The 68,004-nt window shown below is 38.9% G+C and overlaps 13 protein-coding genes across 15 annotated transcripts in view; 7 read left to right on the forward strand and 6 right to left on the reverse strand.

Moving 5' to 3' along the window:
- Nucleotides 1-402: 402 nt before the first annotated feature.
- Nucleotides 403-2,113, forward strand: LOC141833087 (fructose-1,6-bisphosphatase, chloroplastic). The gene is made up of 4 exons (XM_074720484.1): nt 403-911; nt 986-1,210; nt 1,297-1,803; nt 1,910-2,113. The coding sequence occupies exons 1-4, from the start codon at nt 471-473 to the stop codon at nt 1,979-1,981; spliced, it is 1,245 nt and encodes a 414-aa protein (XP_074576585.1). The 5' UTR covers nt 403-470; the 3' UTR covers nt 1,982-2,113.
- A 958-nt stretch (nt 2,114-3,071) lies between these two features.
- Nucleotides 3,072-6,836, forward strand: LOC141833330 (mitochondrial uncoupling protein 1-like). The gene is made up of 9 exons (XM_074720745.1): nt 3,072-3,252; nt 3,570-3,785; nt 3,876-3,954; nt 4,089-4,222; nt 4,295-4,393; nt 4,503-4,607; nt 5,658-5,732; nt 6,237-6,323; nt 6,527-6,836. The coding sequence occupies exons 1-9, from the start codon at nt 3,172-3,174 to the stop codon at nt 6,566-6,568; spliced, it is 918 nt and encodes a 305-aa protein (XP_074576846.1). The 5' UTR covers nt 3,072-3,171; the 3' UTR covers nt 6,569-6,836.
- A 174-nt stretch (nt 6,837-7,010) lies between these two features.
- Nucleotides 7,011-15,457, reverse strand: LOC141832956 (alpha-glucan phosphorylase, H isozyme). The gene is made up of 16 exons (XM_074720323.1): nt 15,236-15,457; nt 14,742-14,965; nt 14,469-14,648; nt 13,746-13,922; nt 13,577-13,662; nt 12,765-12,954; nt 12,223-12,315; nt 11,030-11,214; nt 10,777-10,894; nt 10,573-10,704; nt 10,126-10,344; nt 9,840-10,043; nt 9,328-9,486; nt 8,663-8,926; nt 8,174-8,364; nt 7,011-7,420 (listed from the first exon to the last, which is right to left on the reverse strand). Exons 2-16 carry the CDS (start codon nt 14,958-14,960, stop codon nt 7,294-7,296), a joined length of 2,544 nt encoding a protein of 847 aa, XP_074576424.1. The 5' UTR covers nt 14,961-14,965; nt 15,236-15,457; the 3' UTR covers nt 7,011-7,293.
- An 842-nt stretch (nt 15,458-16,299) lies between these two features.
- LOC141833510 (uncharacterized) lies at nt 16,300-23,238 on the reverse strand. Its single transcript, XM_074720975.1, has 3 exons — nt 22,583-23,238; nt 17,686-18,471; nt 16,300-16,801 (listed from the first exon to the last, which is right to left on the reverse strand). The coding sequence occupies exons 1-3, from the start codon at nt 23,192-23,194 to the stop codon at nt 16,766-16,768; spliced, it is 1,434 nt and encodes a 477-aa protein (XP_074577076.1). The 5' UTR covers nt 23,195-23,238; the 3' UTR covers nt 16,300-16,765.
- A 2,622-nt stretch (nt 23,239-25,860) lies between these two features.
- Nucleotides 25,861-28,156, forward strand: LOC141833782 (uncharacterized). Its single transcript, XM_074721278.1, has 2 exons — nt 25,861-26,229; nt 27,136-28,156. Exon 2 carries the CDS (start codon nt 27,352-27,354, stop codon nt 28,054-28,056), a length of 705 nt encoding a protein of 234 aa, XP_074577379.1. The 5' UTR covers nt 25,861-26,229; nt 27,136-27,351; the 3' UTR covers nt 28,057-28,156.
- A 969-nt stretch (nt 28,157-29,125) lies between these two features.
- LOC141833983 (agamous-like MADS-box protein AGL80) lies at nt 29,126-29,881 on the forward strand. The gene has a single exon (XM_074721457.1). It carries the CDS (start codon nt 29,126-29,128, stop codon nt 29,879-29,881), a length of 756 nt encoding a protein of 251 aa, XP_074577558.1.
- A 1,545-nt stretch (nt 29,882-31,426) lies between these two features.
- LOC141834098 (mediator of RNA polymerase II transcription subunit 28) lies at nt 31,427-33,279 on the forward strand. Its single transcript, XM_074721547.1, has 3 exons — nt 31,427-31,743; nt 32,725-32,837; nt 33,003-33,279. The coding sequence occupies exons 1-3, from the start codon at nt 31,467-31,469 to the stop codon at nt 33,135-33,137; spliced, it is 525 nt and encodes a 174-aa protein (XP_074577648.1). The 5' UTR covers nt 31,427-31,466; the 3' UTR covers nt 33,138-33,279.
- Nucleotides 33,280-34,705: 1,426 nt separating this feature from the next.
- Nucleotides 34,706-37,630, forward strand: LOC141833165 (auxin transporter-like protein 1). Its single transcript, XM_074720550.1, has 7 exons — nt 34,706-35,000; nt 35,085-35,270; nt 35,417-35,529; nt 35,643-35,826; nt 35,911-36,008; nt 36,564-37,029; nt 37,112-37,630. Exons 1-7 carry the CDS (start codon nt 34,809-34,811, stop codon nt 37,337-37,339), a joined length of 1,467 nt encoding a protein of 488 aa, XP_074576651.1. The 5' UTR covers nt 34,706-34,808; the 3' UTR covers nt 37,340-37,630.
- Nucleotides 37,631-39,639: 2,009 nt separating this feature from the next.
- On the forward strand, nt 39,640-40,405 carry LOC141833731 (pleckstrin homology domain-containing protein 1-like). Its single transcript, XM_074721226.1, has one exon. It carries the CDS (start codon nt 39,716-39,718, stop codon nt 40,211-40,213), a length of 498 nt encoding a protein of 165 aa, XP_074577327.1. The 5' UTR covers nt 39,640-39,715; the 3' UTR covers nt 40,214-40,405.
- A 5,202-nt stretch (nt 40,406-45,607) lies between these two features.
- LOC141833820 (uncharacterized) lies at nt 45,608-49,303 on the reverse strand. Its single transcript, XM_074721316.1, has 2 exons — nt 46,186-49,303; nt 45,608-46,090 (listed from the first exon to the last, which is right to left on the reverse strand). The coding sequence occupies exons 1-2, from the start codon at nt 49,301-49,303 to the stop codon at nt 45,708-45,710; spliced, it is 3,501 nt and encodes a 1,166-aa protein (XP_074577417.1). The 3' UTR covers nt 45,608-45,707.
- A 3,895-nt stretch (nt 49,304-53,198) lies between these two features.
- LOC141833442 (uncharacterized) lies at nt 53,199-56,872 on the reverse strand. The gene is given in 3 exon segments (XM_074720890.1): nt 53,199-53,667; nt 53,754-55,974; nt 55,976-56,872. Coding segments are annotated over 3 exon segments (3,498 nt in total). The 3' UTR covers nt 53,199-53,287.
- Nucleotides 56,873-59,332: 2,460 nt separating this feature from the next.
- Nucleotides 59,333-62,048, reverse strand: LOC141832924 (auxin transporter-like protein 2). Of its 3 annotated transcripts, none has more exons than XM_074720289.1 (8): nt 61,785-62,048; nt 61,424-61,659; nt 61,151-61,336; nt 60,788-60,900; nt 60,517-60,700; nt 60,334-60,431; nt 59,797-60,262; nt 59,333-59,727 (listed from the first exon to the last, which is right to left on the reverse strand). In XM_074720289.1, the coding sequence occupies exons 2-8, from the start codon at nt 61,631-61,633 to the stop codon at nt 59,494-59,496; spliced, it is 1,491 nt and encodes a 496-aa protein (XP_074576390.1). In that variant the 5' UTR covers nt 61,634-61,659; nt 61,785-62,048; the 3' UTR covers nt 59,333-59,493. The 3 variants fall into 3 exon arrangements, with proteins under 3 accessions (XP_074576390.1, XP_074576388.1, XP_074576389.1); XM_074720287.1 differs by having other exon boundaries at nt 61,777-62,048; XM_074720288.1 differs by having other exon boundaries at nt 61,424-61,667; nt 61,777-62,048.
- A 4,109-nt stretch (nt 62,049-66,157) lies between these two features.
- LOC141833595 (ATP-dependent zinc metalloprotease FTSH 7, chloroplastic-like) overlaps nt 66,158-68,004 on the reverse strand; it is a 6,253-nt gene continuing 4,406 nt past the window's right edge. The window contains exons 11-13 of the mRNA XM_074721072.1: nt 67,887-68,004; nt 67,682-67,805; nt 66,158-66,673 (exon numbers count right to left, since the gene is read on the reverse strand). The exon at nt 67,887-68,004 is cut by the window's right edge and continues 203 nt beyond it. Of these exons, the coding sequence (XP_074577173.1) occupies nt 66,549-66,673; nt 67,682-67,805; nt 67,887-68,004 (367 nt within the window). The 3' untranslated portion in view covers nt 66,158-66,548. The remainder of the gene's footprint in view (nt 66,674-67,681; nt 67,806-67,886) is intronic.

A 68,004-nucleotide genomic window follows, 5' to 3' on the forward strand; every position in this document is an offset into this window, starting at 1 on the left:
TTATATCTGGCAGCTTTCGTTATGAGCTCTTGTCATCGACAGGAATTTACTCCCACGCTTTCTATTTGATCTGGTCATTGGTCAAGATCAGTAGAGATGGGAAAAGCAACACTACTAACTTCGCCATGATAACATAAGGATATCCACCTTAGAACAAGTAAAACATTCTGTATGTTAAACGGAGTGCATCTCCCTGCTACACTGTGCTGATCTGTGTTAATTCTGGGGTTTGATCGAAGAACGACAATGAATTATATTGGGGTTTGTAATGGTCATTGTTAATCCAATAGAATACGAGTCAATAAAAGTCAACTAGTCAATCTAGCGCAGATGAGAGGCACGAGATGAGGAAGCAATAGCGGCCTCACAAGCAGCGAAACCCAATCCCCAGCCAAAGACTATCCATTGGCCAAGCAATCGAGCGAACACCAGAGAGGCAGAGAAGCAGCAGCGCTGAGAGTAGAGTGGCCATGGCATCGGCCACCTTGATCCCCGCCTCCCACCGTCTTCTCTTTTGCCCGTCGATCACTCGCTCCTGCGCTCGGCTCTCGCCGTCCAACACTGTCCCGTCATTCTCTCTTTTCCCAGCTCCAGCTCGAAGAACCGCCGGAGATGGCATCAGTGGTGGCCGCTCCGTCGTGTGCGCCGCAGTGGATGCGGCCGAGACGGTGGTCGTATCCAAGAAGAAGAGCAGCTTCGAGCTTCAGACCCTTACTACATGGCTGCTGAAGCAGGAGCAGGCCGGCATCATCGACGCCGAGATGACCATCGTGCTCGCCAGCATCTCAATGGCCTGCAAGCAGATCGCGTCTCTGGTGCAGCGCTCCTCTATCTCCAACCTCACCGGGGTCCAGGGCGGCGTCAACATCCAAGGCGAGGACCAGAAGAAGCTCGATGTCGTCTCCAACGAGGTAAATCATATCTCTCCCAATTCCATAAACTAAATTAAAGCTAAAGATTAAATTTCGATTCAATTATACAACAGGTGTTCTCAAATTGCCTGAGGTCGAGCGGGAGAACGGGCATCATAGCGTCGGAAGAAGAGGACGTGCCGGTGGCCGTGGAGGAGAGCTACTCCGGAAACTACATCGTCGTATTTGACCCACTCGACGGTTCGTCCAACATCGACGCCGCCGTTTCCACCGGCTCCATCTTCGGTATCTACAGCCCTAACGACGAGTGCCTCGCAGAACACGGCGACGACACCGCCGTAAGCTCAGACGAACTAATGAATACTTCCATCTCCATGGTTACTCTGCTTCGAGACTAATGGAATAGACCATTAACGCATTGCAGCTGGATCAAGTGGAGCAGAGGTGCGTGGTGAACGTGTGCCAGCCGGGGAGCAACCTTCTCGCCGCCGGCTACTGCATGTACTCGAGCTCAGTCATCTTCGTTCTCACCGTCGGGAATGGCGTCTACGTCTTCACGCTCGACCCCATGTACGGCGAGTTCGTGCTCACCCAGGAACAGATACAGATCCCCAAAGCAGGGAAGATCTACGCCTTCAACGAGGGGAATTACCTCCTGTGGGACGACAAGCTACGCGCCTACATGGACTCGCTCAAGGACCCAGGCCCCAGCGGCAAGCCCTACTCCGCCCGCTACATCGGCAGCCTCGTCGGCGACTTCCACCGGACGCTGCTCTACGGCGGCATCTACGGATACCCCAGGGACAAGAAGAGCAAGAACGGAAAGCTCAGGCTGCTCTACGAGTGCGCGCCCATGAGCTTCATCGTCGAGCAAGCCGGCGGCAAAGGCTCCGACGGCCACCAGAGGATCCTTGACATCCAACCGACGGAAGTACGAACTTAATTATCAGTTAACTTTCAAAATTTCCTCATTTCAACTTGCAAATTCTTGATTTCTTCTAATTTCTTTCTTTTTTTTCCCCTTCCCAATGTGACAGATTCATCAGCGCGTGCCTCTGTTCATCGGTAGCGTCGAAGAAGTGGAGAAGCTAGAAAAGTTCTTGGCATGAAAATGTTTGAACCGATTAAATCACCATGAAAGTATAGATTTGTTTAAAGGACGAATTACTTTGTGATCGCAAGGAGTTCATGTTTTCAGAAACAAGGAGAATCTTTGGATCATAAATATTTCCATTTAGTTATTTGTTTTTTTTTAAACATGAATTTTTCCAAGTGATAGATCATATAATCATCTTCTTGAATTATCCTTTAAAAAGAATTTTATATTATTTAAAATTAGTATCGCTTGGTTATTATTCTCGAAAATACCAAAAAGGTGCCGTCCAATTGTACTATAAAGATCCAGGCGTGTGAATTAAGCTTTCATCAATTGGACAAATAGTGTGGGCCAAGCCCCCTCACGATTCCTTCAGTTGGGCTAATTTTATGTATTACGACAGTGTTATTAATTACACATTGTTTTACTATAAATTGTTTAAATTTTATGTGAAAAAATTATTAAGACGATTAATATGTCAAATAAAAGTAAAAACATAATTAAAATAAAATCATTAAATATCAAAGTGATTTAATTCAAATCACCCAATGTGAAACTTAAAACAATTTATTTCGACAAACAAATATTTTCCAAATACTTCTGATTTTCATGAGTAATAATATTTAAGCTGTTGAAAAAATTATAAAATTAATTAGTTAGGGTGTGTATTTAGGAATTCCTAAAATGGTGGGCCATAGGAGCCGGCATTGAATGAACGCATTCATGACTTTATGTGGGTGCGCTACCTGGTTTTAACGTTAGGCAATTTGCCAAGTTTCATTAGCTGGACTCTGACTCGGATGGGACTATAACGGATAGGCAATAAAGGAGTGGGACCCACATTAAAACAAGTTACTCAGTTCTTTACTCTATTCTTTGCCCAGACAAGTCTCCTACGTTCCCTCTTAAAACAAGGTTTGCTTTCTCATTTTTGCAACGACAATCCGGGTAATTTCGTGAGTATTTCTAAGTGAGTGCTGTAGATAAAAGATCTAACTATGACAGGGATTCGCGTCAGGCAAAGTGGCGTAGTGGCTTACTCCTTTTGACATCGAACCCACTCCGCCGCCGAATCCCTCGTTTCATTTTTTTCTCTATTAAATCCCTCGCTGCCTCCGTTTCCCGATCCATTCTTCTTCCTCTTCTGCCGGCTTGGGGTCCTGTCTCTCCGCATTTCCTCGTGGTGAGCAGCGGCGACCAGCCATGGGCGATCACGGGTCCAAGATGGAGATCTCCTTCGCCGGGAGGTTCGCCAGCAGCGCCATCGCCGCCTGCTTCGCCGAGGTAACCTCGAAATGATCGCCTGCTCCTTCCGTTGCCCTTTTAGTTCCTGCTTGAAGTGTTTTTGCTCTTGGATGAATCGCCAAGTTGTTCTCGAAGATATTTCATGAATCATGATGGTAGAGTAGGTAGGGAGTACGGATTTTATTATCTTTGATTTAGGCCTGAGTTTCTGTCTTTTTTAAATCCTTTGTGAAGAGAGATTACAATATATTTTGGGCCGTATCTACAAGTAATTTGCATTGACATTGTTATTAATTTTATATGAGGTAAATAGGTTTCCTATATCATATTTTGCATTTCTTGTATATGTATTGTAGATTTGCACTATCCCTCTGGACACAGCAAAAGTGAGGCTTCAGCTGCAGAAGCAAGCGTCTGCAGATGTCACAGCCAAGCTGAAGTACAGAGGTATGTTGGGCACTGTTGCAACCATTGCAAGGGAAGAAGGAGCTGCAGCGCTCTGGAAAGGCATAGTCCCTGGTTTGCATCGTCAATGTGTTTTTGGAGGGCTGCGTATTGGGTTATATGAGCCTGTAATCTCAAAGTCGTTCATTAGTTGGTTGCTGGTTGGCAGCTCATTCTCATAATTCTGTAACATTGTGCTTGCCTGTATTTATTTGCAGGTCAAAAATTTCTATGTAGGGGAGAATCATGTCGGCGATATTCCTTTGTCCAAGAAAATTCTTGCTGGACTCACAACTGGTGGGTTTGTGTTAACATGATAGCTTTTCCTGAACCAGTCTAGTCCTCTTTATCCAGTAGCAATATGTCATGTTACTCGACTAGTCAATTGATTCGCATCTAGACAACTAACTTGTATAGAACGATCCAATTAGGTGCCATTGGGATAACTATTGCAAATCCCACTGACCTTGTAAAAGTGCGGCTCCAAGCTGAAGGCAAACTTCCACCGGGTGTACCAAGACGTTATTCAGGTGCACTGAATGCTTACTCCACAATCTTCAGACAGGTAATCATGCAAAAGATTATTGCTCAATCACCTCAAATATTTGGTGGTGATTGTTTCAATATTATAATATAGGAAGGACTTGGGGCTCTCTGGACTGGTCTTGGTCCTAATATTGCACGAAATGCCATTATAAATGCTGCTGAATTGGCTAGTTATGATCAAGTCAAACAGGTAAAATTTCTCATTTATACGTCTTGCCATTTTTTTTTTTGTTTTAAGTCTTTCTCTAATCTTTAATTTGATTTCACCAAAATATAAATCTTTTTTTTTTGTTTGACAGACAATTCTGAAAATCCCTGGATTCACAGATAATGTATTTACTCATCTTTTATCTGGTCTGGGTGCTGGATTCGTTGCTGTTTGCATTGGTTCTCCTGTTGACGTGGTGAGTTTGTAGATCAATTACATTCCATCTTATGTTAGCTAGTTCCATTAAGAACGCAAGTGTTTTGGATAAACAGGTGGATTGGGCGTTTTAGTTTTTGGATAAATTTGGCTTCAATTTCCTTGCTTACTAATCATTTTTATTAACTAGACTCAGTGTGCCTTAATTCATTGTTAGAATAAGGCCTGAAAATGATTGGGCACATCAATACCAATGCATGTTAAATTGAATTTTTTTTATCCCTTTGGAAAAATCTGAATTTGTGAAGATCAAATTCTATAACCTTAGATCAAGATATTGAGAAGATGTAGATCAGGTTATGAACTTGAAAAACCCTTAACTCTTGGTGAATAGTGTGTTTAAAGGGACAGTAATGAAATGTTGAAGGCGTGGAACATCATTTTGGCATTTATGATATTTGTGTCACTCTTCTAATTGAAGTGCTTTTGTCAAATTTGAAATAATCTTGGAATTTATTCAGCGGAAGTGTTCTTTTGGATACTTTCTCCTTGGTTAACTGTATTAGATGTACAGATTAACATTTATGGAAGAGTTCTTGATATTGCTCTACATTTAATATATGTCTTTCTCATGATCAGTTGAAAATTGAAATTATTGCAAGTGCAGTACACAGAGTGGTTTTAAAATAAGTGCATTATTGCTAGCAGCATTCATATAATCCATTTTCTATGTATCCTAGTTTTCCTTGTCTTTCCCTACGCTATGGAACCTTAGAGCTATTCTTTTGATACTTTATGTGTCCTTTTGCAATTATGTCAAATAGCAGTGATATATCTCTTTCGGAATTCATCATACATTCTCTTGACTTTTTAATATCTCTTTTCCCATTTGGTTTTAATTTTCCTATCTATGAACATCTTAAAATTATTTTTTGGGCCCTTTAATAGATACAAAGCATTCATCAAATTGAAAGCTTAAAGTTGCTGACATTTTCTTTTGTTTGCCGTTGTTACTTTTTGATTACCCAATTTCTTCTGCCTTTTATGTATAACTGAGCCAATTGATATCACGGAAACTGTATTTTTGCAGGTTAAATCTAGAATGATGGGAGATTCTGCATACAAGAGCACTCTTGATTGCTTTGTTAAGACAATGAAAAATGAAGTATGTTGAATTCCCCTCGATTCTTTTTCTTCTTCTAATTTTATTGATCTTTATTGTAGCGATTGTTAATTACTCAGTTGCATGTATTGATTAGGAAGATTAGTTAAAGGAGTAATTAATATGGAGTTAATGATTAATTTATCTCTACAAAATCAAGCTGGTCTGGTTCTAGCTTTGTCAAGCTAAATACTTCCTTTCAAAAACATGGCAAGTTAGAATTAATAATTGTAATAATAGGTTTGGTTGTGAAGGATGGTATATCCCTTTCTTTTCCTCAAGTGAGCTCTATACCATATCTCATCATCCCCATTTACGTCCTCTTATGCTAATTTGTTTTGTCAGTAAGAATGATCTGAAAGAACAAGCTCTGTATATATATATATATATATATATATTTCCAAAATTTGAATCCCACTTTTTCAGTTTGTCATGTTGATAACATGGTTATTATCTATACACCAAGGAAAACTGACATGAAAATTAAAATTTTGTACTGTTCTTCAGGGACCTTTGGCTTTTTATAAAGGTTTCCTTCCAAACTTTGGTCGTCTTGGATCATGGAATGTGATAATGTTCCTAACACTCGAGCAGGTAATAACGACTGCCAATCTTCCACTTGCAATTTGGCCAATTTATATATAGATGTTCTTATAAGTAGGAATATAGCAAGCTAAGCTACATTTGTCGAGTAGCTTACACATAAAACCTTGGTTACTTGACAAACATATTTGCTTTGCACAGGCTAAGTTCTCTTCTGACAATATGTTTCTACATTTCATATCTTTTGTGGACAGGTCAAAAAGCTATTTGCAAAGGAAGTTCCCCATCAACACTGACATTCTGCTCATTTTATGAGTGAATAAAATGATGATTATTTTGCATGAAGTTTCAAATAACCTATGGATGGGGTGAGAAAAAAATTTGAGGAGTTCCAGGGCGCTCCATCAATTTACAGATGACATTTGAACTAGTTTCTTGTTCCGACGTAGGAAGATTTTTTCAGCTTTTTAATTAAAAAAAAAAAAACAAGAAGCAGCAAACTGCCAGGATATCACTCTTTTTTTTTAATAACATTTTACAAAAAAATTGCACTATTTCTAAATATGTGCTTCTCTATGTACCCCACAATATCCTTGTCTGTGCCTCTAAAAGATTGTGCTTGATCGCAAGTCAATTTGAGACAAGAATTTTTTAGCTGCCAGGATCTATGATTTTATAATGCAAGCTAATAGAAGTATGAAATATTCAACTTGAGATATTTTAAAATTAAAGATAAGATAATTTTAATTTCCACAACGTGCCAACTTGAGCAGGTGGTCTGCTTTATTTCAGAAAATTTTCAGGTATTTTGTTTTTCTGCTCATGTCCATAATGGACAGATGCATATCAAACAGTTTGCCATTATTTTTCTAAAGCTGGAAGTGGCACAGCTATGTGTTCTTCTACACGAACATAACATTAATAGGAAAATTGGTGCCAATAACAACTAATGACACCGAAGTGCCAAACTTATTCATCATCTCATTTGGAGCACTGCGTTCACGTTGAATCCAGTGGCTCCTCATGGCACAGGGCAGGCTTTAATGTCCCATATTTCATTTGCATACTGGGAGATGGTTCGATCACTGCTAAATTTGCCGCTGCCAGCCGTGCTCAATATCGACATCTTTAGCCATCTTTTTCGGTCCCTGAAGAAGGAGAAACGATGTACAGAAATTAAAGGTGGTGGAATAGAAGATAAACATTTTTAGTGTGGTCTTCAAATTTAGACATTGAACAGAGACAAACCACATGGTAAACAATTTCTAGGTGGCACTTGAGTGTTTTCAACCCCCACAAAAGAACGAGATGTTGTCTAAACACCTATTTCAAAAGCTAATTAGCAAAATCTATGTTACTGTGTTGGTAATAAGTCAAAAACATGAAGTTAACACAATGGTTAACACAATGGCATAAATAAAGATGAGAACATATTATATATGTGAAATCATTTGCATGGTTATATTTATGCAACAAAATTGTTAGAAGGTCCATTGGTCTAAAAAAAGATCAAAACAAGATCATCATCATGATCATTAACCCCAACTATCTAGGCTCTACGTGGATCTTCTCCACTAAACTCCTGATCATTAACCATATCCAATAAAAATTTTCAGATCTTTTTACAGACAAATACAATAACAGAAGTTAATTTAAGAGCACCACAGGTGTTGCAAATGAGGGAAGGGAACATCAATGACCTACATATATATACAAGCATATCAGCTGAATAATAAATTACTACCATAGGCGCATTTCACATATCTAACAATGGTATATGTTGATATCATATAGCCATCAAGCAAAAGCCTTAACTTTGAATTATTTAGTTTAGCTATATAAATAGTCACCAAAAGCATCTAAAAAAGGAAATAATTAAATTTTGAAGATAGTTTCCTTACTTGTATGCTTCATCCACAGAAGACTGGGCCTCGATATAACTTGGGAAGTCATAACCAACAAGAAAATAGTCAGCACGTCCATAGCCGGAATTTCCTTCCAAAGAATCTAGAAGAGCGCTGTAGTCGTAGCTACCAAACGCACCGCCCCTAATAAATTGTTTGGCCTCTTCAAACCGAGGATCTGGCTTGAACTGTAAGCATTTACAGGATATGTTTAACAGTCAAAAGCTTTTGGTAACATTAAGATGATCCATATGATTAACTGTGGCAGAAAATGTGAATGAAATATAAGGTGAAATGAAACCCAGAATCTCAGTTAAAGCAAATCCAATCATGATGGCTTCTCATTAAATTATGTGGCTTAATTTCATTTTGCAAGTATTGTTTGATTAAAAACATGATCATGGAGATAAAGTAATTATTGCAATTATAAACATGTCATAAAAATTCAAAAATATTTAACTGATGATGAATAACAAAGACAATTACCAATCCGTTTTCTCTATCTTTCCGAAGCTTTGCAACTTCATCAGCTTTGGCACCAAAAAGGAAGAAATTATCTTCTCCTATTTCTTGTCTGATTTCCACATTTGCACCATCTAAAGTACCGATTATGAGGCAACCATTCAGGGAAAATTTCATGTTGCTTGTCCCACTAGCTTCCATTCCTGCTGTGCTGATGTGTTGAGATAATTCACTCCCAGGAATAAGCAACTCAGCCACAGAGACATTGTAATTTGGTATGAAAATAACCTGGAGAATCACAAACTAATTGTAAATATTCAATAAATGCAAATCTCTGCAAATACTTATCACTGCTCATAACATTAGATGGAAGTTATCTACATGCTCGCTGAGAAAGGAACCCCAAGATGAAGATTTTACAAATCATATTTAGAGTAAAATTAGAATTACTATCCTCCAGTGAAAGAAAGAGACAAGGAAGTTTATGTATTCTTGGTTTTAAGAGAAATATGAGAAACACGACCTTAGAACACTACATGAAATAATGATAGATACCTGGAATTAAATAGCAATCTCTTTTGTCAACTGATTGTTCGTTAAGTGTTCAATAGAAATATTTTGTCTGCCCTTTCTTGTTGCAGCATCTAGTAAGTCAAGTATGAAGAAAACATAAGTTAAGCAAATCCTACCTTCAAATAGTTGTTGATTTCTGGATCATTGTTGACAACAGAACCAACATCATTGACCAGCTTGACAATTCTTTTAGCATTTGTATAGGTTGCAAATGCTTTTCCACCAAGCATGACAGTTCGTGGTGTTGTTTTCTTTCTCTCTTCAACGGTCATTTCCTACATTGTTGGAGACAATAGTCATAACTCATAAGACAGAATCTGCAATAAAATCCATATATAATATTAATGGGTCCCATAATCAACTAGTGAAAGCTAGAGCGATTGACTGATTTCATATTCATGTTGAAGCAACAAATTTTGTACAATATTTTTTGTCATTTCAAAATTTACCAATCCTAGCCAAATAGGTTCGTAATGTAATAGCATGACTTGAAACGGTAAACAATAATGAAATAAGGTAGGGCTGTACTAAAAATTCAGTTAGCTAAAACAAACTTTGCGTGCTTGGTGCATTTTAATTATATAATGTAAATGTTCCAAAAATGGAATGAACTTTATAGTAATTGTACCTTTAGTTTCTTGTATCTATAGACTGTTCCCAGAATATTCAGAAGCTGTCTTTTGTATTCATGAATCCGCTTAATCTGTATGTCAAAGAGGCTGTTGGGGTCAATAGACACACCTGTAACATGCAATACATACTGTGCCAAGCGATGCTTGTTAGCCATCTTGGCCGAAGCCCACTCAGCATGCAACTTATCATTGTCAGCAAACTGTTGAAGATATGGTCACAAGGTCACAACAATTCAAATTGTGCAGCACAATTAGTAAAAATATATGTTCCACCATACATACTTGACGAAGACCAGAAAGAAGGTCAAGATTTGTGATCCATCCATCTGTTTTGAGCCATTTGGTGATGATATCACTCAGTTCAGGGCTACAAAATTTGATCCAACGACGAGGTGTAACACCATTCGTTTTATTCTGAAACTTGGCAGGCCATATTGAGAAGTAATTAGCAAATAAATCTGCCTTCAGAATATCACTGTGTAGCTCTGCTACTCCATTCACCTGCAAATGTAATAACCGTACGTCCTTGAGAATATCTTACTAATAAAAGAGAACTATACCTGAAATGCACTAGAGATGGGAAGAGAAAAATATGTTGTAGCTTAAGAAGAAGTTCTTATGCTTTCCATCCCGAGAAAAGTAACATTTGAGGTTATCGCCGTAAGATGATAGATTCTAGTTGTAAAATGGTAGCACTGGAATATGCACTAATTAAAAATGAATTCATACCTTGTGAGAAGACACTACACACAAATTAGCCATTCGCACCACAGGTTTTTGAGGATTAGAGCTATCTAAGATCTGCATATCGGAAAGCTTGCTCTCCATGCTACTGAAGGTGGAACGAATCATGGCCAGAAACTGAAAAACCAGAATGCTGCAAAAAGTAAATCTATAACTTACTAAGACAAATTAGAAAGACAAATGGCTTACCCGCTTATCAATCTCTTCAATGATTTCCATATGCCTTGGAAGGAGCTTATACATAACAGCTTGTGGCCATTTTTCTAGTGCCTCAGGAAGAACAGTGTGATTAGTATAAGCAACAGTCCTGCAGTAAGATTTTCAAGAAAATCAATCTCCAAAGAGGAGAAGTACTAAAAAAATTTAAAACTATCATTATTAGAGCAGAGATAGAAATTCAATTATTAGTATTTACAAGACCATGAAATACTACTGAATGCACCTAGTTGTCACATCCCAAGCTTCATCCCAACCAAGTTCCTCGTCATCCATCAACAATCGCATTAGTTCTGGTATTGCAAGTGTTGGGTGAGTATCATTGAGTTGAACAGCAACCTTGCTAGGAAAGTCAGACCACTTCCAAGCCGTGTTCCCTTCCCTCCTCTCCTTGAATCTCATTATAATGTCCTGCAAATTATGTCAGTATAGCACCATATTAGTGTCAGAATAATAGACGTTTTGGATATGATAAACAACAAGAAGCTACAAGTCCCAATTATGTGAGGATAGCTACATGAATTCTGTCATTGAACTCTGTTGTAATACAATATTGCTAATAATGTTTAGATATTTTAAATCACTTTTAATTATGTTAAACAAAATTTTCTACCTCTACCTTTCATGCTTTCTTTTAAATGATTAACTTGCCTAACAAATAATTTATTGGTCATGTTTGAATTATATCCATCAGCTTATTGTCTCTTATTTTAGTATTAACAAGAAGTCTAGAGCTACACCAACTTCTCCCTAGTATTAGTATTTCTTATTTTGACTTTTATAGTAACTCTACACATCTTTCTTAGCATTTTAAGCTATGCTACTAACTCATATACGCATTCGTTCCTAACTACTCAGTAATAAAATATGGTTCATCACTGCACAGACATTAATTTTTCATTTTAACCTAAAGACATACAAATATCATACAACTCCAAAAGCTATTATCCATTTAACCATTCACTTATCATCCTATTGATGATGTCTCCCCAATTCCTCTTGCAATTTCTTTTGTCCGTCCATCTCAACTAAGGAATTGCATATCATGAATAAGAGAAGGTAGAGGGAAGAGAACAACACCTAAAGTTAGCCAGTCAAAAAAGACACATTTGAAATCTATTTCTTAAAGCCCTTATGAAACTGACTTTTCATGGCAATGAAAATGGAAATTTTCTTCCAGAGGTTACACAACTGCAATTATTTTCCATTGATCTACACTGAGAAGTGAGAGTACATCTATACACTAGATACCGCCAAGTTATATTGACGTGAGGAGTTCTTAAGCTACCAAACCAAGGGCAAGTGCTCTCATAATGTAGAGGCATGTGAAACACCAGATATACTTCAACCTAATTGATTTATATTAGATGGCTTTGAACCATAGAGTATTGTGCCTCAACCTGCAAGGATCCAACATACCTGCAGTGAAGCACTGCAGAGGAAAAACTGTTGTTTCAATCGCAAAATTTTGCCATCTTCTGTAGCATCGCCAGGGTATAAGACTGCACATATCTGAAATTAATATTTAATACAATCAGCATAAGCAAACAACACAATTATATAACTGCAGAAAAAAGAGAAAAAAAAAGTAAAAAAAAAACGATGGACAGCTCTGGCCGCTTCAATTGAAATAGAAAAGTCTCATAAAAAGTGCCAAAAGTAAGTTGATATACTAAGAAAAGGGTATATTTTGAAATTATTGAATACCCAGGAGATGCAGGCATCCTCTAAATATCTTGAATATCTGAAACACTAAGTTCTGACAAAATGTCTTGAAATGGCACAAAGCCACAGACATCTTATTATCATACGGGCTGAAATTAGAGAAGAATAAAGGAGTATATGAAATATGTATTTATACTAGACAAGCCAAGAGGATGTTGAACTCGGATTAGTTAAATATACAATGAGCTTGCTTTATCTGTTCTGTATTCATGACTTGTGAACAGATATATTTATACCTGCTGAGCTTTTGAATGGAGCTGAGAAGCAGATTCATACTTCCCCTCATTAAATTCGAACAAATTGAAATCTTCAGCACTGGATTTTGCTTCCCATAGGCGGAGGCTGATAGTATTTTTGGTGTTGTATCCCGGGATCGGTACATCATATGCCAATGCCTGTATTACCTCTCCTCCAACCCATTTCCGACTTTGAAGTAGAAACAACAATAGAGAAGCATCAGTCCAAGATATGAACCATCACAAAACAAATAAACATGTGTAAGTGTGCACGTGTGATTCTAACATTTTATGCAAGTCCAGTCATACAGTTGTATCAATATGACCCTTAATGAACTTGGAACACATTTTACTTTTTCTGCACCAAAAAGTTGAAGAAGATATGGATTCCAAGTCAAGCAAACTGACTTTGTAGGTCATGAAGATCAATTAAGGAATATATAAAACTAGCAAGTGGCACTTGTCACTCTACTTGTTAATTGTTATGCTAGCAGAAGAGGTAGATATCCAAACCAATTCCTGTACATAGCAGTAGCACATACCAGGTAAAACATCTTATCCATCTCTCTGTCATAAAACGTATCATATAACCATTATTAATCAAAAAATCATACTTCCATGTATTTCTGAATGTATGTACTTTTGGTCACTGAACACCATCATTGTTCTTTCTGATTAACAAAACAATTGATCCAATAATAGATTCCTCAATATCTATTACGTACCAGACATGTAAAGGTCAAACAGGCATTCAAACAATTAAATATTAGCTCCTTAATTTAGAGTAAATTTGATAAGTCAGAAACACTTACGATCCTGTAGGAGAGACCTCAACATGGCCAAAAAATCTAACAGGGTACAAGATATCATGCCTCACGATCTCCCATGGACTGAACTTCTGTCATATTTAATATCAAGATACATGAGCTCTTCTTAAGAGAGTTCAGTAAAAAAAATCAGGAAGAATGGAGTAGAAAGTACCTCGAGCCAATCTTCAGCTACCTCTTTTTGTCCCTCCTTAGAGATCAGTTGCTTAAATAAGCCATATCTATACCGCAAGCCATAACCCCAAGCAGGTAAGTTTAGTGTTGCCATTGAATCTAGAAAGCAGGATGCTAGCCTCCCCAAACCTCCATTTCCCAAGGCTGCATCTTTTTCCTGTTAAGGAATTTCCTTTGTTAACGTTGCAGGAAAGCTACTAGTGATTACAGCCAATTATCCCATTTAAAACATTATTCTAAATTTTTTATCTAAAAAATATGGCTTCCTGTGGATGATATACCCTGAACAAAAGTCGTCATAAATGTACAGAAACATTCACAGTAGTTAGCGTATTACTCAATTAATTCAAGAAATGCTTCAATAGTAATGTCATGTTTTAAGCCTAAAGGGATGCCTAAAGGCGATCAACATTAAATGTACAATATGTGACAGAGAACATAATGGTTCGATTACATCCTTACATGTTTGTCTTTCTCAGTCACCTCTATAAGCTCCCCTATTAGGGGGGAAACAATATTTTGCCACTTCATGAAGGCCCTCAAAGAGTCTAAACCGTAGTCCAATAGCACTCTTTGTCTGTCTACTGTATTTTGTGATCCCGACTCACTCTCTCCTTTTTTATATTTATGTTGTCTCTGTAACTATTGAAATGAGCAAGGGATTGGAGAATCTACAGATAGTTGAACTTGTGAAATCTATTACCTGCTCTGCAATGTCTTCAAGTTCATAGCCCAATTTTTTCAAAGCATCTACATATGCCCCAGAGAGTCCAAGGTTACCGATAGCATTGGTCAGAGCACGACCCTGTAGATACTCCATTGACAGGTAGTATGTTTGTTTGGGATCAACTTTGTGAAAATGCAGGAAAGTTTCATTCCACCTCTGAAATTTAACCGCATCAACATAAGATCAACAACCATGTAAAATAGAACAGTCAAGAAATAAAGATGCGTATGCTGGTTGCACAAGTCTCACGTGAATCAGGAGATCACGAACACTGTCTGCAGTGGCATAATAGGCTTGCTCCGGATCAAACTTAAGAGGGGAAAAGTGAGGACTGTAGCGGGCATGGAAGGCGATGTTGGATGCAATATCCGATGGCTTTTCAGCCAAAGGTTGAGCAATAGCTGGAACTTTGGCAGCAGGGATTGCAGCACTGCCATCGGTAGTTTCTTTGTTATGCGCCATGGGCATGCTCCCTGAAGAATACACAACCAAACCATGCGATAAGCCGATAACAGCAAATTATGATGTAAAATCACCAAGTTCAAAACTTCAGAAGCTACTGGCATCCCAAAATCACCCACAGAGGAAAAGTTATCATTTTTCTAGTATTAAAACATAAAAAATGCGATAAGATCAATTTGGCAACAATCTGATGCCATGAGTTCCATATATATATATATACGGAACAGATGAAGAAAACCAAAGTCAAAAATTTGTATAAAGAAAACTAGGTTAGAAGCTACCAAACTGTCTGCTAAGGGTGGCAGGCGCAGGCTGAAGTCCCGAAACCACAAACAAGGGCTTCCTGATGCACCTTTCGCCTCATTTGGAAGCGAAACCTTCAATGGGTTGATAAAGCTTCGAAAGCGGTGGAGTCACCACGTGACCGGACGCGGGAGATCCGAAAAAAAGTAAGAATCAACGGGTAAAATGGAACATCAGGGGAGATATTTTCGCGCGGCAGCATCCGTGAACGAGCGAGAGTGAAGCCGCCAGTTGAAGCGGCGAGGGAACGAACGGTAGGGGAGAGAAGAGGACAAAAATTGATGGGCTTGGGAAAACATAAAATAAACAAAAAGATATCGTAAAATAATACAAATATTAAGGGGTGTGAATGAAGTAATGGCGAAAATATGGGCGGCCCTTTCTCATAAAATTTATAGAACTGCAAGCAAAGTATAAAAAAAAAAGATTGATAATCTTTTATCTTTTAGGGATCTACTCCATTATAATCAATTCATCTACGTCTCAAAATTATTAAAAAATCAAACCCTCATTAGCAAAATATCAATTTGCACTTCAGGGTTGCTACAAGCATTTATAAAATTACAATGATATAGATCAATAAAATTGGCCACTCTTCAAAAACTCAAAAGAAATACAATATATTATTATTATTGTTAATATAATACATATAATATGCCCTCTGGAAACTCAAATCCGCGTTACATGATCAATCATCATATTATTATTTGATGAATTTTCATTTGATTAAAATTAAAGTTGGGCATGACCGTGAATACTTAAATAAATCATTAAACACCTTGCCTGAAATTTATCCATTAACAGGAGGCTAATACAAATCAAGACCACTAAAATTAACAGGAGGCTAATACAATAAATGTATTAGAGAGACTGAAAGGCTGTTGATAATGATCAAAATTAAGACCCCTGCCATCTTAAAAATCGGAGACAACTTTACTAAGTGTCAAAGAAACAAAAAAGTATATTGCTGATATAGCAAATCAAGTCGGCACATTTTTTGTATGCAATTTGATATGATTCAAGATGATGCAAAGTCATGTGCTTATGTTAAAACAAGTCACAGGTGTCAGCCAATTATTGATTATAAATTATAAGTACACAACTGGGAAAAATGGAAGATCATATAAACTTAGGCTACATACAATAACCACCCCCCTAAATTTTTAATCATGATCCATTAAGCAAGAGGCAGCAAAATAGTCATGCTTCTAAAGTATAAAACACAAATGTTACAAATGATTGCAAACCTAACGACAGTTATAAAATTGCTTGATCTTAGATATAGAAAAAATATATATATAAAACAAAAAAACGAGGAACGCGGAGTTGAATACGCCTATTCCTGTTCTTTTGATCAGTGGAACTCTACTTTAAGATGTGCGAACTCAATTTGTAAATCATCTTTGACTTGTCATCTGAGCCTTAGGCACTTGAGGGTTCTCTTTTACAATGAAAATAAACTTTTTGTAGGTCGGCCCCATTGGTATTCTTGGGGAAATTCTCGTGTGCTAAGGCAATCTTGATGCTTCTTCAACTTCTGTGACCTGAAAACCAAAATATAAGAAACAAGCAGTCTTAGAACAAAGAAAAATTGTGAGATCTCTCGTCATATAATAATTTGATTGGCAATGTGAATATTGACATCTAGAATTCCCTTGAAATTTTATGTTTATTTACGGCATAATTGAGAATATGGTTTCAAGTGTTGATCCGTATCAATCAACATAATGGTCAAAACATTACTGTTCAAGATGCCAATCAATATCAGTACAATGTCGGCACATTTAAATGTTATTATGACACTAGTGCATTCAGTCCGTATAGTCCAAAATAGGAAGATTCAGTTTCCATAAATCATCATGTATTCTGTCAAAATAAAACTCTATTTAAAAAACATAGGTGAAGTATTGATTGAAGCACCAACAATAATAAAGAGGAGTGATGTTGAAGCTGACGAAACCAAATGCCCCTGTAGAAGTAATATCTACAATAAACAAGTAGAAGTCAAGAAGTTATATTTTTGTTACTTGTTGCTCCAAAATGTCAAAAAGTTATATTTTTATTACTTGTTGCTCTAAATTTTTAATTTAATTGTCTAACTAATTACAATAGATTTACATTTGGAATAAAGTAGAAGGAATTATAGGACATCGACATGCTTCAAAGCTTTCCAAAAGTTTTAACACAGTATGGTTAGTATGGTACTGAAACTTTATTGTTCTGACTCCTATACATTAAACCTTAAGTTAGACTTCAACTAAGTTAATGGAAAAAACAAATGGAAATTAAGCATATAATGAGGTTTAGAGATTTAAGTTGAGTCCCAATAAAGGTGATTAAACTTCCAACTCCTATGCTACTCTATATTTACACTTGTGCTCTCCAAAATGCTGAAACAGTCTATGGAGGAGAAAGGAAAGGACTTTACCCTATCAACATCCACACAATCTGAAGCATGAGTCTTCAAGAACTTTGCCTTTTTCTTTACTGCAACTCTCTTCTTTTTGGGATCCTCTTCTTGCTCATCATCGTGATTCTCTTCATCTGAGTTGATGTACTCGGGCGTTAATCTACTGTCAATGCTCATTCGTCGCAAGAGATAAACATTGAAGTAATAGTTTATCAAGTCTTGTCTACTTTTGGAGCTAAAGTGAGTTGGAATAGCTTGCCAAATACTATTTCCTGACTCATTTTCTCGTCTCTTGAGGGCATCAAACCAAGCTTGTTCCTCACCTGTCCATGACTCAGAGACTTCTTCACCCATGTTATCAAAGCCCCATTCAAAGAAAGCTTGGCCTAGCTCGGCCTTCAGTTTAAGTCTGGCTTCACTCACATGAGATCTGATGCAGACTATTGATCCTGGGGAAGGGCAAGCACAACAATTTGTTTCTCCTCGAATTTTTTTGTCAAATTCTTTCGTGTCATTCTCTTGTGCTGGCCAAGTTAGAAAGCCCACCCACTTATTTATTTCAGGATCCTCGTTGTAACTAGAAATGCTTGTTTCACTGGGTGGACCCATCCAAGCAGGCACATCAGCTTGGAAATTCAATCCAAGTCCAATGCGCTTTCTGCGGGTGCGAAGATGCCGAATATTTTCATTCTCATTTTGAGCAATCCTTTCAGACCTCCGTTTTGGCTGAATCAGTTTTTCAACAGAACCAACCTTCCCTTTCTTCTGTAATCCTACTGAGTGTCTCCTAACCTTCTGCTTTTTCTGGAAAAATATCATTCAGTTAGCAACTGCACAAACAAAGCAAGACAAATTCCCATATAAGCATGTAGGATTCCTAATGAGAGTAGATATTCCAGAATATGGGCTAGGTTTTATTACAATGACAAGAAGAAAACTGAAAATATCATGGAGATGAGAGTGGTAAAGATTCATGTTTGAGCAGGAATGTTCAGGGGTAAATAGTGGCACTTGAAATGTTATCAGACAATAGTTTTTCTCCTCAAATACAGAAATATCTTTAACATGAACCATTGTCACTTCTAATGCATTTCCTTTATGATTTAGGAATGCCAATGAGCAAGATAACCTAGGACTATATGCAGTAACGACCATAAACATATGATGCAAATAAGATTGTGACAACCTCTTTTCTTGTTAAAGGAGGTCCATAAAAATACCTTTCTTTTTTCTTTGTCCATACCTGAGTCTTAAACTTGAAAGTACCAATTTTATATCATTACATGTTTGGTCAGACCAAAGTCAAAATAATACGAGTATCATGAACATTAAAGCTAAAAAGCAAAACTGCAAGGTTTTGAATTTAATTTATGATATACAATTCTATACGTTTTGAATCAATAGAATACAAATCTTCATAAATAAAAACTTTTAATCAAGAAAAAAAGAAATAAATAAAAATTCAAAAAAAAATTAATAAACTGAAAAAGAATGCCATGAAAAGATAAATCATCTCATAAATTTGGGGTAACTTCAATGAGCACAAATTAAAGCAGTAATATAATCATTATGTCACAGCAACTTTTGAAAATAGTATACAAATGTAAATTCTTTCGTTATATCAACACCAACATAAACAGTGTTAATCTCAACTAGTAGGGGTCAGCTATATGGATTTTTTCCTCAATCAAACTATATGCTGCTTATACCACTAGTCATTCTTTTATTGGATATAAGACAATAAAAATTGATTAAAAAATAGCTGAGTCAGATCCAAGCTCAGTCACTTAGATTTTCAATTGGACCAATATGTTCAAAACACCTAACCTTAGATTAACACCCTTACATTGATACCTTGGATCTACATGTAGATCTTATTGCCACTTCTATAGCAAATGTTTGTAAAGTCTGTTCCTATCTCATTCATGGAGTTCCTTACTATCATTCAGCATTATCAAAGTAGGAAAAACATATAGAAGATCAACCTCCATACCTCCAACAGATCTTCTACATAACCCCTCTCCCAATTTCTCAAATTCCAAAGACATAGGAATTACAATTTATAAGGGTGCTACATATAGTGTTGGCATCATATTTCTAATAGCAATATTCTCACTAGTGGTTTTGACACATCTTCATAACAAGTGTTGACCAAGTACGATCAGGCAGCATGAGTTAGTGGGTCTTTTCAATATACTGCTCACATCATTGCTGAACAAGCAGGACGACATTAGTGCATTACATATAAATATTAGCTTTTTAATTTTTCAATAATTATTTCAATTGTATATTAACATTGATTTTGGTTATATTATTTGTAATTATAACACATGATACCAATTCAAATATTTCAATCATATATTATTTGAAATTATAATCGATTTTGAAGCCTTTTCTGGATCATAAATCAAATAAAATTTTATTTTGCAAGCTACTCAGAGTCCACTAGCTTGTTGGCTAAATCATTGTTGACTTCATTGATCCATCGAACACCTACGTAATTCCAATTTCACCTTTTCAATTGCACAGCAATTACTGAGTGTACGGTTGCCAAGTGGGCTCCATGATGCCCCTAGCTTCTCATAACATTGCATGCATTCCACATTTTGGAAGTTATCAAAGATCATGACTGGAAACTGCACGATGTCTTCCCAACAAATAAAAATTCCTTCTTCAAGCATGATTATATGTGAGTGATGTATCTTCTGCTTCTGCATTTGGTTAATTCTTTGCTGGGGATTCTCAATTGGTGAATTCTTGGTTATAAATTCAAATGTTAGATGGGAATTGTTAATTGGTGTATCTTTGGTTTATAACATCAAATCAGTGTTCTTTCTTCTTCCGGTTATTTTTTAACTAGTCGGTGAGCATTGAATCCAAGTTTATTTCATTGTCTATTCAGTTTTATGTGCATGATGTAGTATGTCTTTGATAATCAAGTCTTTCTGATTAAGAAAAGATTTCAGAAATTCTTCTTGACATATGTATCTTTGATTTAGGTATATTTGATCTTAGATAAATCAGTTTTATAATTTTTAGTTTAACATTCATAGATCAAACATGCAGTTAAAACAATAAATCAAATAGTGTGATAGATGATAGATCATGGTATTTTTCTGTTTTTTTTCTTTCGTTTTGCTGTAATAGATAAAGAATTTAATTTAAGTATCTAAATAGTTTCAATAGTCAAAGAGTAATAATCTACAAAAATGTTCCAGTCTAAACTCTCTCAGGAATTGGACTTTGGCAACCAATTTTAATCTATGAAAAATCAGTATGTCTTCATTTTATTTCCTTCAGAATTGATTTCAATTGGATGTTAAAATAATTATAATTGGCGATATAAATTTAAAAATATAATATTATTAACATATAATGCATATATATATATAATATTTCAAGTATTATGTATGAATTCCAAAAAAATCTAAGGTTCGTCTATATATAAAAGACCTCTCTGAAATAGTGATTATGTTAAGATTACAACTAAGAAAATGTTAATTATTGTCAATTTCCCAATAAATTAAGCTTTCTTTTCCAACTTTATGATCCTAAATATATTTTCTTTATATGATGATTAGCATTCAAATAAAAAATTAATTAAAATTTGTGTATGAACTAGATTGGGCAAAAATCAAAGGAGGGGCCCTTAATTTCATTATCATCAAAGTTGCTTCATTTTGAAAAAAATACCAAAAGGGCACCACGTATTTTGGAAGCACCCTTGTCTAACGTTGTTGTAGCAGCTTTGACCAAAGTTGCTCCAACATGAAGCCACTTTGCAATTTCATGATGTTAAAAATATACATTTCGTAATTTCATGATATTAAACATACTTTATTTTGATCTTTATGTTTACTTATTTAAATAGATAATAAACTAGAGCAAACTTTCAGTAAAATTTTTAAAAACTATGTTTATTTTAACTGTAATATTATTTTAATTTAAATACATACGATATATCAGGATATTATTTAATAAAATCAAACTTTTTAATTAAAAATTAATGATACAATAATATAAAGTTATTAATACATAATCCAAGAACTAAAAATAATACTTAATCAATAATTTTTTGTGTTACAATAATTTGATATTACTTTTAAGATTATCATTTCTAACAATTGAGTTGGAATTCAGTTTCTAATATCTTCAGATCCATCCTATATTCGGTGAGCAGAACAATGAGAATTAAGATATAGTATTCCGAGCAGGAAAAAGGATTTGGAAATCTTTTCAAAACTGATCAATTTGTGTATAATTCCTGGAAATTTATGATACCAAAAAAAACATATAATACCAAAAAATCCATAACTAAGACTTCAAACACAGAAATGGAATTCTCATTCTCACTTTCGTGTTTAAATGGAAAAATAAAAATTTGAATTAGAATCAGAGTTCTTTGAAACTTTATTTTCTGATGTAGAATTGAAATTGCTTTCCAACAGGAATAGTTCTAAACAAGATGTCAATAATTCTTATCTATTATTGAGTTGGAGTTAGAAATTAGTACCAACATGTTAGATAACGTACTTGTCATTGGCTACCCAGTTTCTGGACGATATAATCATTACCAGTAACACATGGCTGTTAATTAAATTAAAATTTTCTAATCACCCTATAATAATGTTGATGAATCACTATTTCAGGTTTCGCTAATTGTTCCTGGAGAATAGCCGTATAGAAAATCTTCAAATCAGGGTCTTCTGTCCATTGCAGGTACTCTGTACTATATCTAAGTGGCCAGTAAAAAGAATGGAAGAGGAGAAAGCATCATAAAAGTGTGGATCAAGTAACCTAAAACCTAAACTATGCCTCTATGCTGCACAAAACACCTTTCTTTCGATCTTGTTCATTATAGATCAAATCCAATTAACAAACAAGAAGAAAAACCAGGGAGGCGACTCTAGATTACCTCAGGAGGAAGAGGGAACTCCCTCATCTTGGTAGCATCATCCAGAGTCCGGAACAGCGTCTCCCGAGCTCTCAGCACCTGCGCCCCCACCAACTCTTCCTTCTCCACCGCCCGCGTGCGGTCACGGGGATCGATCGCCGTGCCTCTCAACCACGTCACCAAGCTCGCCAGTTCCGCCCTCGTCATCGTTCTGGACCCGGATGGGCCCACGTCCGAGTCCCGATTCTCCGCCGCGCAGCCGACCACCCTCTCTTCCGGCACTCGAACGACGTCGCAGTGCATCCCGTCGTTGCCCGGAGTTAACAAGCTCGGATCCGGCGCGCCTGGGACGAGCGGCTCGGGGGAAGGGGCGGGGAAGAACTGGTGGAACTGCGGCGTGGAGGGGCGGCCGGAGAGGGGGGAGGCGGAGGGGATGCGATGGAAGAAGAGGCCACCGACCACTTCCTTCTCCTTTTCCTTGTATTCCTCCCCCTCGTGGGCGGCGCAGCCGGAGATCAGTAGCGGGTCCAGCGCGACGCCGTCTTCACAGATGTAGACGCCGGCCATCGAGCCCCCGCTGCGACAAGAGGACGGAGTGAGGGAGGAGGTCAAGCGCGAGGGAAAGGGAAGCATGGTGAGGGTGGAGAAGAGAGGCACAGCACAGGCACAGGCCGCAGGCACAGGCAGAGGAGGAAGAAACGAGGAAAATTAATTAATTAATTAATCATAAATAGGGTAAAATGATATCTACCCTCTTTTGGTGGTGTTTGCGCATTTTCCTTCACTTTCGAATTCGTCATTTAAATGCTCAATCCTTAATTAATTTAAATTGGGACACAATACTTGAACTGAGAAAATCTATTAATCATATTTTTTTCAAAAAAAAAAATCGATCTTTAAATCTTGAAAAAATGATTTTTTATACCATTTAAGGTACCAAGAAATAGTCAAAAACATTTATTTTCCAATTCTAATTCTTAGTTTCTTATTTTTTAAAATATATATAAACATTTACACTGTTAGGAATCTGCTTAGCTTGAATTCACGCGGAGCAAACGAAAATAAATAAATAAATTGGACGTTTTTTAAATTTAAATTTACCTTTATAAATTATATTTTAAATTGAGTCAGATCGTATTGTACTATTAAATACCCCGCCATTTCTGAATATTTCTTGCCTTTTCCGTATATTTTTTATTTCTAGGAAAATTGTGGCTTTAACAAAAAAAATTAAATAAATAGTAGCGTGGAAGTACATTACGTTGAATCCGGACTCGAGACTCTATTTTCTGAGAGGGATAAAAAAATTAAGGATAGAATTGATGAATGAAAAAGTAGAATGAGAACATAATAATTATTTGTTGAGTTGTCTCAATTAATTATTTTGTTGAGTTGTTTCCTTAGGTGGAATGAGAGTAGCAAACATTATTTTATCATCGTTAAGTGACAATTATATCCTTCTTAATCATTACGCTTTTATTAATCCTCAACTTTTATTGTATTTTCAATAGATCATTTTTTTTTCTTTTGCCATCGTAAATAGAGTTTGATCGAATCAAAAAAAAATATACAATTAACGAGATTATTAATATTAAATAAAATCCAAAGTGAGCTATAGCTTTACTAACAAGAAATATTAATTAAAGATTATGGAAACACGTTGTCAATACCAGATAACTGAGTTTACACAACAACTTGAAGACTATGACAGTGACAATAACCTAATTCAAATATCTAAAAAGAATCATAATTGATGCAAATTATTTTTAAAATACTTTTTTTAGAAACTTATTAATTTCAGAAACTTATTTTTTAAGTGATCTATCCAACAACAGGCCCTATTTTAATTATTTTATAAAATTACATTGACCCAAAAATAGTGTTATTGTTTTGTGGCCATAAGAGCTGGTCTACAAGGAGGAAAGTGAAAAGAATAATACTAATTTAGGGCATTCCACATTTAACGAACTTATGTCCCTTTTGTAGCAGTAAGTCGATAAAGTGACTTTAATCAATTTTAAATAAATAATTTTTATAAAACTGATAAAAGAGTATTTTTGATATACTAATATTTTAAAATAATTTTGATAAATTTAGAATGATTTATAATTATTGATTGAGGCACGATGCAGTGGTTGTGGTTACTAGTTCGATAAATTGGGCTTTCTAAAAAGGCGATAAAGTATTAATCCAATGTGATATTTGACATGACACTATTTAATAACGCAACAAAACGATGGGCAAAGCTTCAATAACATTGCCACATTCATAATTGGTACAACTTGATCCATCTGACAAAGACAAAAACCAGACCAGAAAAAGCTTTACAATGAATGATGATATATATCATCATCCCAGGGGAAAATATTATATCCAACCTCAAGTAACAGAGATGAGAATGAATTCGACGAAGTTGAGATAATGTCCTCTTCTATTATAATCAATTGTAGTTTTTTAATTTACCTTCTCATAAATGACCGTGAGATTGACTGTATAGAACCATTAGGATGGTAGATTTTATCTTTTGCAAAGGAAGAGAATGGATTCTTGATATGTTTAGTTCAGATAATTTTAATTATTTATAATTTATCTAATAGAGCAAAATGAAAAAAATACTACAAATTCAGTTAATTCAAACAAATAATTTATATCAACTTTTTTTTAAGCAATGCATTATTTTTCTCCACTGTGCCCCAAATATGGTGGATAGTCACTGTACCGTGGACATATTTAATAAACAAATTATTTATCTTAATTTAAAAATTTTTCGTTATTCAATTTTCCCCTATTAACAAACGGTGAGGACTCTCTCTCTCCTTCTTTGTTTTCTTATAAATATAAATTAGTAAAGCATATACCGATAATTGAATGTAAAAAAAAATACATATATTGATATTCAATTGAATTTTGATATTAGTTAATAGATACCAAAATAATAATAATAATAAATATTATTTTAATAAGGGACTGCAGATTAGTATTTATAACATTATATATTAACATAAATCTAACATTATTTTAAATAAATTATCCTCTGCCACAAAATTGAATTGCGTATTTAATAACATTGATTAACTTAATATTATAGTTTATCTTGATATTTAATAGTTTTTCATCAAAAATATTAATTGATATGATTTTTAAATTCACATAATGGGTCTTAAACAACCTCCTATAAGATACATCTAACGGAGGAAGCCCATTAGGAGCCATAAAGTCATCAGACCAGTAGCGGCCCATTAAACCCTACCTCTCTCTCTCTCTCTCTCTTCATCTCGTTTCTGTCGCAATGCCTCGGCTCTCGACGACGCCAACCAGACTCGCTGCGTCTGCCGCCGCCGCCGCTTGCTTCCTTTGCGGCAAGAAACGGTGGGAACCCGGGGGGATTGTCGGTCTATAGAAAACTGAAGCCATACGCCAGAGGCCGGTTCCCTTTCTCGATCGTCTACTCTTCCTACTATCAGATACGACGGGGACTCAACCCTAGAAGGCAAGGGCTTCAGAAGGAGATCGTCCCTCCTCCGCCTCATCGTTTTTTTTCGGAAAAGTGTCTCCACCGTCATGACACCCTCCGCTTCCTTGGACTTGATTTGCACCTAGGAAGGCTTCCTTCTGCCTTCGAGATATCACTTCAACTTGGAGCTTCGGAATCGAATTCACCAAGGAAGGTATGCTTTTAATCTGCTTAAATAAGAGTAATTTTGCTTGTTCTTTCGCTCCAGATGAAACTATCGTAGAATATGAGTGTCAGGAACATTTTGAGACCATGATCAAACACATTCGTGCTATAATATACTGCATTTTGGCAACTAATTAAGTATATTGTTTTATTTTAGCTGATTTTGCTTTTTTTTTTGCACCAAGAAAATCTGTGTAAAGTGTTTAACCTGAGTAAACAGTTCATTAGTTTTCAGAATTTCCATTCTTGCTATCTTGTATATCTGTAAACATTATTCTCCTATGCTGCTATATTTTTAAGATGCAAATAATGGGATTTTCCCCCCAATAATGACAGGTTGTATCAGTTTTTAAGAATTTGCCAACGAGGGTTCGAATCATCCTAATGTATTCATAAATATGAAGTTTGAACTTTGAAGAATGCATTAGGAGTATGCCATGAGATGAATGACTTATAAGATATTGATGTAGAGATCATTTCAACTTCATAATTTCATTCAGGAGCTTTATTCCTCTTTATATATCATTTAATATTTCACCGTGTGATTATACATGCTATACAATTTTTGTGTTATTTTGCATTTTCTCTTGAGAATCTGCATATGATTGTTGTATCATGCGTGCTTCTCAATTTAAATATGATATTCTAAGCAAGGAATCAATTGATGGGCATTCAATCATTGCCACTACTAAATTGCATACATCATGTTTTGCTGCTCAAGTGTCATACTAAGGTTAGCAGCTTTTGTGCTGCTTCTCTTTCTCATCTTTGTTTGTCGACTTAACTGTTTGGCATGTCTTTTATCTTTGTGGTTCTATTTTGTTTTATTTGTTTCTCTACTCTGATGTTATATTGTTACAAAACATAACTGTGATATCTTTGTGACAATCCGCAGAAAATTTACAAGTACAGATTAATCTTTAGATCAATCAAGCTGGCATATGCATTGGCAGGTCTGACCAACTTGGGAAATGAAAAACTTTCGATTTCATTATAAGCATCCTGATGGTATCCGACATAAATTAGCAAGCATTACCAACATCAAGGGAGACATTTTATTCCTTTGTTAGCTGTCAGGATGAAGTTAAAAAGAAGATTATAGTTGTCTTGCATGAAAAACACAAACAGATTGTTTGATGTCCTATGTCTGAATAACCACCTGCTCCATCAACTACATTTGGCATTCATGGATCCATTTGGGAAGAAATTGAGAAGACGATGTCTTTCAAGAATCCCATTCTGTTTAATCTGTCTGTTTACTCCTATTATGTGCTTGGTTTACTTAATTCAGGCAAACCTTCCTGAGGTTTCACATGGCAACCATATCATGGAATCACGCAAGGCCTTAGTATTCCCTACTACTGTAGAAGGACTTGGAGAACTTGGTGACATGATGGTCACAATGTTGCCTGATGATCTCGCATTTACAGTATTTGCACCATCAGAAGAGGCCTTCAGACGTTCATTGAAGTTGAAACCCCATGACAGCTTGAGCAAGGATAAATATAACAATACATATGCGATAATCTCTCGTGTGATGGGATTTTCGACAGTGCCACAGCATATACCTTCTGAAACAATCCCCCCACACACAGAGAGAGCATTTGATTCTATATCTGGATTGAAATTATATGCTTGGAAAGATTTTGATGGGACTCTGGTTGTAAATGGCATTAGGTCAGTAAGTGTCGATATGAGAAAATCTGAGATCATCGTGCACATAATGAATGGCGTTCTTATGGATGCTGCTTTTGAGCAGTCGTTTGCGCCTGGTGAGGAAGACCAAGAAGATTTATTTCAAGATGTTATTGTTTAGCAATCACTTACCTTTCTATTACACTCCATACACTTGGAAAAAACAATTGTATTTGGAATACCCCTTGCTTTAAAAAGCTTAATGCCTATGGTTTCTGATATAGAAAGGCATATTTTCTTTTCCTTGTATCGATTATGATTTTGTGAACGAACTTACTTGAAATTTTAATTATGATATTTCACAAATCTGATGTTTAATTTATATTGACTGTCCATTCGAACTTTCGCAAAGATGTTTATAAGTTGAGGAAGTTGGATTCTGAGAGAACCTCAAGGCCTTCTGGTTTGTTTCGTGACAGAACATCAAGCCAATGGTAAATTTATTATATCTTAGAATGAATTGTCAAAAGAAAACTCAATTCTTAATGATTTAGAGATTGTAGGAACAAATACAAGCAATCTATTTTCTGAGATTTAACTTGCTGATGAGAGTTAAAGAACAACCTTTCAGATAATTACCATCCTCAAACAAGGTGCTTAGCTAATTATGATTTTTCCATCTTACTGTTCTTTATCCTCCAAACAAAGTGAAACTTATTAAATTCATCACGTTTACTTGCTTATCTATGTTCAGAATTCGCTGAGCAATTATTACACTTGAATATCTTCTTCAATCGGCAATTTTAGAAAACAAGAATGATAATAATACAGCAAAACTTTTTATTTTGTTGATCTAATTACGCAAATTCATGCAAGATACACATATCTTAATAGTCGTTTATATCGTTATATTATTTCCTATTATCATTGCACTGGCTTATTTAATTTCGTTGTCCTAATCCAAAAGCAATTTTGTGTTGATTTAAAAAAAAAGATTTGAAATTTAAAATTATGATCTCTTATTCAGGAAGGAAATAGTTGACATATATATACGATTAGAAGAAATATTACAATTTGAAATAATGAAAGGAAACATGTTGGTGTTCCATTAATTGACAAATTGACGGGATTCGTTATGATTCTTTTCCAAATTCAACAATAATTGCAACTCGAAATGGAAATCGCTAGTAATTTTTTATAAATTGACGGAGGGCGATTAATATAGATAAGTAGTTGATTAAAAGATCACCATGGCGAGGAAGAAGGTGAAGCTCGCGTGGATCACCAACGACGCCACGAGACGCGCCACCTTCAAGAAGCGGAAGAAGGGCCTGGTGAAGAAGGTGAGCGAGCTCGCCACGCTCTGCGGCGTCGAGGCGTGCCTGGTCGTCTACGGGCCTCAGGATGCGGTGGAGGCGGAGGCGGAGGTGTGGCCGTCGCCGGCCGAGGCGGCCCGCGTGGCCACGCGCTTCAGGAGCATGCCGGAGATGGACCAGTGGCGCAAGATGACCAACCAGGAGGGCTTCCTCCGGCAGCGCGCAGCCAAGCTGCAGGACCAGCTCCGCCGCCAGGAGCGCGAGAACAGGGAACTCGAAGTGAACCTCCTCGCCCACGAGATTATGGCCGGCGGGTGGAGCCTGGGCGACGCCGGCATCAAGGACGCGGATGAACTGGCGAAGATGATGGACATGAAGCTGAAGCTGGTGCAGAACAGGCTGGGTAAGGAGACGGTGAGGATGCTGCCGGCGCCGGCGGCCGAGCAAGCGCAGTTGGAGATTCTGCCGAGGCAAAACTGGTTCGCAGAGGAAGAGATCAAACCGTTGACTTGGGCCGGGAGCAGCATGAATCCATGGCTAGTTGGGGAAGACGTGATGCCATTGTCCTGCGTGGAGACGAACAAGCAGCCATGGCTAGAACTGGAAGCAGAAGGGATCATGCCATTGTCGTACGTTGAGCCCAACTTGAATCAATGGATGATGGATCCTAATGGGTTTTTCTTGAACTGAAGATGACTCGCTTTGATAAATTATTCTACTCTAATTTTGCAGAAAGAACTTGAAATCTATCTTAAAATTTTCTTTAATCTTCTCTAAATTTGAATGCTAAGCTTTTGTTGGTTTAACCTTTTCTTTTCCCCTCTTTTATGTTCTTAAATTACTGTCGACGTAATAGATTAGTTTGTTTCCACGATGATTGTTTTTGGCATTTAGCTTTTACTTTTAATTTTTTTAAAAATTGGGTATAGTTCTTGTAGTTGTAGGTGGATATGAATTGAATCATGATTATTTTGGAATGCATCTTTCATTTTATCACCCGAATGTAAGAGGGTTTTTTTGAACTCGATTATTTGTATGAGAATTTCAGATTCAGAGGTGGGTCTGATAAAATCTTACTCATATCCCAATCGAATATCAAATTAAATAATATATATACATAAGGATGATTTTTAAAAATCAATATCATATTTCAAAATCAAGCATAAGAAGGTGTTGATTTTTGAAATTCAATGCTATTGTAGGTTAGCATTCAAAATTGATTATCGAATGAGAGTCCACGATTAGTTTTACTCCTTTAATGAATTATATATACGAAGATGATTATATCATTAATAATATGTTATAGATTATTTAATGAATTTAATGAATAAAAATGCTTGTAGTCATATAATTTTTTTTAAAAAAAATCTCTGAGATTTGTCCAACACAATGGGTGAGATTAATGAGCTAATTGATAAGCTTAAACTTATTTGGGTCGCGCACACTCAATTTTGATGTGTCTTATAAATTATTTAATTTTAATCAAATATTTGTGCATACTCGAATTATTATTCATGTGTTCACGTCCATAAACTATGCTTTGTGTATAAGCATATATGACGTCATTGGATTAAGCCAAACTAATCCATGATCTCACAAGTTCGTCTATCAATTGAATAGTTTTTAATATTAATTTCTTATTCATTAAAAAAAATTAATTTACGATAATCTATGTTACTACCAATCATATTATACTCTTGGCAATGAAATTATGGTCCAGCGATCATTCATGGTCGTCGATTTGAGCGGTAATCGATCGGATCGAGGGCGGTGGAAAAAATAGTATTTAAAAAATTTTAAAAATAAAATACATAATTTGAATATCTAAAATAGAATGCATAATTTTAATATATGCAATTTTAGAATACCTGATTCAGTAAATTGTCAAAAAAAAATTAAGTTGGAGGCTTACAAAATTATGGAGGCAATTATGAACCAATAATAAATCTCATAGAATTTTTAGTTTGATTAATATACAAGAGCTATTATAAGAAATTTTTTAAATCAGATCGATCATAATTAATTAATTTAAAAAGTTGAATAATTGAATTATTAAAAAATACTATTTAATATATTTTTTATTTTTACAAATGTCATTAAATTTTTATAAAAGGGGTCAGTGAGATTGAATTCGAGTCGTTGATTAATATCAATGGCTTAAACTCTGATCGGACGGATAGAAGGAGGTTTCACGGAATCGAGTATCCAACTTGTGAGCCCTAGATCGCTTCCTTTTCGAGTTTCGATCGGCGATAACGAGCGGCGGGTAAATGTAATGGCGGACCAGCCGCAGCCGCAGCAGCAGCAGCAGCAGTCTGCTTCGTCGGAGCCTGAGAAAGGTGAGCTCCCGGGGATCCGCTCTAGAGTCTCGTCTAGGTCTCCCATGTCCGTGGAGGCGCTCCCGGTTCAAATGGAGTCTCCCTCCGCCTCGTCGCCGTCTCAGAGGGACGAAATGATGGCTTGCGTGGTGGCTCTGGAGGCGGCGCTACTCCCTTGCCTCCCCGCTCGTGAGCTCCAGGCCGTTGATCGTTCCGTCCACTCTTCTCACCAAAGTCGGTCTCCCCTTCTCTTCTTCCTAATTTGCTAATTTGCCCGTTATTTAGAATGAGCTGTTCTTTGTCTTCTCGGATAAAGATCTAAATCCCCGTCCTTTACTTGCCGTTAGTTGTGTTTGGCATAGTTATTGTGCTCGAAGACAATTTTCTGAGCCATTTCATCTCGTTGCTAGCTTCTGGATATGACAAGTTGGAATTAGAGGTTAATTGCTTTGTTCTACAGATTGAATCCTATTACAACCTTCTCAGTTTGAATTTGTTCATCGATAGTTTGCTGCAATTGTTCCTTATTTTTAAATCAGGTACCTAAATTTGTTAGGGAAAATGTATTTCATGTTTTCTGAACTAAAATTATTTTAAAAAAAACACATTGCACTAGTTCGTTATAACTTTATCAGAATTAAATGATACTTTGGATGTCAACATTTTATAGGTTTGTTCTTATTCTTAGGTTTTGAAGAATATAACTTCCAGTAGGTTTGTTATACTAATTCAGAGAACTGACTTGTTGCACCAAACAGCATTAGAGCTCCAAATGCTTTGGTTAGTATGAAGCAATCCTTCCTTTTGATAGGACTGCATCTGATTCTTTCTCATTCTTAATTGCTGTGATATTCATTGTAGTATCTTTCTGATTGCCTTCTTTACCCACATCATTGCTTATTATTTCTGCCTGAGTCTGGACATGCAATGGCTTTTTCCTAGATTTTGCTATTTTACAATGAGCAATGACGGTGATTGTGGTTATTATCTGAGGCAGTACATAGCAAGAATGTATATCGAACTGTGCCTTATTTTTTGTTCCTTTGGGTGCTGAGGAAACTACAGACTGTTGTTGTTATCTTACGAAAAATAGTTACCAAACTCAGTGCACATTTCATGGCTTCTGAATACATGTATAAATGACCTAACAATCATCAATTGCATTGTGAATCTCTGATCGTGACACATTAGTAACCATTGATTGATCATTTCTAGTTGATGTTGAGCGACATGCAAGAGAATTCATGGAGGCGGCTAAAAAGCTCCAGTTGTACTTTATTAGCCTCCAGCGTGAAGATCAACCTACAAGGGAGAAAATGCTTCGCAAGGTAAATCTTTAGCCTTGTGAATGTTATCACATGTTAGTAATTCTATTTTGGGGAGAAAATGATTCGCAAGGTAAATCTTTAGCCTCGTGAATGGTATCACATGTTAGTAATGCTATTTTCCAGAATGGAGCTGTCTGTTTTGCATTCATTGAATCATTGTTGCAGGAGATTTCGGCAATGGAGGAAGAGTTGAAATCTAAGTCTGAGTTGATCAAGAAGCAGGAGAAATTGGTCGAGGAGTGGAGAAAAGAATTGAAAGAACAACTTCAAAGGCATATAACGGAGTTAGAGAGGGTCTAGAATGGTTTAAATTAAGAATTGTAGTTAACCATGTCATCTAAGAAATGCTATTGTTTGGGTGATTTGGTTTGTTTCTTATGGATATTGGATTGTTTGGACTGAACATTGTGATTCTGTTAAGTTTTTTATTCTGCTTGCTTAATGGAATTAGAAATATGTTTTTGCATACACTTCCTTCACAAGAATTCATGTGGATAATGTGAAATAGTTATGGCAACACAGTATTAATTTAAGGCAACAAATGCTGTATTTTGTTACTCTCATCTGTGAGGATGAAGAAGCATTTTTCTGAAGATACAAAACACTTGAGATACACATACGTAATTAAACTCAAAAAATAAAAGTCAATAATAAATAACAGAGAAACATAAATTATCAACTTGCATTAAACATATGATCGTCTGACTTTGCTTGACCGTTAATTTAGCATAGACACATGACACAAGAAAAGAAGACAGTTTGACTTTTGTGATCTCGCGATCGCAGCCATAGGACGTCGTGATGCATCAATATGATAAATCTTATATCGAGAAATATTATTTATTATATTTTTTGATCTGCTCGATTGACTAAGATATGATTAGGATGATCAATATTGGGACAAGTGTTGCAGTGAATTTGGACTTTAGAGTGAACCCTCGAAACTTTAAAGGTTAAAAAATATTCGTTTAGTATTTTATTTTAGAAAGATTGTGGTAAATGTTTTTTAAAATTCCTTATTGATGGAAACAAATATGAATCGAGGAATTTAACGATGCATTTTTTTTCCATTTAAATAAGAATTATTTTACATTGCCTGAGTTCTGTGACATTAACATGGCGACGGCTAATTGGCTTCGGTTTTCCGGTTCAATTTAATTTCTCGGTTCATCCTCGAACCAGCCGATACGTCGAATCAGCTCGTAGTAACCTTACTCGCGACTCGTGTCTCATCCCTCCTTGCGTCAGGCTGCGTGTTCGCATTCGCGTGGATGACGCGGTACGGCTTGGAGTGCCACGACGAGCACCACGAATCGAGAAGCAACTTTGCATGATTATGTAGGGGCGGATGGACCCGAACACTAGAGAGAAGATTATGTAGTGATTTAACGAAAAGCTAACCATGATTAATTTCCTAATCCCATCATCATAATGACGATTATAATGTCTCAATAATAAAAGCAGGGCTGCCGAAGGAATCCGGTAAAGTATCTTTTTCATTAATTTTTTCATCGTAAGATTGCACTCAGAACAACGTCTCATCATATTGTTGAGTTTGACTTGTTTGATAAGGCAGACCTAGTCTATGATTAGATCGATTTAAGAAATTGAGTTATTCTCATGTCAAGACTGTTTAGTTTTCAAAAGAATCAAAGATCAAATTAATGGAAGCTTATATTGTTTTTATGAGTAAAAATAAAACCATTGCGTCGATCCTCCCTCAACATGGAACACGATCTAATAATTGATCCATAGGCCATAGCAGAGTCTCAATTAAGCAACCCTAGATACTCAGATTAATTATTATAGTTATTTAATTATTAACGGTGCATCACTGCATGGCCTGCACACTGCTGCACACACCAGATTTTAAATGGGCGACGGTGTTTGGATCTGAGCCTTCCTCCAGTTAATGTCCTGCCACAACTACTTGTAGCAGAAGAGGAGAGGAAGAGGGAGAAGAAGAAGAAGATGCAGCAGAAGCAGGCAGAGGAGGCAATAGTGTCGCGCAGCAACAGCACCTTGAAGGAGGAGCTGGAGCAGGACATCGACGTCGGGGAAGGAGAAGAAGAGGCCTCCGGTGCGCATGGATTCAGCATGAAGAGCTTCCTCTGGCACGGCGGCTCCGCCTGGGACGCCTGGTTCAGCTGCGCCTCCAATCAAGTACCTCTCTTTGGTAGCTTATCTCTGTTTTGCTCGGAAACGGTCGATCATGTCCAAAGATTGCTCCTTTTGCATCGAACGCAGGTGGCGCAGGTGCTGCTGACGCTGCCGTACTCGTTCTCGCAGCTGGGGATGGCGTCGGGTGTGATCTTGCAGCTCTTCTATGGCTTCATGGGAAGCTGGACAGCCTACCTCATCAGCGTCCTCTACATCGAGTTCCGCTCCAGGAAGGAGAAGGAGAACGTTAGCTTTAAGAATCACGTCATCCAGGCACCTGTCACATCCTCTGATTTCCCCTGTTTTGAGATTCAAGAAAAAACAGATCTTTAGTTCTTGCTCTGTTTCTCTCGGTTTTGAGATTGAAAAAGAAAAAACAAAACAACAGATCTTTAACTCTCGTTCATTCTCCCCAACAGTGGTTCGAGGTGTTGGATGGGCTGCTAGGGCCGTACTGGAAGGCCGTTGGACTCGCCTTCAACTGCACCTTCCTCCTCTTCGGCTCCGTCATCCAACTCATTGCTTGTGCCAGGTATTTCATCTTCTTCCTCTCCTCTTCTCTCCTGATCTCTTTATTCTTCAGAGAATAGCAATATCTGTAAAAAAAAAAAAAGTGATTAAATTGGTGTTTTGGGGAGGATGCAGTAACATTTACTACATCAATGATCGGCTGGATAAGAGGACATGGACCTACATATTTGGAGCCTGCTGCGCCACCACCGTCTTCATCCCTTCCTTCCACAACTACAGGATCTGGTCCTTCCTCGGCCTCGGCATGACCACCTACACCGCCTGGTACCTCGCCATCGCCGCCCTCGTCCACGGACAGGTAATTAACCAATTCATTAGCCAATTTAATTAGCTTGTTGATCCTATTAATTGTTGTTGACGAACTGGGGTTTGGATAATGCAGGCGGACGGCGTGACGCACTCCGGTCCAACCAAACTGATGCTTTACTTCACCGGCGCCACCAACATCCTCTACACCTTCGGCGGCCACGCCGTCACCGTGTGAGTGTCCTTATGTTGTCAAAGCAAGCAGCCGCTTAAGTGATCGCCTTCCTTAGTCAATTCCCATTTGAGCCCGAGCTAGAGGCTTCCAAACTCGGCTTTAGAGGTGCCGTCCCTTCCACCGGCAGCTTTTGCAGGGTAGTGGTGGGAGAGGAAGGCCTGGATTTGGAAATCATTCCCCATTCTTTGTTGTCGCCACTTCTTCACTTTTTACTGCTGCCCCCACATGATGCGGAGTAGCTTCTCGTTGCCATTTGACATTGTTAAAGCGATCGCAAGCTGGATATTTGTCCAAAAAAGAGCCTTTTGTTTAAAAAAAAAAACAAGAAGATGATCATGGAAGAATCATTTAGTGGCGACGCAAAGTCTCAAGGCTGAAGTGGTAGCAATGATGAAGGCATAAAACGAGCCTTTGTTGTTTTGCTAGATGTAAAAGAACATGATGGGGACCAAGATTATCTAGATTTGATCTAATCTTCTTAGGATTAATGGCTGCAACTGTCTTGAATTGATTTTATTATTTTGAATTTGAAAAGATTTTCTTTGTTGTGGCAGGGAGATCATGCACGCCATGTGGAAACCACAAAAGTTCAAGTACATTTACTTGCTGGCGACGCTGTACGTGTTCACGCTGACGCTGCCGTCGGCGGCGGCCGTGTACTGGGCGTTCGGTGACGAGCTGCTGAACCACTCCAACGCGTTCTCGCTGCTCCCCAAGTCGGGGTGGCGCGACGCGGCGGTGATCCTGATGCTGATCCACCAGTTCATCACCTTCGGCTTCGCGTGCACGCCGCTGTACTTCGTGTGGGAGAAGGTGATCGGGATGCACGACACCAACAGCATCTGCGTCCGCGCCGTCGCCCGCCTCCCCGTCGTCGTCCCCATCTGGTTCCTCGCCATCATCTTCCCCTTCTTCGGCCCCATCAACTCAGCTGTCGGCGCCCTCCTCGTCAGCTTCACGGTCTACGTCATCCCCGCCATGGCCCACATCCTCACCTACCGCACCTCCGCCGCGCGCCAGGTTCGTATATATCCACCATCACCGTTCTGTTTCTGCTCGGCATTTCGCCGAACATTTGGTGAACTGTCCTACTTGTTTGCAGAATGCGGCGGAGAAACCTCCCTTCTTCCTCCCGAGCTGGACGGCGATGTTCGTCGTCAACGCCTTCATCGTGGGGTGGGTTCTGGTCGTCGGATTCGGGCTCGGCGGGTGGGCGAGCGTGACCAACTTCGTGAAGCAAGTGGACACCTTCGGCCTCTTCGCCAAGTGCTACCAGTGCCCCAAACCGCAACCACCGCCTGCTGCCGGACCGCAACAGCCGCTTCACTGATCATGTTTCATTATGACGTATTGGCTTCTGCTGCTGCTTCTTCTGCTTTTGCTTCTTGTTTGCCGCCTGTAAAATAGGAACAGGGGAAGAAGGGCTGTGTGGGTTCGGCCTTCAAGCTTTAATTGTCCAAATTAATGTACTACCAAATTGTGTCCCGGTGTCGCTGCTCGAATTGGTTAGCCGTAGGGCAAACCTTTGCTGTGTGACCAAGCAAGGCCTGCTGTGCATGTGAGGTAGTTGCATGGGTCAGTCATTATGACTAGCACATGGCGTGCGTCTTTTATAATTAAATGGAAGTCATTTTTTTAAACAAAAAATAATAATAATCGTATGCTCGCGTTCTTTGAAGCTCACATGGTTTGGCACGTTGCTGTCGAGCCAATTCATCAGCTGCACTGCTAACTCACATGTTTTGCTAGGGATTCAAAACACTTTATCATAATCTGTGAAAAATACTGTCAAATTATGGCGCTAAAATCATGGTCGGTTCGACTCGAGATCTTGTCGGAACTAGAAGAATAAGTGGGAATTAACCAGTTGAATATACAGTTGCTATATGATCATTTCCATTAGTCAATAACGTTGTTGCTCGTAGAGGGAGGCTGGCATGTGAAACTATATTAACAAATTAATCACCAACGTAAAAAAATAGAATAAATAAATACATGCATACATTTTGAATAGAGAATTCCAGTAAAGTCTGTAAAAGTTCCACCGAAAGTGTGTCTTCTATTGTCGTAAAAAGGAAAAGAGTATCATGCAAGTTCTGCGACGGTTGCATGATCAGACAAGTCTCAGTAATAAACACAATCGATGTTCCCCTATTGCTTCCTGGCTCTTCATAGGCGCTAAGTAGAATGGAGCTTCGTGATTAGTATGATCAGCCTTCATGCATGTAAAACTAAAATAGGAAATTTGATGACAGTTGATGTGGTAGAAATTTTACCGTGTTGACACGGCGATAGAAATCCATCTTGCACCAAAAGAGTAATGACAGTTGAAATTTTCTCCTCGTCACATAATCTTCTCCTCACGATGTGATTGACTTTGCGAAGAATAAAATGTATCAAAGGGCTTGTTGATAGTAATTTGACCTGATATCTTCGATGTTTAAGTCATATGTGAAACTAATTGAGAGAGTCCTTGAGAGAGTAGATGATGAAATGATACCTCCCTTATATAAGGGAAGGGAGAGAAAGAGAGCACCTCATAGAGAGATGTGTGAAAGACACACACCTTCTTAAAGGGCTCTTTTAATCATGTCTTTTCTCATGCTAAAAGATCATCAAGCCAGGAGGTTGGACTGCTTCTCAAGTTGACAAGCCGAGAGATCAGACTATTCAATAGTCGACAAATCAAGAGATCAAGCTTTTTGGCAGGTCAGCAAGTCGGACCACCTCAGATGGCAGGTCAGATCAACTCAGAATGACTCGGCAATTTGACGTGGAGCCACGTAAGTGCATCATGTTGACTTAAAGCCAATTATATACCGACAGTATTAACAATTAAAAGGGATAGTATAGTACACAAAACTCAAATCAATACAGAATCTCAAAAATTAATTTATTATATGTAATCTTATCTGCATTGCAATAGATGTTTTCCGTAAGAAAAAAATTTGATAATATTTGTTGAGAAATGAGAAACATCTTTTAACTTCTCTGCAATTTGATCAATCTCCATCAAGTGTGCTTAACCAATCCAGTATTTCTAAGAGATGGTTAGCTCTTGGTGATCGATTAATCTTATCTGTTCTCGTAGATGATTAATCTTGATCAAGTGCTTAACTAAGCCAGTATTTATAACAACAATTAGTTGCTGGGTGAGAACCTATCGTTTAAGTCTATCTATTCTCCTTTTTTTCGATTTCGTTCCAATTCAATGTAATTAAGTAGATGATTGACTCATGCTTATGTCCATTTTGCACTAGCTCTTCTTAGTAGTTAACGAGTCTGGAGAAGCATTCAAATTTTCTTATTTACCAATTAACTTTTATAATTTCGTAGGAATGTTTTAAAGTTTTTTTTTAATATAATTTAGTAAAGCATATGAATGACAAAAAAAGACACCTGAAACTAACTTTGAAAGTTAAACCGGACCTTTTAAACCGACTCTATATCCTAATTTAGAGTTTAAACTGCCAGATCCAACGGTTGAATTGTATTGATTGCGCCTTCGCGGCTTGAATTTGGGAAGACCGGGTCGAAAAGTCCTCCCGACCGAACCGAGAAGGCCGGTTCAGCCAGCTCCTAAAGTTGCAATCTACCCGCTGGTCCTCTCAGCCACCTTCCTCTCCAATAATGAGATCCCACAACCCACGGCGTCTCCTCTTCAGCCCCGATCGCTCGAACAACTGAGAGGCCGTAGCTTAATCCCATGGCCGTCAGCCTGTGGCGATCTGTGTTCGGATCCACCGCCTTGGCCGCGCCGGAGGAGGACGGCGGCGTCGCGTTCTGGTCCAACCCTGAGCGCAACGGGTGGCTGACCAAGCAGGGCGAGTACATCAAGACGTGGCGCCGCCGCTGGTTCGTCCTCAAGCAGGGAAAGCTCTTCTGGTTCAAGGATTCCCAGGTCACCCGCGCCTCCGTGCCCCGCGGAGTCATTCCCGTCGGCGCCTGCCTCACCGTCAAGGGCGCCGAGGATGTCATCAACCGCGCTTTCGCCTTCGAGCTCTCCACCCGATCCGAGACCATGTACTTCATCGCCGACTCCGAGAAGGAGAAGGAGGAGTGGATCAACTCCATCGGCCGATCCATCGTCCAGCACTCACGGTCGTTGGCCGATGCCGAGGTCGTGGACTACGACAGCGCCAGGCGTGCTGCCACAACCTCGTCCTCGACTGATGCGAAGCCCTCGAACACCGATCAAGAATAGCCGATCCATGATGTACAAATACGCCTCTCTCAAAATCTAGGGTTTGTAATTTCTCACTATGTTTTCAATAATCTTAACGATGTGATTTCTTCTTGGTGATTGGAGATATCAGTGTGATCTCCATGTTTCGTATGCTACTAATTGTGTCTTTTCTTTCCTCCATGCTAAATTTCCTTTCATTTTTGCCAATAATCTCACACGTCATATTCTTGATGCCCTTTTCTTGCTATTATTCCCTGTCACATCTGAAATTTCTGCCTCATAAGCACCATTCTCTTTTATTGCTATTATTCCCTGTCACCATTCTCATAAGCACCATTCTCGATTGCTCAAGAAAATTACTCAGCATCAAAAGATTACCTGTTCTTGAAGAATCAATCGATCATATAGGATAGCCTTGTCCCCTTTTCCAAAAACCTTAGCATGCTTAGCTTGCGCCTTACTAGTTCTTTTTTTTAGATTGTCTAACTTGTTCGAGAGCCATGCACTGAGAATGGCTCAGAAAGAAACCATCTACCAAGGTCAGTCAGAATCCATGGAAATAGCAAGGAGAAGAAAGCAAAATAAATAAATGATCATCATTAAATTGTGTCTTCATCATTTGGGATCATTTGTGGTTGGCTGTTAGTAAGCTTAAGTAATTTATTTATTTATTTATTATTGCATTGGATTAATATTTTCTTTAGTCTGTTCATCCTCTTGCACTACTCTAATACAACCAACTTTTGTTCTTTTTACTATCCCAGAGTTATGTTGATAATTTGCCATCCCAAGGGCAACATTATGTTGATAATTTGCCATCCCAAAGTTGCTGTGATGCGTGTCCTAGAGTGAATGTTGACGACTTGTGCATCTAATGTGTTTCCAGCCTGCAATGCATAATATTGCATATTATTTGTAGCATCGAACTAATTGAAAATTCTCAGTTATGCATATCGCATGCAACTTCTCCTTTAAGCTTATTTATTTATATTGACAAAATAATTCAAGTTGTGAACGCACATGACGTTCGTTTGCACGAGATTGAACAGGAACTTGAAATTTATTACTCTTTATCTTTTGTGGGGTTTGATTCTGAATCAGATAAACAGGTTTTAAATTTGTACGAGATTTTGCTAAGAGCGCCTTATCATAACTCGTCTTTGTAATTTTTTATTTTTATTTTACCAAAAAGCATTTCAGATGTAATTTTCATCATAATATTCTATAATTTCTCTCGGAAAAAAAAAAAGTCAGAAACTGATTTGTTAGTTAATTTAATCTATTGATTTAATTTTGAAATATTCTAAATTGAACATTTTAAATTATACCTTGTCAGAAAATATACCTTGTAGAAGTGTATTCTGATAAAGATCAATTTGTGTTTCATTGTTTACTTCAAAACTCTACAACTTCGTTCGCATCACAAACTAACTGAAAGTAATTGCGATTTATATGCATTTAGAAAGTATAGATATACAGAAGAAGAAGAAAAAACAAATAAGAAAACAATAAAAAAAGCTAAAATATTCTTCATCGTTAAATCGGGTCGGGTTTATTGGACCAGTCGGATCTTCCGGTTCGCTGCCGATCGAACTGGTACCGTCGTTGGCTTAATTACCGTAGGCCGCCGTCCGTCGTCCTCCGATTGCAACTGGTAAAGCCTTGAATCAGTCACCTTCATCTCAGCCCACAGTTTCTGCCTGCCTGCCTCAACCAAATCCCATTCGCCTGCCGCAATCACCTTTTCCACCCTCGCCCAATTCTCCATTCTCCTCTGCTGATTAAACTCTTGTCCCCCGATCGGCGAGGTGGAGGAATGGGTGACGGAGCGAGCAGCAGCCGAGGCGGTCGAGGAGGAAAGGAGAGATCGAAAGAAAGAGGAGCAACAGGCGAGACTGTGCTGATCGACGATGGCAGGAGACGGAACTCTTGCGGATGCTGCAGATCCACATCCGATTCCAGCGTCTCCCACGGTATGAACCGGAACCCTCCTTTATCATCCCCTCACCATATTCATGATCTTGAGCGGGCGCCTGTGTTGACTAGCAAACTAAAGATCGCAATTTCGGTTACTTGCGTTCCTCTATGAAACTCTCCTCGTTGCAGTTGCGCGGTTGGAATACTGAGTGCCACGCCTCTATGTGAAAAGACACTTTGATAAGTTGTGTGTTTGTAGATTGCGCTCTCTCAGTAGAAAGAAATTGCGTCAAAGGAGCTGGAGCTGTATAGCATGCTAATTTCGACTTCAGTATTTGCTATTTGTTCCCGCATCAACTTTTTTACTTTCATTTTGTCCTACGCTTGAGGGGGTTCAAAAGTTGCTTTCGCTTTTCCTTGAACAATATGCTTATTTATGCTCTAGCTTTTAGATGACATTGCATATAATTTCTAATGTACTTGTGCAGGTTCATGGGCAAATAGTTTGACGGCGGAGGACTACCAAGGTTAGAACTTTTATCGATTCTATACTGTGATACTAGGAAATGTAAGCATGTGAATGATAAATCAAAAAGTTACTACAATATGTGAATTCAGCCTGAACTAGTAATGATATTTGCTTTGCTTATAAAATTCAAGTCAACAAGTGTTCGAGTTAGAAAAATATTTAATGTAATATAGTGTTCAAATACCCTAGAATGTGCCTATGGCCCTACCATTTTGTTGTGAAGAGGACTACCAAGGTTTTCTATATTAATGTAAAGTTCAATCAATCACAATTAAGAACATTCCTTTCTATATTAATGTGCATCAAAATCACAATGCATCAAAATCACAATAATCAAGCAGTGTGGCTCCCCACTATCTGGGGTCAAATACATTGATCTTATCCCCACCATTGTACTCTATACGAGGCCTACAACATGTACTTCTAAAATTTACTAAACATGAAGATTTGCAAATACAAGAATAAACAACAATATTAACATATTTGTGTAGAATTAAAGGTCGTCGCTCTTCATCATCGGTTGGTTATGAATAACCTAAACAAACGCCATAGATTTCTCATCCAATTTACTGAGGTATATTTGATGTTCAAGATAAAAACATTTACAACGAAAGACCTTAAACTAACAGACATTAGACATTCTTCTATTTTACTACTAATAAGGTGTCTTGTTGAAAATAAACGTAAATAATATCCTATTTAAATATAACAAACTATATTTATGGCTTGTACATGAAAATGCTATAGGAAGATACTCTCAAAGAATAGCCATCTTTTGAACATGGATAAGTATGATTAATTCCTAAATTTTCACATGCTATAAACAATTCTTTTTGAGATTCAGTTAATGTCACTTAATTTTTAAAACCACTCATGTAGATGAATGTTTTACAAATCTTTTTAAAGCACTAAAGGTCTCAGTTTCTTAGTTAGAAAAATAAGTAATGAGTAAATCTAGAAAAATCATCAACACTTGCAAAAGTTTTGAATTTATCTTCTAAACTAGACTTATTAAATTAACCAATATGAATTCTAGAAAAATAAAAGTATTTTTTAAATGGAATGAATATTATTTTAATTTAAAAAAATTGATATGCCTTTTCAAAATAACTAAATAAGGAGTATTATTTTAATTTTACTAAAATTAAAAATGTGTATTTGTTATCATTAAAAGAGTATTATGTTTAAAATATATATATAAAAGGATACTTTATTTTATTTCCATTCTAAAATTACTTTTATTTTGATTAAATTATTTTTAAATAACTACTCTATATATAGTATTTTTATCATAACTATTAACTGAAGTAATTTTTAATCTTATTAAGTTATAATAATTTTGACTATTAGGACAATAGTTTTTTTTATCAATTTTGACTAAGTTAAAATAACTTTAATTAATATTTGAGTATATTTTATCAATATTAAAATAGTTTTGATATGTTTAATAAGTTTAGTCATGATTGTTATAATAATTTAAAATAAGGGTATTTTAAAAATATTTTAGAGATCAGAAAAATAGGTTCCGTAACATTTTTCAAAAAATTTCCTTTTTTTAATTCTTTGTACGGAAACCACGTTATAACATCTTTACCATTTTTTACATTATTAATAATTTAAAATTATATATATATATATATATATATATAGTTTTAATACTCTACACGTCCTATAATGCCCGACTCGTCAGTAACAGAAAATTCAAGACACTCAAAAATGTTTCGAGCGACCGAAGCAGTAACAGTGTAATTTTTTTTACTTACAATTAAACTATTTATGATTTTCTCTTTAGAGTTTAGGGTTGGATTATAGTATTAAATAAAAAAAAATTCAAAGTGAAAAAATTTTAATTGCTTATAGAGTGTATCGGATTTTGTTATCCTACACTTTTTTATCCGACACACCATATGATCAACTAAATTTTTTCATTTTAAAAATTATTTTATACTTAATACTATAACATAATCATTAAATCTTAAATAGTTTAATTAAGTAAAAAAAATAAATAAATAAATTATATTGTTACTGTTTTAAGCGTTTGAAATACTTTCGAGCACACCGACTTTTCTATCATAGATAAGTCGCACAACGCATCATGTGTGCCCCCATAATAATATTTTAAAGAATATAAACGTATGGATCCAAAATTTTAGGAATCGGGAAAATTTAAAAGGGTATTTTTTTATGTTGTTATGATAATTTATTTTAAAATAATATTAAAAAGACATCTCATCTTATTTTTAATTCTAGAAATATTTATATTTTTACAATATATTCTAGTAATTTTGGACAAAATTATTATATGCTCGAAAACACTTTAAATAATTTTAATTAGAACTCTTTTAATATTAATTAAAACTTTTTAAATATTAATTTAAACTACTTCAATTTAATCAAAATTAGTTTAACTTATCAAAATTGATTAAAAACTATTATAAAAGTAAATTTTATTAAAATTAATATAATTAAATTAGTTTTGAACAAAATAAAATGGATACTCTTTTAATATATATTTTTTAAAAAAGGCATCTTGTCGAATGCAATTTTGATTTGGGGTAGAATAACCTAATTAGTTTCCCCTCCCAATGCTTTCTTTCTTTTTTTTCCCGCAAATAATACTTTGTTTTCCATCCAAGTAAACAAGCATTAAAGTTGGAAAATACTCGGTCCAAACTCTAAATAATAATTGAAGAAAATAAAGTAATTATAAACCAAATAATAGAATATTTAAACAAATCAAAATGGACTACGACAGTCAAATTTTTAATGCATACATTATTAAAGTGTTTTTTCCACTAAAAGAGTAGAGAGTTTTTATTGCCCGATTAAAGTTTATAAAAAAATCATGTAAGAAAAAAGAATTCGTTGACAAATAGACAAAATATTGAAATAGAACTTTTTATTGGAATTTCATATTATATAATACATACTTTTTAAAAATAATGTTTGCAATAACTACTCCTCTTTGTTTTATTTGATCTTATTCCATATTTAGGTGCTTAGGTCCCTTCGTGTTCTTATCGAACAAGGGTAATTATAGATACTTATAATCCATGTTCTAAGCAATCACATGTTGGTCATGAGCAACAGATTCTTGATCGTTTCCATTCTCGTCACTGCATCTGCCATGTTGATCCGCTCCGCCGGCGACGCCTTAGCGCAGCAAAGGCCAACCATCAGCACCGACTCCAAGCACTGCTTCATCCTCCCGCTCGCCTGCTTCCCAACCACGAAGTTCAACGCCACTTCTTCACAGAACATCGCCGGATCCGCCACGCCTCCGGTGATGTCAACTCCGGTGGCAAGCTTTCTCTCTACATACTTCTGCAGTGTAAACCCGTCCTTGAACTCCTCGTCCGTCGGCCGCCTCCCCGTGAACAATTCTAGCAGTAGCACACCGTAGCTGTATACATCAGCCTGCGTTGATATCAGCCCGCCCATCCCATACTCTGCAAAAAAAAAAAAAATAAATAAATAAATCCAATTTTAACATCTTGGGGAAATTTGATCGGCCAAATTGTATACTCTCTGGAGCGTACATCACCTGGAGCCATGTAGCCGATGGAACCTTTAATGGCGACGGAAGAAGATTGGTAAACGCTGCAGGTCCTCGTGAGGAACCTGGCGATGCCGAAATCCCCCACGCGAGCGGTCATGTTGGCGTCGAGAAGCACGTTGCTGGGCTTCAAGTCGCAGTGGATAATCGGCGTGTCGCAGTGGTCGTGGAGATAGTTCAAGGCCGCGCCGACGTCGATCGCGACGTTGAGCCTCTGCACGAGGCCCAACTTCTTGGTACTGTGGAGCTTCTTGTCCCTCGTCTCGGGATGTAACCAGTTCTCCAAACTCCCGTTCGGCATGAACTCTAACAGAATGGCTCTGAATTCGTTGCCCATGGAGTCGATGCTGACGCAGGTGGTGAGGATCTTGACGAGGTTCCGATGGCGGATGTTGCGAAGCGCTTCGCACTCCGCGATGAAGGCCTTGAAGGCTCCGCGGTGCTCGAGGTCGAGCACCTTGACTGCTATTTTCTCCCCGCCGAGAAAGCCTCTGTACACCGAGCCATAGCTTCCGACGCCGATCAAATTTTCCGGGGAGAAGTCGTTGGTGGCCTTAAGCAAGTCTCTGTAAGACGCTTTGGTGTGAACATTATCAATTGTCTGATCACCACGAACCATGGAATTTCCGATAATCCTCCGCCGTCGTTCCACCACGTAGAACGCAGTAAAGAGAGCAATGCACAAGAACAGAGCAGAAACCGGCAGTGCTATTGCGAGCGCGAGCCGCCAATTCTTCTTGGATTTGTGTGTTGGGCAGGAAGGCAGATGCAAACTCGCGATGCCGCCGCATATTCCTCTGTTTCCCTCGACGTCAAACTCGCTAGAATTAAGGAATAATCCTTGACTTGGCATCTCACCGGAGAAAGAATTGTAGGAAAGGTTGAGATTCTCCATGTCCGGGTAATTTCCTAGGAACTCCGGAATGGGACCGGATAGGTTATTGTGCGAGAGGTCCAAGCCTTTGAGGCCCTTCAAGTCGGCGAGCGAGGGAGGAATGGTCCCTTCGAAAAAGTTCCTACTCAAATTGAGAAATTCAAGAACTTGGCATTCTCCAATTGTGCTCGGAATGCGTCCGGAGAGGCTGTTGTTGTAGAAGGACAAGTACTGAAGGCTGCGCAACATGCCGACCTCCTGCGGTAGCGGCCCGCTCAGATAGTTGTTGGACATGTCGACGAAGTTCGACAGGGCTTCGATGCTCAGAACCTCATGCGGAATTGAGCCGGTGAGCTGGTTGTTAGATAGGTCCAATATGTTTAGATTCTGGCACTTCCCAAGCTCCGCTGGTATCGTCCCGGTCAAGAAATTTCCGTTGAGGAAGAGCTCATTGAGCCTAGTCAAGTCGCCGAGCGCAGGAGGAATGGTGCCGATAAACTTGTTGTCGTACAACATCAATGATTCCAATTCGATGAGCTCACCGAGGAAGTCCGGGATGGGGCCGGTGAACTGGTTCTCGTTCAGACCCAGCGTCACCAGGTTAGTGAACCTCCTGATCGTGGCAGGAAAATTTCCGGAGATGCGGTTCCGGCCGAGGGTGAGGCTTTTGAGACTCCGGGAGAGATTGGCAAAGGAGGCTGGGAGCTCTCCGGCGAGTTGGTTCTCCATGAGGTTGAGATCCTCCAGCTGCGTGCAGTTCGCCAGGGAGGCGATGAAGTCCCAGTCTTCAGGAGCTGCCGCCACAAGCTGGTTTTTACCGAGGGAGAGCTGCTTCAAATTATGCAATTTGCTTCCCAGACTTCGCGGTATCTGCCCGCTGAAATTGTTGCTGTTGATGTCGAGTTCCTCGAGAAACACGGCGTTGTTCAGCGACGCCGGAATCGGGCCCTCGAGTTGGTTGTAGGCCAAACCGAGCGCCTGCAGGTATGGCAAAGTGTCGCCGATGCCATCCGGTAGCGTCCCCTTTAAGTTGTTGAAGGCCATGCTCAAAATTTCCATGTTAGTGATTCTGAAGAGGGACTGGGGAACGTTGCCGCTGAGGTTATTGCTCGACACCTGCAAGAATGAGAGCATCTTGAGATTGCCTAAATCCTCCGGTAGTCTGCCTTCGAGGTGGTTGTACGCCAAGTCGAGGATTTGGAGCGAAGAGAGGTTGGTAATGGAGGGAGGGATTGACCCGGTGAGAGCGTTGGTGGAGAGGCTGATGTAGGTGAGATTTACCAGTCCACCGATCGAATCGGGGATACCTCCGGTGAGTTTGTTGTTGCTGAGGGCGAGGACCTCAAGGTGGAGCATTCTTTCCGGCGGAAGGATTTCTCCGGAAAGTGAGTTATTTGAGAGGTCAAGGAACCGGAGACTCGTCAGATTTCTCATCGCCGTCGGGATGGCTCCGGTGAGTTGGTTGCTGGAAAGGCACAGCATGCGGACGGAATAGAGGTTCGCAAACGACGTCGGGACTCCGCCGTGGAGCTGGTTGAAGGAGAGGTCGAGGTAGGACACGTTTACGAGGTCGCCAAGAGATGAAGGGATTTCGCCGGTGAGCGTGTTGTATGAGAGATCGAGTGTTCTGAGAGAGACAATCCTCCCCAGTGACAGGGGAATCCCTCCAGTGAGACGGTTGCCGGCGAGGCTGAGCAGGCGTAGATTGGGATGGCGATTGGAGCCGAACTGGGCGGGGATGGCGCCGGAGAGGAAATTGGCGGTGAGGTCGAGGACGGTGAGGTTGACACAGAGATCGAGGCTCCCCGGCAGGGTGCCGTTCAATTCGTTGTAGCTCAAGTTGAGCTGGCTCAGCCCTGCCAACCGTCCTAGCTCCGGTGGGATTTCACCGTACATGGTATTGTTGGGGAGGAGCAAGGAGGATAGGTAGGTGAGGTTGGCGACGGCAGGGGAGATGACGCCTTTGACGCCGACGGCGGTAAGGTCGAGGGAGGAGACGCGGCCGGGGTGTGCGGCGTCGGCGCATGCGACGCCCGGCCAGCGGCAGAAGTCCAGCGTGGCGTTCCACGGCCGGAGGAAGCCGCTGGGGTCATGGGATATGGCGGCGCGGAAGGCGAGCAGGGCGGCGCGGTCTGCTTCAGGTCCGGTTGCGTGGGTGGCGGAGTGGCAAGTGGTGAAGGAATGTGGGAAGAGACAGAGGAGGAGCAAAGCAAGGATTGGCATGAGCTCCATGGGCGCACTGAATGCAAAGAAGAATTCAGTGGATGAGCTGCCAAGGAGCGCAAGGGACGAATTATATAGAAAGCGGGGTGAGAAATTTTAAAATAAAATAAAATAGAGCGGAGACTTGGGGAAAGACTTGTATAGAGCAAGATGCTGAGCTTGAGGGAAGTTGATTTTGACTTCTGTTGGCGGGAGGTTGAATGAGCGTGCCGCGCACTTCACACTCAAGTGTCTCGTTTTCAAAAAATAAAATAATAATAATAATAATAATAATAAATCTTTTTTGCAATTCGTTAATGAATTTGTGTCGAATTTAAAATCTCAGCAACCACGCTACAACATCTTTACCATTTTACTTATTATTAATAATTTAAATTTGTAATAATTCAAAAAATAATTTTAAATTATAAAATGTATAAATTACTATATATATATATATATATATAATCAAGAAGTTTAAAAAAGATAAAATACTAATGATATAAATAAATGGATTACAAAGAGGGAAATTTAAAAGTTTAATTTCATCGATTCTTGATTTCTTATGTTTACAATTTTGTTTTCCAAAATGTTAGTGGCTGATGAGACAGGAATAGTGCGTAATCCATACGACAAGTTAATGTAATGGGAAACCAAGTCAATTCATCAAACACTAAGTCTGAACGCCACAGATTAAATTGAACAAAAGTCATTGGTCCAACGAATAAGTGGTCTAACTGGACTTGGAGAAATTGGGCATGCATGCATCACGTCTGTACATTTGGTCCTCAATTAATAATTTTTTGTTCCGACCACTCAAAATCATATTGGACTTTACCCACTTTAATTCATACTATTAAAGAGTTATTAGGACCTTTTAAATTGCAAACGGAACATTTCTAAAATATTTCACAATTTTCCCTCAAAAGTAGTAGAAAGTTATAGGATGAGAATGTTATAACAACTATCTCATATCCGCTACACTTTTATAGTAAATGTGTTATAATTTTGAAGAAATTTTAAGCTACAATATTTTTTTGTTAAATTTATTTAGTTGATAGAATATTTTGATCCATGTGAAGTAATTTTAATTAAATTAATTTAAAACATATTAAGTTGATTTATTTTAATACGTTATACATGGAAAAATAATATTAGAGTGTTTTTTATAATACAGTTGGAGAAAAAGAAATAGAATATAGTTAGAGAATCGATTAGAGAGAATGAGGATAGAATCATTTGGTCCTTTTAAGTGGTTGCTCGTGCAATACGACACTGACGAATATGTGCTAAAAGATGGTCTAGGTCTTCGCACCTTATTGTTAGAGTAAAAGGTAAAATTTGTCGCTTAAGTGGTTTCACACAATCGATTCTACGACCATCTCTAGATCTTCTCCTCCTAAAGACTACAAAATGTGCTCTGATTGTCAAACACTTCAGAAATTAAAAGAGATGTTCAAGCCGTAGAGTACTCTAGAATTTGATGTGGTTGGATATCATGTTTTCCAAATCTATTATAGTGGATGATATTCCATAATAATATGTAATTGTTAGAGATGGATTGATTAGGTTAAGTTCTTAAGGAAAGATATTAGATTTGGTGTTGTGATCTTTTAAGGAAGCACTTGGGAAGTGGAGTCAGGGTTGTATAATGTTCGGGAAATTAGATTTAGAGTTATAAGGTGCTTGGCTGCTTGGGAGGTGGAGTCGGAGTTCGAAGGTGTTCGGGAATTGGATTCAGAATTCGAAGATGATCGAGAATCCGAGACAGAATCATGAGATGCTTGGAAAACATGTTTAAACCTAGAAGGTATTTGGGAGACGGGCACATAACCAAATAGTACTTTGGAAAGAGAAGCATAGATTTGATTTGGTTCGGAGGCAATAAAAGCATAATGATCATCGTGGAAGGAGGTTTTGGGTGATTATTACTAAATGGAAAGGTAATGAATTGTGGTTGGTGATCATTATAGGAGGAGAATATCAATGTCATAGAGAGCTCCATTATTTAGGAACAATTGATGTAGTGGAAATCTATAGCCTACACGTGTCATGTGTAATATCAAGAGTCATGCTAAGTTATTAATCAAAGTTAAGGTAAGTTAAAAGTGATTTAAAAAAAAACAGACTCATCCAACAAGGAACTCGGATCAAGTTGAACATGCTCAGTACACTCATCCCAAGAAATCGATATCACTTAGCCAGATCTCCTCTTCAACTCTACCCCAATTGCCAACCTCATCTTTGATTTGCCCGCAGACGCCAACCATGTCCCCGAGCTCATCCTTGACTCAGCTATAGTCGCCAACCTTGTCCATCCTCAGACCCACATCCTATGTGGCCCGTTGAAGATGCAAAGAGGTGGGGATAAAAAAGCGATATGACCACTTCATCTATAAGATTATTTCTCACGGAAGACGTAGAGAACACACATCCCAGAATGTGTGGGTAACAAAAATGCACATCTCGGAGCATGTGATTATAAGCGGATGCACACATCTCGGAGAATATGCACATGTACAGTTCTTTAAATGATCGTCCGCTCTCGCGGATGCAGGTATGCACATAAACAATTCTATTTTTCCTTACTCAATTCTCCTTCTTAAGAAAAAATTATAATTTGAACATTAAAGTGGTCTGTCGGAATTTATTTTCGATATCATTCTAATCTTCTTTAGGAATGCTTTTCAGGTCCTTTTATCCTTTTCGGCGATGACCTCTGAAGAACATGTATATCAATTCGTTCGTTGACCAATGGATTGACTGTCTATGACATTTGATTGGAACAACGACTATAAAAGAAAGTTCATAATTCAGAAAAAGAGAGACGAATATTCACTTTTATATATTCATGTACTATAGTTCTACTATTTTTCTACTCTCATCATCTTACTTAAATAAATATTAGAGGGCTCTTATTTAGATTATACTGACATCATCTAATTTTGTGTTGACTTTGAACAGGAAATTCTTCTACTTGGCATAGAGATGACGACAAACACCTGACCACTAACGTTCAATAAGTACTCAATTGAGAACTTTCAAATTCTACCGTATTAATGGGGTAATTAAGTCATGAGACCTAGACTTGCTAACCTGAGGAGAGAGCCTCTATTTAGAATATCATCTTTTATTCTCTTTTAGCAAAAGTAAACAATGATTACTATTCATAATATAAGTTTGATAAAAATAAAAATATATTATCCTTTTAACCCAAAAAAAAAAGATATTTCCTACCATAACATAAAATAAAATTAGCGCAACTTAATTAAAATTATAACACATAACACTATTACATCAAAATATTTTATCAATTTTATTAAAATTATTTCAACCCATTCAAAATAACTTTAACATTGTTATAACAACTATAATAGTTGTACAACAATGCTAAATTGATTTTTTTTAAGTTAATAAAAAAAGTTCATTCTGCATGGTGGTTGTAATATATATATATATATATATATATATATATATATATATATATATATATATATATATATATATTCTACATGACATTTTTAAAATATTCTCTACAAGAAATATTCTTCTCTTTGTTTTTTTTAAGAACATCTGCAACGCGCTGTTAATCACGCGTTAACAACGGACATGGAAGAGAGAGGGAAAGATGTGGAGGAGTGAGGGAAGAGCGAGGGAGGAGTGAGGTATTTAACGCATTCAGAGTTCTGAACGCGTTAATCGATGGATTTTTTATTTTTTTAATGTTAACGTACGTCAAATCGGTTGGTGGTCGACCACGTGGTCGATCACCATACAATGATCGACCACTGATCAACCACCACTACCAACTGCACATTAATGCTGTGATCAACGCCAGCTGCGTTGCAGCTGCTCTAAATCATATTCTTAATAATGTTCGTGTTATTTTCCCCAAACAAGATTTAAAAATCCACGCAGAGCTGCTTGATATGTAGAACGTACAGTGAAGGATTAATTGATTTGAAAGTTCGAGATACGTAAAAAAAAAAAACTAATAATCCATGTCCTAAGCAATCACGTGTCGGTAATGAGTAACAGAGTCTTGATCGTTTCCATTCTCGCCACAGCATCCGCCATGGTGATCCGCTCCGCCGGCAACGCCTTAGCGCAGCAAATACCAACCAAGAGCACCGACTCCAAGCACTGCTTTATCTGCTCCCCAACCACGAAGTTCAACGCCACTTCTTCACCGCCTTCCGAGAACATCGCCGGATCCGCCACGCCTCCAGTGACGTCAACTCCGGTGGCAAGCTTTCTCTCTACATACTTCTGCAGTGTAAACCCGTCCTCGAACTCCTCGTCCGTCGGCCGCCTCCCCGTGAACAACTCTAGCAGTAGCACACCGTAGCTGTACACATCTGCCTGCGTTGATATCAGCCCACCCATCCCATACTCTGCAAATCGCGAAAAAAAAAACCAATTTTAACATCTCGGGGAAATTTGATCGGCCAAATTATGTAGTCTCTGGAGCGTACATCACCTGGAGCCATGTAGCCGATGGAACCTTTGATGGCGACGGAAGAAGATTGGTAAACGCAGGCGGTCCTCGTGAGGAACCTGGCGATGCCGAAATCCCCCACGCGAGCAGTCATGTTGGCGTCGAGAAGCACGTTGCTGGGCTTCAAGTCGCAGTGGATAATCGGTGTGTCGCAGTGGTAGTGGAGATAGTTCAAGGCCGCGCCGACGTCGATCGCGACGTTGAGCCTCTGCACGAGGCCCAACTTCTTGGTACTGTGGAGCTTCTTGTCCCTCGTCTCGGGATGTAACCAGTTCTCCAAACTCCCGTTCGGCATGAACTCGAACAGAATGGCTCTGAATTCGTTGCCCATGGAGTCGATGCTGACGCAGGTGGTGAGGATCTTGACGAGGTTCCGATGGCGGATGTTGCGAAGCGCTTCGCACTCCGCGATGAAGGCCTTGAAGGCTCCGCGGTGCTCGAGGTCGAGCACCTTGACTGCGATTTGCTCGTCGCCGAGAAAGCCTCTGTACACCGAGCCGCAGCTTCCGACGCCGATCAAATTTTCCGGGGAGAAGTCGTTGGTGGCCTTAAGCAAGTCTCTGTAAGACGCTTTGGTGTGAACATTATCAATTGTCTGATCACCACGAACCATGGAATTTCCGATAATCCTCCGCCGTCGTTCCACCACGTAGAACGCAGTAAAGAGAGCAATACACAAGAGCAGAACAAACACCGGAAGTGCTATTGCGAGCGCGAGCCGCCAATTCTTCTTGGATTTGTGTGTTGGGCAGGAAGGCAGATGCAAACTCGCGATGCCGCCGCAGATTCCTCTGTTTCCCTCGACGTCAAACTCGCTAGAATTAAGGAATAATCCTTGACTTGGCATCTCACCGGAGAAAGAATTGTAGGAAAGGTTGAGATTCTCCATGTCCTGGTAATTTCCTAGGAACTCTGGAATTGGACCGGATAGGTTATTGTGCGAGAGGTCCAAGCCTTTGAGGCCCTTCAAGTCGGCGAGCGAGCGAGGAATGGTCCCTTCGAAAAAGTTCCTGCTCAAATTCAGATATTCCAGAACTTGGCATTCTCCGATTGTGCTCGGAATGCGTCCGGAGAGACTGTTGTTGTAGAAGGACAAGTACTGAAGGTTGCGCAACATGCCGACCTCCTGCGGTAGCGGCCCGCTCAGATAGTTGTTGGACATGTCGACGAAGTTCGACAGGGCTTCGATGCTCAGAACCTCATGCGGAATTGAGCCGGTGAGCTGGTTGTTAGATAGGTCCAAAATGTTTAGATTCTGGCACTTCCCGAGCTCCGCTGGTATCGTGCCGGTCAAGAAATTTCCGTTGAGGAAGAGCTCATTGAGCCGAGTCAAGTCGCCGAGCGCCGGAGGAATGGTGCCGGTAAACTTGTTGTCGTACAGCATCAATGATTCCAATTCGATGAGCTCACCGAGGAAGTCCGGAATGGGGCCAGTGAACTGGTTCTCGTTCAAACCTAGAGTCACTAGGTAAGTGAACCTCCTGATCGTGGCAGGAAAGTTTCCGGAGATGCGGTTCCGGCCTAGAGTGAGGCTATTGAGCCTCCGGGAGAGATTGGCAAAGGAGGCTGGGAGCTCGCCGGCGAGTTGGTTCTCCATGAGGTTGAGATCCTCCAGCTGCGGGCAGTTCGCCAGGGAGGCGATGAAGTCCCAGTCTTCAGGAGCTGCCGCCACAAGCTGGTTTTTACCGAGAAAGAGCTGCTTCAAATTAAGCAATTTGCTTCCCAGACTTCGCGGTATCTTCCCGCTGAAATTGTTGCTGTTGACGTCGAGTTCCTCGAGAAGCACGGCGTTATTCAGCGACGCCGGAATCGGGCCCTCGAGTTGGTTGTAGGCAACACCGAACACCCGCAGGTATGGCAAAGTGTCGCCGATGTCATCCGGTAGCGTCCCCATGAAGTTGTTGTAGGCCATGCTTAAAGTATCTAAGTAAGGAATTCTGAAGAGGGACTGGGGAATGTGGCCATTGAGCTTATTGTACGACACCTGCCAGAACTCGAGCATCTGGAGATTGCCTAAATCCTCCGGTAGGCTGCCTTCGAGTTGGTTGTACGCCAAGCCAAGGATTCGGAGCGAAGAGAGGTTGGTGATGGAGGGAGGGATTGTCCCAGTGAGAGCGTTGGTAGAGAGGCTGATGTAGGTGAGATTTACCAGTCCCCCGATCGAATCGGGGATACCTCCAGTGAGATTATTGTCGCTGAGGATCGAGGACCTCAAGGTGGAGCATTCTTTCCAGCGGAAGGATTTCACCGGAAAGTTTGTTGGTTGAGAGGTCAAGGTGCTGGATACTCGTCAGATTTCTCATCGCCGACGGGATGGCTCCGGTGAGTTGGTTGTGGGCGAGGCACAGCATGCGGACGGAATAGAGGTTCGCGAACGACGTCGGGATTCCGCCGTGGAGCTGGTTGAAGGAGAGGTCGAGGTAGGAAACGTTTAAGAGGTCGCCAAGAGATGAAGGGATTTCGCCGGTGAGCGTGTTGTATGAGAGATCGAGTGTCCTGAGAGAGACAATCCTCCCCAGTGACAGGGGAATCCCTCCAGTGAGACGGTTGCCGGCGAGGCTGAGCCGGCGTAGATTGGGATGGCGATTGGAGCCGAACTGGGCGGGGATGGCGCCGGAGAGGAAATTGGCGGTGACGTCGAGGAGGGTGAGGTTGACGCAGAGATCAAGGCTCGCCGGCAGGGTGCCGTTCAATTCGTTGTAGCTCAAGTTGAGTTGGTTCAGCCAGGCCAATCTGCCTAGCTCCGGTGGGATTTCACCGTACATGGTATTGTTGGGGAGGAGCAAGGAGGAGAGGTAGGTGAGGTTGGCGACGGCAGGGGAGATGACGCCTTTGACGCCGACGGCAGTGAGGTCGAGGGAGGAGACGCGGCCGGGGTGGGCGGCGTCGGCGCATGCGACTCCCGGCCAGCGGCAGAAGTCCAGCGTGGCGTTCCAAGGCCGGAGGAAGCCGCTGGGGTCATGGGATATGGCGGCGCGGAAGTCGAGCAGGGCGGCGCGGTCTGCTTCCGGTCCGGTTGCGTGGGTGGCGGAGTGGCAAGTGGTGAAGGAGTGTGGGAGGAGACAGAGGAGGAGCAAAGCAAGGATTGGCATGAGCTCCATGGGCGCACTGAATGCAAAGAAGAATTCAGTGGATGAGCTGCCAATCGAGACTGTGGAGAACTAAATAGAAAGCGGAGTTAGTAAATTTTGCAACGTTAATAGTAATATAGATTTTTTTAACTCCATTTATAATTTTTTTTTTACAAAAGTAAGCTTCATTGGGTTAAACTTGATTATCTCTTTGTTATTTACTTGTTTTCAACTCATCATATGTAAAAAGGCAAAAAAAGATATCATTTTTCTTCAACATTTCCCTCTTACTTCTTTAATTATCATATTATATATATTAAGTCAAATTTACCATGATAATAAAACATGGACTTCATATTAAAATGGACATAAAAGGAAAATTAACAGAAATGGTAGTGTTTAAACCGTACGAGTAAACCTTGGCATTGCGTGGGAATAGTCGACCAAGTCTACTTAAATGACAATGGGAAACCTCCAAGGAAATAAAGTCAAATTACGTGTCTAATAACATTAAACAACACGTGTAAAATCAAACAGATTTTGTTATAATTTTCTAACACGATGTGGGAGAAAAGTACGAGATTAGTTTCAAACTTAAGAAAGGCAAAATGATTAAATATATTATTTATTATAATATATAAATGTGGTGTCATATATTTTAGATAAATATCTCAAATTATAGTTTACATATACCTTTTAATTGTCCAAGTTGTATTTAATTTTAATTATCAAATGTCATTGTGGGATGGCTATAAATGGATTAAATATATGTAGCAACTGAATCATTGAATATGCATCGATAGAAATAGACAATTTTAAAAAGTTTATTTTCAATCATCCATCGAGTCAAGTTTAGCACAACAACAAAAAAAAAATGGAAGTCAAGTCAAACTACGTGTGTAACAGCAGCAAACAACACGAGTCAAGTCAAATGAGGTAGGAGATCGGAATTCAAACTTGTAAAGCAAAAATTGAGACACGGCCAAAAGTCTCTTTCCCATTCATTTACACTGGAAACGGCAACAATTCTAATACGTCTTGACTAGTCAACGTTACTTAGCGAAATTGGGCCTGTGCTATGTTGGGCTATGATAGTTGGGCCTCAATTAAATTCTTCTCTTTCCTATTACGACCTTCTAAAATCCATTATATCATATTTATCTCTCTCTCTCTTTTTTAATTTCTTCCTTTTATTTTAACATGTGTAGACGATAGAGTGATAGAGGAGAAATGAGAAAGAAAAACGATACAACGAAAAGAGAAGAAATTTTTTACTTGATAAGGGGAAGAGGAAGAGGAAGAGATTCTTGAATAACTATTTGCCTTAGTCACATTAAAAATAATATATCAACTTTCTATTGTACATATTTCTTAAACATTTTCCTATTGCTTCTTTAATTACCACTTTACGTCAAGTCAAGTTTACCACAATAACAAAATATGGAGTACATATTAAAATATACATAAAAGAAAAAAAACAAGGATAATGTGTAAACCATACAAGTTAACCTTTTATTCCGATCATAGAAGTAGTTGACTAAAATGACGATAGAAATCCTCCGGATAAAAAGTCAAGTCAAACTATGTATTAATTGGTACGACGATAATTTTCCAACACGAGGGGGGAAAAGTGGTATGAGGTCAGAATTCAAACTCAAAGTCAAATTGACTTGTCGCCGTGGTTGGGAAGTGAATTCCACAGTCAAAAGTTTCTTTCCCCCATCCGTTTCCACGAGACGCGAAATCAATTCAAATACCTCGTGACCAGACAACTTGACTTAGAGAAATTGGGCCAGTGCTATGTTGGGCTATGATACTTGGGCCTCAATTAGTTTCTGTTCTACCATTGTTCTGAAATATATCACACTTTCCCACCAAAACAATAGACAGTTAGTTAGAAGAAGAGAATAGGATTTGATAAATTTCTCAGTTTTGTAGAAAAGGTTCTAATTTCAGGGTCTTGTTCTATAAAATTCACTTTCTCTTTCTTTTTTGATTCCTTTCTTTCCTTTTAACCTACATAGACAATGAAAGACTCACTTAATATCTATATAAGAAATTGAGGAGAGAAGAGAAAGAAGAAAGAAGAAAGAAGAAAGAAACGGGGATATGGAAAAAAAAAAGAACATGTTAAAGGAAGATGTTTCTTTTTTTCTTTCAATAATAATCCCTTAAACCCACCTCTTCATATAAATGTTCTTATAACATGTCAAAACACCAACCCTCAAACCTTTATTATTAAACTATTTGTCCCTGGGGCAATGGTACACCTCTTCATACAAATGTTCTTATAACATGTCAAAACACCAATCCTCAAACCTTTATTATTAAACTATTGATATTAATTGTGTAAATACTCATAAATTAGGTATTCAAGTGCCTTAGCATTTTAGATGAGATTCAACTCTCATTTGGAGTTTAACAATTTTTTTATGGTATTTTCCCCCTTAAAAATTGGTGCCATTATCTACGTTGGTTGCGACATCAACATGAAGAGAGTGGATTCCCTACCACAAGCACAACTATCCATTACATGGCAAATATAACATGACACACTGACACAACTCGAACAAGGTTACTTTTAAGAAATTTGTTGTTTTTGAATTAGGTAGGTAAATTAATGCGGCGAGAGATCGCCGGCGGTAGATGGTTTAGTGGCGGCTCTGCTGCGGGGACGGTCCAGCAGCAGGCGAAGGCAGAGGCTTGGGGCACTGGTAGCACTTGGCGAAGAGGCCAAAGGTGTCCACTTGCCTCACGAAGTTCGTCATGCTCGCCCACCCTCCGAGCCCGAACCCAACGACCATAACCCACCCCACGATGAAGGCGTCCACGATGAACATGGCCGTCCAGCTCGGGAGGAAGAAGGGCGGCTTCTCCGCCGCATTCTGCAAATAAGTAGGAGAGTTCAGTAAGTGTTCGACGAAATGCCGAGCAGAGACAAAACATGGATGGACCTGGCGCGCGGCGGGGGTGCGGTAAGTGAGGATGTGGGCCATGGCGGGGATGATGTAGACGGTGAAGCTGACGAGGAGGGCGCCGACCGCGGAGTTGATGGGGCCGAAGAAAGGGAAGATGATGGCGAGGAACCAGATGGGGACGACGACAGGGAGGCGGGCGACGGCGCGGACGCACATACTTTTGGTGTCGTGCATCCCGATCACCTTTTCCCACACGAAGTATAGCGGCGTGCACGCGAAGCCGAAGGTGATGAACTGGTGGATCAGCATCAGGATCACCGCCGCGTCCCGCCACCTCGACTTGGGGAGCAGCGAGAACGCGTTGGAGTGGTTCAGCAGCTCGTCGCCGAACGCCCAGTACACGGCCGCCGCAGAGGGCAGCGTCAGCGTGAACACGTACAGCGTCGCCAGCAAGTAAATGCACTTGAACTTTTGCGGCTTCCACATCGCGTGCATGATCTCGCTGTCCATACAAGGGAGTCAACCTCGTCCTCTTCGAGTAATAAGTTTTAGACGAGACAAACAAGCACTCACACGGTGACGGCGTGGCCGCCGAAGGTGTAGAGGATGTTGGTGGCGCCGGTGAAGTAGAGCACCAGTTTGGTTGGACCTGAGTGCGTCACGCCGTCCGCCTGCATTATCCAACCCCCAATTTTGTCAACAACAATTAATTGAATGAACAAGCTTATCGAATTGGCTCATGGATCAGTTAATTACCTGTCCGTGGACGATGGCGGCGATGGCGAGGTACCAGGCGGTGTAGGTGGTCATGCCGAGGCCGAGGAAGGACCAGATCCTGTAATTGTGGAAGGAAGGGATGAAGACGGTGGTGGCGCAGCAGGCTCCAAATATGTAGGTCCATGTTCTCTTGTCCAGCCGATCATTGATGTAGTAAATGTTACTGCACCGTCCCAAAACCACCAAATTGATCAAACTTTTTTACAGATACGATTAACAATGAAAATTAAAGAAGAAGTTGAAGTATTACCTGGCACAAGCAATAAGTTGGATAACGGAGCCAAACAGGAGGAAGGTGCAGTTGAAGGCGAGACCGATGGCCTTCCAGTACGGCCCCAGCAGCCCATCCAACACCTCGAACCACTGCATAGTTGATACCAGAGGAAAAGGAGCAGCTCAGTTATTTTAAAATCAATCAATCGTGAAGAGAACTTGGAATTTGCTAACAGTCAGTCTGTCATCGAATCGTTTGAGGTGGAAGAGGATGAGGAGGAATCGATCTCTTGATAAGGTGCAAATTATTGTCGAACGAGGAATTAACCAACACGGGAGAAGAGTGAGAGCAGAAGAGAACAAAACAGGAGACGGAAAGGAAGAAGGGGGCGTGTGCCACCTGGATAACGTGATTCTTGAAGCTGACGTTTTCCTTTTCCTTGCGGGTGCGGTACTCGATGTAGAGGACGCTGATGAGGTACGCCGTCCAGCTTCCGAGGAGCCCGTAGAACAGCTGCAAGATCACCCCCGACAGCATCCCCAGCTGCGAGAACGAGTACGGCAGCGTCAGCAGCACCTGCGCTACCTGCGTTGGATGCAAAAGCATAAATTTTTAGCAAGATCGATCGTTCTGTTTGCAGAACAGAGGTGATGAGATATTAAAGATAGCAACTTGATTAGAGGCGCAGCTGAACCAGGCATCCCAGGCGGAACCACCGTGCCAGAGCAGGTCCTTCATACTGAATCCGTGACCGTCTTCCTCCTTCCCATCGCCGGCGTCCCCTCCGCCGCGGCCACCGCCTTCCTCCGTTTCATTTCCGGAGCTACTAATGCCAGTCGCCGCCACGATGGCGGCCTCCTCCGCTTGCTTCTGAGCCTGCATCTTCTCCTCGCCGAAGAGTTCAAGATCTAACGAACTAACAACGACTCAGACGATAAACTCTCAAGCAGCCCTTGGGTTTTACACAAACGAGGAGCATAAACGCAAGCTGGAGAATTAAAAGCAGCAGAGAATGGAACGGATACCTTGTCACCTTTCCCTGATAACTCAGTTTTGCTGTGGTCGCTGGAGCACTGACGCGGCCGCCGGCCAGCCTTTTAATTAATGCTGCGGAAGGCGGGGCTCAGTAAATGGAGGCGCTCGGAGCTCGAGCAAAGAGGAGGAATCGATTGGTGGTGGCAGGCTTTTGGCCGAAAAATGTACCCGGAAGTCGCTGGGTGGCTCTGGTGCTGGATTTAATGGCGAGATTGAAGAATGATTAAGAACAGAGGAGAGGAGGGAGGCAGAGGCAGAGGCAGAGGCACCGGCAGCGGCAGCAGCAGACGCAGAGAGTGTGCTATTTGATGGGACTCCTGCTGCGGAAATGGTGAGTGAGGTTGTGGGTCCACCCACTCATATCTTAATAAATATGATACCACTATTTTCTATAATTAAATCAGTTAAAATTAGCCAACAATTATTTAATTTTAGAACCATATGATTAGATCAAAATAGTCTCATAATTTGAGGGGGGAAGTATATTTGTAATACTAATTAAATTCATTTAAATTTGTATAATTAATTTATGGGTTTTAACTAGTGTTGAAAGGAGCATGTTCCCTACGTGGAAGACTGCTTTAGAAAAAAAGAAAAAGAATTTAATAATGGATACAACGAGGACCGCAAGGAATCTTTTCCGATGCACGAGAAGACGGAAATTAGCTTTTTGGTTTTGGATCTATATTTTAAAATTTTAAAATTTAATTTTTTTTTAAAAAGTTATTTTTTAAATTTATTTTCTAGAGATGGCATCTATTTTTGCTCACGTTTTGCAAAACAATGCTAGTGATTAAGGTAAATTTCTCATAATGAATGAAAATAAAGATAAGAAATTGGGATAAAGTGAAATTTGGTCTAAATTTTAATTTGAAACTCATGTTTGATTGATTAATGGCGATGAGCTGTACACGCTAATCTGTCTCACGCAATCATTAACTTCACGTTAATTTAATTCGATTCAAACTCGGGCCGGGTTTTCGGGTCAACCCTCTACGACTCGAGATCCGAAGCTGGAAAGAAGACCATGACCATCCAAAACGCTTGCAATTCTTAATTACAATCTTAATCTTGTTTGCTCCTGTCATTCTTGACTAATCTGTCTTCGTTTACTAGATCCGCCACTAATATTTGACCCATATTTTGACGCCTAACACAAGATTTACTCGCCTTAAATCGCGGGTTAATGATAATCCATTCCGGCCACGAGATACAGAAAATGGCGAATCTTTTATGGCAAAAACGCACGTGTAAAAATATATCAATTTCTCGGTGTATTTATGAGTCACAAAAATTGAAAATAAAAAAATATCACGATACAAACGTTAATTATATTTAAATTGTTTAAAATATAATGTGAACAGTTAAATAGTGGGGAAAATATAATATTGTCCCCCAAATTCATGCTCTCGCTTGGTGGAAAAAAACAGGAGAATTACTGTAATTTGAAATGATATTTACTGATAAAATAAATGGTAGAATGGAGTCGAGTAGGTAGCTAATTGTTGGCAATGGCAAGGCATGGGAGCTTGGAGCAGAACATAGTGAAACAATACTTGGCTGGCAAACATCACATCCCCATCAATTCGCATTCAAGAACACTTGTTCATGCATGTTCAGTAACCACCTGACTTTTTACATTTATATATCTGATATAATTAAAAAAATATTGTTTATTTGGATAATATAATTATATACAAAATCTAGACACAGAGTCCATGATTCTTCACTTGTACGCATGGTTAGCCTTCAATTCAAACCCTAAATGATCGTGGCTGCACAACACAACAAGAGGGGGAGACAAGTGCAAGTTCTCAAGCATGCAGAAGCCTCCTCACCTTCACCTTTAATTCTGCTCCACCACCTGAAGTCAAATCCATGTCCCCCGATCCACCCGATCCGGTTCGATTGATCGGTTAACCCGATCAAGAATCGAAGCACCACCGGAGCATTTCCGATTGAATTTGAAGTCACTTTGTGCTTTGTTACTGTTCTAAAGACATCGGATATGTATTTGAAGTAGTGGATGAAAATCGAGAAGTCGTTGAGTGAGTGAGTGTGAAGTGTGAAGTGTAGCATGCACGAACGCCCTAGTTGGTGAGCGGTAATGGGAGACAAAGATGCAGGCATGCCCACCCAACTCCATATATTTTGTTCTCCATATGTCATGTCTAATTAATTTACAGTCCACACTCACCTTTAACTTGTCCCTAATTAAGTGCCTCCACTACATTTGGCAAAGAGACGATGAGAATGAAACCTAATTACAAGGATTAGAAAACTTAGTATATGCCATATCTCCACTTACTATGTTTTTTTTTCCTCATCTTTTTTCATGATTTCATTGACCATTTTGTCATAATGGTTTAGTGGTAGAGTCATCATCAATTATAAAGAATAGTTAGTAAATATTTTAAAGTAATTTCATTTTCATTTGTGATGTTATTTTTATTCTATTCGTCTTCGAAAGATGATCCCCCGACAAATTAAAATGGTTCGAGGTGAAAGGCGAATGATGAGGATGGGAAATGCTCCATTAATTAATTCCTCAAAAAATGGCTTCTCGATTTAATTAATGTCCTTTGGACAAAAAGTACATTATTTTTTGAGCTTTGGGGTGTTCAATTATTGCCAATTTAATTCTGATGTTTGACTGATTTTAGTATAGAATTTTTATTATTATTAATATATGGTTGTGTAAATTTTATTTTTGTCAAGATCATGGATTTAAAGCTTACTTAATGACTCTTTGATATTTCTATTTTAAAAATGTATTTGATCAGCAGGATCTTAATTTGTAGAAGGTTATCGAAAATTAACATTTTTTAAAGACAAATACCCTAATAAATTACAGAAAAATGAGAATCTATTCATCCATCCAAACGACAAAATAAAGGCAAAACGGGTCATCTGAAAGAAGAAAGAATCTAGCTTAGATTTGGTGTCATGTATTCTCCATTCCACATCACAATCACATCTCGTACCACAGTCGCATGCCAATCTCAACCAAGATTCGCGGATCGCTCAAAAAGCTCAATCTGTATGTGGAAAAAACACACAGAATAAGCAAATAAATTAACAAGGAAGTGATTAATTCATTATAACTATTGGTTTTTTTGATTTGATCTCCTAACATTTTTAATCAGAAGCATGAAAAAAAACACTAGTTTTCCATATCGATATGCTCTATCAAAGTTGAATGTGTATATCCTGAAACATTTGAATGCACGCGACCGATCGATCGGCCGATCAGGCAGGCACCCACTGAGACAGTGGCATGTTCGTGCTCCGGCCAGCCATATTCAAGGTGTGGGGTTAGACTTTAACTGGAAGAGCTAAGACAAGAGCAATTGGAAACGGAGGTGGCGTGTACTTGAGTTCCACACTATGGCAGGCAGGTTTCAAAGTCAGGTGGACTATGCTTCCTTCCTTCCCAATCAGAACTAAAGTGGCATTTATCTTTATCTTTTTCTTGTTTTTTTTTCCTTTTGCAAAATAAAAAGTTGGTGTAGATCATAATTAAAGATGATTAAGACCATTGGACAAGAGTGAAGAGACCATCCCACCCGCCCAAGAATTTATGGAGCAAATTGTTTTCTAAACAGTTCTTTAATTAGACATAGGAATGAAGTTAAATGTCTTTAACACAAGTAATTAATGTCATGTATAAGGATCTGGTATCATAAAACATCACAACGAGTTAAAACTTCGTGAGGTAAGAAAATTAGGAACACAATTTGTCACTGAATGAACGAGAAGCAACAAGAAATACAGTGGGGCTCATGATAAAACATGAATATACGCATACAGAACAAGTTCATATGCAAATGGCAATCAGTAAACATCCAAGACCCTTACTAGGTTGGTAGCCTACCTACTGAAATCTGACTCGGTATCAACATGCAACAAAGAGAGGGAGAAAAAAAAGTTGGCATCTTTGGAGAGCTACAACTAGATTATGAACCACTTTAACACAATGACTTTTTTAATAATTCTATCGATCGAACCAACCGATACAATTTTTAGACATTAATACAGTTACGATGTTGACTTCAAGGGAATATGGAGAATGCCTTCAAACAGGTAAAAAAGCAAGGCAATTAAACTGTTTAACCCCAAACTAATCCATGAGTAAGTGTTGACTAATCAACAACCTTTTAGCAACAATATCTATCGACCAATCCATGATCAGCCAAAAATCGCCAAGATTTTCCTTTTTTTAATATCTAAAATGTTATCTGATGCAACAAATTTCTGCATCTTTCAAGAATCTAGCACAACTATTTCTTCACAGTTAAAGAGCACTGTCATCTCGTGTACCATGGCTTGCACTTGCAAACAGCCTAAACCATGAATTGCACAATTTCATACAGATCATAAATAAAATGTCTATGATGATAACCAATGAGAAGAAGAATAAAGTCAACCGTAATGCGCAGTTAGAAATATCCAGCAAACCTATTTCCGAGGATATAATGTACACATGACCTAATCTTAATCTTATAACTTGACAAAGATTTAGGCATAATTCAATAACAAGGATTGAAGCTATAAAGGCATGGATAGTAAAGACTATCTAACTGGGGAAATTATTTGGATATCTCAAACTGTTTATGAGCAACTCAGTGTGAATAAAGAGGTATAGATGAAAATGTTGCCGGTTGTATGGTAAATAAATAATCTCTCTTTGTTGACGAGTGGGTGTCACTTTGACTGGAAGAGATTCGGATATTTTTGATTCTTGAGAAAATTTTCAATAGTGTCAGGAGCCCGACTCCAGCTGGAGAACATTTCCAGACCTTCCTTGTATGAACATGGTCAGTTCTGCAGGGGCAACAACTAATTTCAACCATGCCTGCAGCTCTTCTCCTTCCACCTTCTCCTTTTCTGTTCAGTAAAGCCGGAAACAAACAGAAAATTAGAAGATAAGATTTGTTTTACTTGTGACAATTACAGGCTACACCTTACTAGCATCCATCAAGGTTAGCAAATAAAACTGAAAGGTCATATGATATTATGAATACCATCAAGAAGGGGAAAACACATACATTTTTTATGTTAAAAGGCATAAGTGACAAATCCTTAAAATGGTTTATAGGAAAAATAAAAGGGGAATATCGGATACCGGGGGATGATTATTAAACCCTCATGGTTTACAGAAAAAGGAGGGAATTTATACGTAATTGTTTCTATCATACTAAATCAGCACAAGATATTTGTGCTTCCAGCTAGATCATTTTGTTTATGACTTGAAGTTTGAATCCCTTTCTGACTTCAATCATTCATGAGAACTAATAATTCAAGTATCTGTCAAATTGCTTGTTTGCTTTGGCATTCTGATTTTGCGTAGATGAAAAAAAAAATAAAAAAAAAAGTAGCAACTTGCCGGAGTAAGTCTAAATAATGATGAAGCGACATCAATTTATCAAATTGAGAGAAATTAAGAATTCTCACTGTTTCTTAGGTTTATGGATCAAATTCAATTGTAGGATCTTTAATTCCCCCACTGGTATAGAAAATCATAGTCTCCACAACTGCTTGTGGATGGTAAGAGATTATCATATGTTCATAATGCTTTACTAGCTTGTATAACAAATTTAAGATAAACTATAATTCCTGCCAAATTTAAACAAAAAAAAAAAATCTGCTCAAGGGAGATGCTATCTTCTAATTTATCTCAAGGAAGATATCAATTAGCCACCTAGAAAATCAGAAGGCCATGGTGAACGTCATTTTATATGCTTATTCAAGGGGATAAATTATCAATGCCAGATTAGACCATTGTATATGTTTCATGAAAAAAGAAAGCAAAATCACCTCAAACCCAGATAATTGGAGCTAGTAAACTTAGCAGATTCCAAAAGTTAAAAAAGTATTAAGGTAAGCATGAGAAACCTTCCAGGTAAGCACCAAGACCCTCTACCACAGTTGGATTGGCTCGTACCACAGAAAGAGCAACTTCAAGAGCTGACTGCAGGAATGATTTTACCTCTCGTTGCACAAGGTCAACAAGATGACCCTAAAATTGAATCCCAGTTAATTCTAGCCAATTTACAGCCCAAATGAATATTTAAAAGAGTGAGATAAATAAATAAATAACCTGATCTCTTCCCCAAGGACCAACTCCAGAATCATCTAGGCCACCGTTAGATAATGTTGCCAATGATACTGGACCAATGTTCTGATTAAGTCCATATTCAGCTATAGCCTTGTAAGCC

This window comes from Curcuma longa, chromosome 8 (assembly GCF_044706935.1).
Source record: "Curcuma longa cultivar G26 ecotype Majalengka, Jawa Barat chromosome 8, ITB_CL_G26_1.1, whole genome shotgun sequence".
In the NCBI taxonomy this organism is placed as follows: domain Eukaryota; kingdom Viridiplantae; phylum Streptophyta; class Magnoliopsida; order Zingiberales; family Zingiberaceae; genus Curcuma; species Curcuma longa.

Coding starts and splice junctions, on each gene's coding strand:
- LOC141833087 (XM_074720484.1), top strand. CDS start 471: ATGGCATCGGCCACCTTGATCCCCGCCTCCCACCGTCTTCTCTTTTGC. Junction 1,211..1,296: donor AACACGGCGACGACACCGCC/GTAAGCTCAGAC, acceptor AACGCATTGCAG/CTGGATCAAGTGGAGCAGAG. Junction 1,804..1,909: donor TTGACATCCAACCGACGGAA/GTACGAACTTAA, acceptor CCAATGTGACAG/ATTCATCAGCGCGTGCCTCT.
- LOC141833330 (XM_074720745.1), top strand. CDS start 3,172: ATGGGCGATCACGGGTCCAAGATGGAGATCTCCTTCGCCGGGAGGTTC. Junction 3,955..4,088: donor TCTTGCTGGACTCACAACTG/GTGGGTTTGTGT, acceptor CGATCCAATTAG/GTGCCATTGGGATAACTATT. Junction 5,733..6,236: donor TTAAGACAATGAAAAATGAA/GTATGTTGAATT, acceptor ACTGTTCTTCAG/GGACCTTTGGCTTTTTATAA.
- LOC141832956 (XM_074720323.1), bottom strand. CDS start 14,960: ATGCCCATGGCGCATAACAAAGAAACTACCGATGGCAGTGCTGCAATC. Junction 10,895..11,029: donor GCTTGGGATGTGACAACTAG/GTGCATTCAGTA, acceptor ATCTTACTGCAG/GACTGTTGCTTATACTAATC. Junction 10,345..10,572: donor GTGTAGTGTCTTCTCACAAG/GTATGAATTCAT, acceptor TTACATTTGCAG/GTGAATGGAGTAGCAGAGCT.
- LOC141833510 (XM_074720975.1), bottom strand. CDS start 23,194: ATGCTTCCCTTTCCCTCGCGCTTGACCTCCTCCCTCACTCCGTCCTCT. Junction 18,472..22,582: donor AGTTCCCTCTTCCTCCTGAG/GTAATCTAGAGT, acceptor ATATTTTTCCAG/AAAAAGCAGAAGGTTAGGAG. Junction 16,802..17,685: donor ATTGTGTGGATGTTGATAGG/GTAAAGTCCTTT, acceptor TTTGGTTTTCAG/GTCACAGAAGTTGAAGAAGC.
- LOC141833782 (XM_074721278.1), top strand. CDS start 27,352: ATGAAAAACACAAACAGATTGTTTGATGTCCTATGTCTGAATAACCAC.
- LOC141833983 (XM_074721457.1), top strand. CDS start 29,126: ATGGCGAGGAAGAAGGTGAAGCTCGCGTGGATCACCAACGACGCCACG.
- LOC141834098 (XM_074721547.1), top strand. CDS start 31,467: ATGGCGGACCAGCCGCAGCCGCAGCAGCAGCAGCAGCAGTCTGCTTCG. Junction 31,744..32,724: donor CGTCCACTCTTCTCACCAAA/GTCGGTCTCCCC, acceptor GATCATTTCTAG/TTGATGTTGAGCGACATGCA. Junction 32,838..33,002: donor GGGAGAAAATGCTTCGCAAG/GTAAATCTTTAG, acceptor TCATTGTTGCAG/GAGATTTCGGCAATGGAGGA.
- LOC141833165 (XM_074720550.1), top strand. CDS start 34,809: ATGCAGCAGAAGCAGGCAGAGGAGGCAATAGTGTCGCGCAGCAACAGC. Junction 35,271..35,416: donor TTAAGAATCACGTCATCCAG/GCACCTGTCACA, acceptor TCTCCCCAACAG/TGGTTCGAGGTGTTGGATGG. Junction 35,530..35,642: donor CAACTCATTGCTTGTGCCAG/GTATTTCATCTT, acceptor GGGAGGATGCAG/TAACATTTACTACATCAATG.
- LOC141833731 (XM_074721226.1), top strand. CDS start 39,716: ATGGCCGTCAGCCTGTGGCGATCTGTGTTCGGATCCACCGCCTTGGCC.
- LOC141833820 (XM_074721316.1), bottom strand. CDS start 49,303: ATGGAGCTCATGCCAATCCTTGCTTTGCTCCTCCTCTGTCTCTTCCCA. Junction 46,091..46,185: donor CATCGGCTACATGGCTCCAG/GTGATGTACGCT, acceptor TTTTTTTTGCAG/AGTATGGGATGGGCGGGCTG.
- LOC141832924 (XM_074720289.1), bottom strand. CDS start 61,633: ATGCAGGCTCAGAAGCAAGCGGAGGAGGCCGCCATCGTGGCGGCGACT. Junction 60,901..61,150: donor TCAAGAATCACGTTATCCAG/GTGGCACACGCC, acceptor TCAACTATGCAG/TGGTTCGAGGTGTTGGATGG. Junction 60,432..60,516: donor CCGCCATCGTCCACGGACAG/GTAATTAACTGA, acceptor TGGATAATGCAG/GCGGACGGCGTGACGCACTC.